The sequence below is a fragment of the Ursus americanus genome, chromosome 14 (genome assembly GCF_024610735.1).
Source record: "Ursus americanus isolate L20-20 chromosome 14, mUrsAme1.1.p, whole genome shotgun sequence".
Lineage (NCBI taxonomy): Eukaryota > Metazoa > Chordata > Mammalia > Carnivora > Ursidae > Ursus > Ursus americanus.
The window spans coordinates 47,429,930-47,502,018 of record NC_142140.1 but is presented as its reverse complement, the minus strand read 5'-3'; the positions used below and the strand labels follow the sequence as shown (position 1 = coordinate 47,502,018).

The following is a 72,089-nucleotide window of genomic DNA, read 5'->3' as shown; positions in this document are numbered from 1 at the left end:
AACAAGGGGCATGGCCTGGGACCCAGTCAATAATTTGGGCTCTGGACAACCCCGCAACCTCTCCTCATCAGAATGACAAGAAGGAGAACCCCCCCCCCCCCGCCCAGCAAAGAAAAGACAGTGAGTCTGTGGCCTCTGCCACAGAAGTAATGGATATGGATGTAACCAAAGTAGCAGAAATGGAATTCAGAGTAACGATGGTCAAAATGATGAGTAGAATTGAAAAAAGTATTAATGAAAAGGTTACTAAGAATATAGAATCCCTAAGGACAGAAATGAGAGCAAATCTGACAGAAATTAAAAATTCTATGAGCCAAATGCAGGCAAAACTAGAGGCTCTGATGGCCAGGGTCACTGAAGCAGAGGAAAGGGTTAGTGAATTGGAGGATGGGTTAATAGAGGAAAAAATGAAAATAGAAGATGGTCTTAAAAAAATCCACGCCCACGAATGTAGGTTACGGGAGATTACTGACTCAATGAAACGATCCAATGTTAGAATCATCAGCATCCCCGAGGGGGTGGAGGAAAACAGAGGTCTAGAAGAGATATTTGAACAAATTGTAGCTGAAAACTTCCCTAATCTAGTGAGGGAAACAAACATTCGTGTCCAAGAGGCAGAAAGGACCCCTCCCAAGCTCAACCATGACAAACCTATGCCATGCCACGTCATAGTGCATTTCGCAAATATTAGATCCAAGGATACAGTATTGAAAGCGGCCAGGGCAAAGAAATTTCTCACGTACCAAGGCAAAGGCATCAGAATTACATCAGACCTGTCTACACAGACCTGGAATGAGAGAAAGGGTTGGGGGAGCATATTTAAAGCTCTTTCAGAGAAAAAACATGCAGCCAAGGATCCTTTATCCAGCAAGGCTGTCATTCAGAATTGATGGAGAAATAAAGACATTTCAGAATCACCAGTCACTAACCAATTTCGTAACCACGAAACCAGCCCTACAGGAGATATTATGGGGGGTTCTATAAAAGTAAAAAGGCCCCAAGAGTGATACAGAACAGAAAGTCACAGTTAATACAAACAAAGACTTTACTGGCAGCATGGCATCATTAAAATCATATCTCTCAGTACTCAGTCTTAATGTGAATGGCTTCAATGCTCCCATAAGTGCCACAGGGTTGCAGATTAGATAAAAAGAAATAACCCATCCATTTGCTGTCTACAAGAGACTCATTTCAAACCCAAAGATGCATTCAGACTGAGAGTAAGGGGATGGAGTACCATCTTTCACGCAAATGTACCTCAAAAGAAAGCTGGGGTAGCAATTCTCATATCAGATAAATTGGATTTTAAACTACAGACTATAGTTAGAGATGCAGAAGGGCACTATATTATTCTTAAGGGAAGAATTCAACAAGTGGATATGACAATTATAAATATATATGCCCCCAACAGGGGAGCAGCAAGGTACACAAGCCAACTCTTAACCAGAATAAAAAGACATATAAATAAAAATACATTAATAGTAGGGGACCTCAACACTCCACTATCAGAAATAGACAGAACACCCTGGCAAAATCTAAGCAAAGAATCAAAGGCTTTGAATGCCATACTCGACAAGTTGGACCACATAGATATATATAGAACACTATACCCCAGAACCAAAGAATACTCATTCTATTCTAATGCCCATGGAACATTCTCAAGAATAGACCATGTTCTGGGACACAAAACAGGTCTCAACCGATACCAAAAGATTGAAATTATGCCCTGCATATTCTCAGACCACAACGCTCTGAAATTGGAACTCAACCACAAGGAAAAATTTGGAGGAAACTCAAACACTTGGAGACTAAGAACCATCCTGCTCAGGAATGACTCGATAAACCAGGAAATCAAAAATCAAATTAAACAATTTAGGGAGACCAATGAGAATGAAAATACAACAGTCCAAAACCTATGGGATACTGCAAAGGCAGGCCTAAGGGGGAAATACATCGCCATCCAAGCCTCACTCAAAAGAATAGAAAAATCTAAAATTCAGTTTTTATATTCTCTACTCAAGAAGCTGGAACAGCAACAGAGGGACAGGCCTAATCCATGCATGAGGAAGCAGTTAACCAAAATTAGAGCTGAAATCAATCAAGCAGAAACCAGAAGTACAGTAGAGCAGATCAACAGGACTAGAAGCTGGTTCTTTGAGAGAATCAATAAAATTGACAGACCACTGGCAACACTTATGTAAAAGAAAAGAGAATGGACCCAGATTATTAAAATTATGAATGAAAAAGGAGAGGTCAAGACGAACACCATTGAAATTGGAAGGATTATTAGAAATTTTTATCAACAACTATATGCCAATAAAGTAAGCAATCTGGAAGAGATGGAATCCTTCCTGGAAACCTATAAACTACCATTATTGAAACCGGAAGAAATTGATTCCTTAAACAAGCCAATTAATTATAAAGAAATTGAGTCAGTGATAAACAACCTTCCAAATAACAGAACTCCAGTTCCGGACGGTTTTCTTGGGGAATTCTACCAAACATTCAAAGAAGAAATAATACCTATTCTCCTAAAGCTATTTCAAAAAATAGAAACAGAAGGAAAGCTACCAAACTCATCCTATGAGGCCAATATTACCTTGATCCCCAAACCAGGCAAAGACCCCATCAAAAAGGAGAATTACAGTCCGATTTCCCTAATGAATATGGACGCCAACATCCTCAAAAAGATACTTGCTAATAGAATCCAACAGTTCATTAAAAGGATTATCCATCACGATTAAGTGGGATTCATACCTGGGATGCAAGCATGGTTCAATATTCGCAAATCAATCAGTTTGATACATCATATCAACAAGAAAAGACTCAGGAACCATATGATCCTCTCAATCGATGCCGAAAAAGCATTTGACAAAATACAGCATCCTTTCCTGATTAAAACCCTACAGAGTGTAGGTATAAAAGGTATATTTCTCAATCTCATAAAAGCCATCTATGAAAAGCCTACTGCAAATATTATTCTCAATGAGGAAAAGCTGGAAGCCTTTTCCTTAAGATCAGGAACTCGACAAGGATGCCCACTCTCGCCACTATTATTCAACCTAGTACTAGACATCCTTGCAACAGCAATCAGACAACAAAAAGGGATCAAAGGTATTCAAATCGGCAAAGAAGAAGTCAAAATGTCTCTCTTTGCAGATGACATGATACTCTATATGGAAAACCCAAAAGAAGCCACTCCCAAACTATTAGAAGTTATAGAGCAATTCAGTAACGTGGCGGGATACAAAATCAATGCTCAGAAATCAGTTGCATTTCTGTACACGAATAACGAGACCGAAGAAAGAGAAATTAGGGAATCCATCCCATTTACAATAGCACCAAAAACCATATGTTACCTTGGAATTAACTTAACCGGAGACGTAAAGGTCCTATATTCTAGAAACTATAAATCACTCTTGAAAGACATTGAGGAAGACATAAAAAGATGGAAAGATATTCCATGCTCATGGATCGGAAGAATTAACATAGTTAAAATGTCCATGCTACCCAGAGCAATCTACACTTTCAATGCTATCCCGATCAAAATACCGAGGACATTTTCAAAGAACTGGAACAAATAGTCCTTAAATTTGTATGGAAACAGAAAAGGCCCCGAATCTCCAAGGAACTGTTGAAAAGAAAAAACAAAGCTAGGGGCATCACAATGCTGGATTTCGAGCTGTACTACAAAGCTGTGATCACAAAGACAGCATGGTACTGGCACAAAAACAGACACATAGACCAATGGAACAGAATAGAGAGCCCAGAAATGGACCCTCAGCTCTTTGGGCAACTAATATTTGATAAAGCAGGAAAAAACATCCGGTGGGAAAAAGACAGTCTCTTCAATAAATGGTGCTGGGAAAATTGGACAGCTACATCCAAAAGAATGAAACTTGACCACTCTCTCACACCATACACAAAAATAAACTCCAAATGGATGAAAGACCTCGATGTGAGACAGGAATCCATCAAAATTCTAGATGAGAACATAGGCAACAACCTCTACGACATCGGCCAAAGCAACCTTTTTCATGACACATCCCCAAAGGCAAGTGAAACAAAAGATAAAATGAATTTTTGGGACTTCATCAAGAATAAAAGTTTCTGCACAGCCAAGGAAACAGTCCAAAAAACTAAGAGGCAGCCCATGGAATGGGAGAATATATTTGCAAATGACACTACAGATAAAGGACTTGTATCCAAGACCTAAAAAAAAACTTCTCAAACTCAATACACGAGAAACAAATAAACAAATCAAAAAATGGGCAGAAGATATGAACAGACACTTTTCCAATGAAGACATGCAAATGGCTAACAGACACATGAAAAAATGTTCAAAATCATTAGCCATCAAGGAAATTCAAATCAAAACCACACTGAGATACCACCTTACGCCAGTTAGAATGGCAAAAATAGACAAGGCAAGAAACAACAATCGTTGGAGAGGATGTGGAGAAAGAGGATCCCTCCTACATTGTTGTTGGGAATGCAAGTTGGTACAGCCACTCTGGAAAACAGTGTGGAGGTCCCTTCAAAAGTTAAAAATGGAGCTACCCTATGATCCAGCCATTGCACTACTGGGTGTTTACCCCAAAGATACAGACGTAGTGAAGAGAAGTGCCATATGCACACCAATGTTCATAGCAGCAATGTCCACAATAGCTAAATCGTGGAAGGAGCCGAGATGCCCTTCAACAGACGACTGGATTAAGAAATTGTGGTTCATGTATACAATGGAATACTACTCAGCTATCAGAAAGAATGAGTTCTCAACATTTGCTACAACATGGACGGCACTGGAGGAGATAATGCTAAGTGAAATAAGTCAAGCAGAGAAAGACAACTATCATATGATTTCTCTCATCTATGGAACATAAGAAGTAGGATGATTGGTAGGGGAAGAAAGGGATAAAGAAAGGGGGGGGTAATCAGGAGGGGGAATGAAACATGAGAGACTATGGACTATGAGAAACAAACTGAGGACCTCAGAGGGGAGGGGGTGGGGGAATGGGATAGAGTGGTGATGGGTAGTAAGGAGAGCATGTATTGCATGGTGCACTGGGTGTTATACAGAACTAATGAGTCATCGAGCCTTACATCGGAAACCGAGGATGTACTGTAATGTGACTAACATAATATAATAAAAAATCATTAAAAAAAAAAAGAAGATGTGGTTCATATATACAATGGAATATTACTCAGCCATCAAAAAGGATGAATACCCACCCATTGCATCATCATGGATAGAACTGGAGGGGCTTATGCTAAGTGAAATCAGTGAAGCAGAGAACTACAATTATCATATAGTTTCACTCGTATGTCGAACATAGGAAATAGAGCAGAGGACCACAGGAGAAGGGAGGGAAAACTGAATGGGAAGAAATCAGAGAGGAAGACAAACTGTGAAAGACTCTGGACTCCAGGCAACAAACTGAGGGTTATGGAGGGGAGGAGGTGGGGGATAGGGTAACCAGGTGATGCCTGTTAAGGAAAGCACGTTTTGTGATGAGAACTGGGTGTTATACACAACTAATTAATCATTGAACACTACATCAAAAACTAATGACATACTACATGCTGGCTGACTGATCGTAATAAAAAATAAAAATAAAGAAAATACATAATTAATCTTTGTATGTAAAAAAATGAGTAGAGAACCTCCATACCAGAATTTCAAAATTAAAAGCATCCTGACATAATTCTAATCAAACCTCCACGCCTTACAGCCTTTATACGTTAGAGCAAAACATAAATCCCTCTGAGCCCAATTCTACAATAGAGATTGGAGTTCATAAAAGTACCATGTCACAGAATGAACATTTGTCAAAAATAAATGTGACACTGCCTATGACGTGCTAAGCTAGGTTGTGGTGCATGAAATGTAAATATACCTCTTATAATTAATAAACACTTCATAATGAGGGACTGAATGCCAATTCTTAACTTGTGATCCAACTGTGAAATTTCTAATTGTTTGGGCTTAACTATCAGGAAGCCAAGGAGTGCAGTAACCAGGATTTTATTGTAAAGGAACAAATGTTTCCTCGTTCTTGAAGAAGGAAATAGTAATTTTCTAGAGATATCAGGGGTTGTGTCCCCACCACAATTGAATGCTTTGAAGACCTAAAGGAATGAGTCAGATGAATTCCTCAGTGTTAGACTTGGGAGAAAACTTTAACTCAGAGTTATGATCAAGTGCTGGGAAGTTTAGACCTCTAGAAACAGGAAAATTAATGGATAAAAAGTAATAAAAACTGAATTCACCTGACATACAATGTAGTCTCCTAGGAACAGAGAATCACCGAGAAATATTTCCATTCTTCCCAGATCCCAGGAGAAATCATGCACTTAAAGGTTGGAGCACCAAGACAGAAATGTGCCCAATGAGAGGTGGGGAGCTGTAAATCCCTTTTCCGATGTAAAACCTCAGCATGTGCATTTTGGTTGGACAGATCATCGTTGTTGATTTTGGAGTCCTACGTCTGGCTGGAGACCAATGCTTGATGCCCTCCTACTCTTTTATCAGCAGATAGAGTTTGATCTCCATCATCAACTAACCAAAGAGGAATTGTGACTTGCAAAGGGAAAATTTGCTCTCTGAGCTCTCATGCAGGTGAGTTCAAGAGCCCAACACACACAGCCAGAGAGGATCAGAGGGAATAGAAGCTAAGAACTTGTACCTGAGGTCACTGAGAATCCATCCAGCATAGCTTGGATGCCAGAGATCACTGTAATTGTTTGCTAGCTTTACCAGTAAATTAATGTATTTATGTAGGATGCTAAAAAGCAAAGTAATCATTGCAATCAGAAATACAAGTATCAATGTTGACAACTAAATGGTATTAATGCAAGCTCAGTTAGAAGGAATGGGGAGAGATAAAGTGCTTCCAGTAAAAGTAGAACAGAAGTGGAAGGATCCACAAATAGGGTATTAGCCGTGGAGAGATATACAGTGAAGTGAGGGCATGTCCTTTTATTTTAAGATGGGGGCATCTTAGACTATGTTTCCACATGGACGAGAAAGATCCAGACCAAGGAATGATTGCAAATACATCCTTGCAATAGTGGTGCATGAAACATACACACATTATCTTCTCCCATTCTGGGAATTCACATTAAAAAAAGCATGTATAACACCCAGTGCTCATCACAACATGTGCCCTCCTCAATACCCATCACCTGATTTACAGTGAATAATTGAACACTATATCAAAAACTAATGATGACATGCTGAACATTAAAAAAAGTATGTAACAGATGAAAATGGGTATGCTAATGAACTTTACTTTGCATTATTTTAGAACATGTGAGGCTGACTGTATTTGGGGTTTGTTGGTCATTTGGTTGATTCCCTGTTAAAAATTGTCTATGCAAGTCCTTTGCTTTTGGATAGTGCTATAAGAGTGTTTTTATTCCTTTTTAAAAATTTGATCTTAGAGTTTTCTAGCTGGCTCAGTCAGTGGAGCATGTGACTCTAGATCTTGGGGTTGTTAGTCCGAGCCCCATGTTGGGTATAGAGATTGCTTGAAAATAAAATCTTGAAAAATAAAATAAAATAAAATAATAAAATAAAATAAAATAAAAATTTGATTCTTCCTATCAAAGAAGTGGAGTTTTGATACAAACTGGCTGTTGGCCATTGAGTTTTTTTATGGACGTATGGATGTATTTCTGGGGAATGTATGAAAGTTTATGAAGTCATATTGGGCTCTCTCAATTGCCTTAAAATTTTTTATTGAGGTACAATTGACATATAACATACATTAGCTTCAGGTGTACAACATAATGATTCCATATTTGCATATATTCCAAAATGATCACCACACCTGTCACCATGCATCATCACAAAGTTTTCTCTTGTGATGAGGGCTTTTAAACTCTACTCTTCTGGCAGCTTTCTGATCTATGACTCGCTGTCATTAACTGTAATCACCACCCTGTACATTCTATCTCAAGCATGCTTTTTTTCTTTTTCTTTTTCTTACTGAAAGATTAGAGCAGGCACTTCAATATTCTGCATGTGTTGGTCCCTGCTTTACATGAAAAAGAAAGCTTTTCATCCTTAGTGGGGATAAATCATCCTTTATACATGTTTCTGACTTGTTTTCATATCTCTGTTATTCCTTAGTGCACTTTTTAGCCTTTTGTGATTAGGCCTGTTTCTGAAGGTTGCAGCACCTTTGGCCAACATCTGGAAGGCATTTTTCTTTGCCATTTGACTAAAGATCACCTTTTCATTCTATAGGCCTATTTGAATCTCTAGATCTTTATGTAAGATGAAATTACACCTTAGTTACCTCTTCCTCCCCACGTCATAAATGCCCTTCTGATACGTCCTTTTATTTCCGAGTCTTTGGCAATTTCATCTTGAATCAGAATTAGTGACCCCTATTGATGTCATTAAGTTATTGCTCTTGTAAGTCTTCATATAAGTCAGTTGCACATTTTCATTCCATTTTGTTGTTTTCATTTAATACAGTTGTTCAGAAACAATAGACTTAACCTTATGTTATTCTCACTGACATTGTTTGTTCCATAAGTTCTTTTCTTTTACAACTTCTCTTCCATTTTATGCATGTGTATATATACATAATTTTCATACAAATGCTTCAATAAGATCCTATTCACGTCGTAAGTGCTCTTTATGTTTTAGTACAGTCTTTGTTTTCTTGCTCTCCTGAGGTGATTCCCAAATATTTTGGACAAAATATTGAAAATTCCCATGTATCCCATGAGATTCCATAGATTCGTGTTAATTTCTTCTGAATGGAAATATATCATACCGAGGAGCTTTTCTTTTGCTTTCCCCAAAAATACTCATCAGTTGTACTACTCTTACAAAAAAAAAAAAAACACCTTTGACAAGCAAAGCTATTTATAATTTCATAAGACAGGAAAGTCTGAGACCGCAGGTCACTACTTTTGTGTCCATCATTCCCTTAAGTATCTGTTCTTCTTGAAATGTAGTCTTTAACATATAGTGTATTTTATAAGAAGTCACTGGGTTTTATTCTCCTCATTAGGATCCTATTCTCTTATTCAGCTCAGTGTCCACATTCCCTACCATAGTCACCGGCAAAACTGATAATCAAATAGGTGTCTCCAGTTGTAGTCCACATAGAAACACAAATTTCAATAAAAAGCTTGACATAATATGGTCGTAGAGTCAGAGATGAAGCAAAATTTAAGTCAGACATTTATTAACGTGCAAACTAATGTTTTTATGCTGCCCATCTGCCTATTGATGATGTGAGGCTGGCCTCCGTGTGTAAGGGGGTCTATCACTGGGATGAAGAGTTTGCATAATTATGTTTTCTGTTTCATCTTCCTGCTACTGCCTTGAAACTTCCATATCTCCCTACAAATATGATTCCTTGGAGTATAATTGCATAAAATAAGCTGCACACACTTAAATATAATTTGATGGGGCACCTGGCTGAGTCGGTTGAGCATCTGACTCTTAATTTTGGCTCAGGTCATGATTGCAGGGTCCTGAGACAGAGCTCTCTGTGGGGGCTTGAGCTGAGTGGGTAGTCAGCTTGCAGATTACTCTCTCTCCCTATTCCTCTGTCCCTCCTCCTGTTCGTGTATGCGCGCTCTCTCTCACTCTGTCTCAAATAAATAAATTTTTAAAAAATATGTAAAGTATACAATTTGCTGAATTATGGGAGACATGCAAAAATTAAGATTCTAGGGGGGTGCACAAGACTCTTGTCTCCAGTGTGAGGGGTGCATCTCCCACAGCCCAGGGTGCAGAAGGGGCTTGCCCTGGTCTTGGCCACTGCTCTGGCTTTGTCCTTGAGGCAGACACCCTCCTGGGAGGCATCCTGTGACCCCCACAGTGAGTGCCAAGTAGGATCAGGAGATGGAACTGGTAACATGACCTTCTGTTAATGCAGAAGATAAAAGATTCTGGGAGTTAAGTCCAGTTGCATTTCAATACAGGAAAGGTGAAAATGGCGGTCCCAGAGCCTTATTAATAGAATTTCCTTGACAGAAGCAAATCCCCAAACACTTCCAATTATATCTGTGTATGCTTTCTTTTATTATTTTTTTAATTTTATATTTTGGGGGGAGACAATGTCACATGATTTTATTGTCTTTATTTTGTTTTTCTTTTATAATAATTTTTTATTATATTATGTTATTCACCATACTGTACATCCCTGGTTTTTTATGTAAAGTTCAAGGATTCATTAGTTGCGTATAACACCCAGTGCACCATGCAATACGTGCCCTCCTTAATACCCATCACCAGCCTATCCCATCCCCCCACCCCCCTCCCCTCTGAAGCGCTCAGTTTGTTTCTCAGAGTTCATAGTCTCTCAGGCTTCGTTTCCCCTTCTGATTATCCCCCTTTCTTTATCCCTTTCTTCTCCTACCGATCTTCCTAGTTCTTATTTTCCATAGATGAGAGAAATCATATGATAATTGTCTTTCTCTGCTTGACTTACTTCACTTAGCATTATCTCCTCCAGTGCCGTCATGTTGCAGCAAATGTTGAGAAATCATTCTTTTTGATGGCTGAGTAATATTCCATTGTATACATGGACCACATCTTCTTAATCCAGTCATCTGTTGAAGGGCATCTCGGCTCCTTCCATGATTTAGCTAATGTGTACAATGCTGCTATGAACATTGGGGTGCATAAGGCCCTTCTCTTCACTACGTCTGTATCTCTGGGGTAAATACCCAATAGTCCAATTGCTGGATCATAGGGTAGCTCAATTTTTAACTTTTTAAGGGACCACCACACTGTTTTCCAGAGTGGCTACACCAACTTGCATTCCCACCAACAATGTAAGAGGGATCCCCTTTCTCTACATCCTCTCCAACAATTGTTGTTTCCTGCCTTGTCAATTTTTGCCATTCTAACTGGCGTATGGTGGTATCTCAGTGTGATTTTGATTTGAATTTCCCTGATGGCTAATGATTTTGAACATTTTTTCATGTGTCTGTTAGCCATTTGTATGTCTTCATTAGAAAAGTGTCTGTCCATATCTTCTGCCCATTTTATGATTTGTTTATTTGCTTCTCATGTATCGAGCTTGAGAAGTTCTTTGTAGATCTTGGATACCAGTCTTTTATCTGTAGTGTCATTCGCAAATGTCTTCTCTCATTCCGTGGGCTGCCTATTAGTTTTGTTGACTGTTTCCTTGGCTGTGCAGAAGTTTTTTTTTTGATAAAGTCCCACAAGTTCATTTTTTTCCTTTTTTTTCTCTTGACTTTAGAGATGTGTCATGAAAAAAGTTGCTGTGACCAATGTCAAAGAGGTTGCTGCCTATGTTCCCCTCTAGGATTTTGATGGATTCCTGTCTCACATCGAGGTCTTTTATCCATTTGGAGTTTATCTTTGTGTATGGTGTGAGAGAGTGGTCAAGTTTCGTTCTTTTGCATATAACTGTCCAATATGTTTATAACAAATTAACATACCCCTCTCTCCTGTTGAAAAGGGAAATAGCAATTTTCTAGAGATATGAAGAGATCTTCTCTGCCATAAGACAGTATTTTGGAGGGGCGCCTGGGTAGAGCAGTCGTTAAGCGTCTGCCTTCGGCTCAGGGCGTGATCCCGGCGTTCCAGGATCAAGTCCCACATCGGGCTCCTCTGCTGGGAGCCTGCTTCTTCCTCTCCCACGCCCCCTGCTGTGTTCTCTCTATCTCGCTGGCTGTCTCTCTGTCACATAAATAAATAAAAAATCGTTAAAAATAAAAGACAGTATTTTGGAGGTCCATGAGATGTAGTTAAGCAGGTTCCTCAGCCTTAGATTTGGAGAAAATTGGGATAAGATGCAACGAGGTTAGAGCTCTGGAAGGTAGGCAAGATCATGGAGAAGTAATAATAACTAGATTCACCTGACTTCTAATCTGGTCTCCTGGGAACAGAGAATTGGCAGGAAAAAACTTTTCTGTCCAGATCAATGGCCCTCAGGGAAATAATATGCTCAGAGGTGGGGGTAACAATGGAAACACTGCTTAATGACCAGACACAGGGAGCTGTAAATATCTCTTCTGCTACAGTCCCTTACCATAGTGCATCTGTGTGTGGGAAATGACATGGTTGTTGCTTTTGGGTTCCTATGTTTGGGTGGGGGACCCATGCTTCACTGCTTCCTGCTGTCCTGTCTGGGAACAGAGCTTTGGTTTCTGGCATTGACCATCCAGGGATGAATCCAGACCTCCACACGGAGACTTTCATCTTAGAGACCCAACCCATGTGAGTCTCAGAGCTCAGCAGGTATTTCGGGAAAGGATCAGAGAGAATAGATCCTGAGAATCTTTACCTGAGGTCAACTGAGATCCCAAACAGCCTATTCCAGAGCCAAGAGATCACATTTTTGTTTGCTGGGTTGACCACTAAGTTTAAAAATAATTTATTTAAGATATTCTATTTTTTTTCTTTAAGAATACAGATCTTCAAGTTATTTATTATTTTTCTTATTTCAGTTAAAAGATTTTGTTTAGTTATTTGAGAGCAAGCAAGAGAGAGAGAGAGAGAGCACAAGCAGGGGGGGGAGAAATAAACTCCCCCCTAAGTAGGGAGCCCCATGTGGGACTCGATCCCAGGACCCTGTGATCATGACCTGAGCCAAGGGCAGATGCTTAACCAACTGAGCCACCCAAATGCCCTATTTAATATATTTTTAAAAGAAGTGTTCATTGGAATCAGCATTACAAGATCGTTGTTGACAATACATGGTGGGAAGGGAAGTCCAGTTGATTGAGACAGTAGAAGGACTAGGCGGCGTAAAGTGGTTCCAGTGAAATTAGAACATATTCAAGGAGTTTTGTAGCTAAGGGAGTAGAAAAACAGTTTTAGGCTTGGAGGTGTGAGCAAGGAGAAAGAAAATTTTTTTTTAATTTTTAGTTGGAGTATATTTAGCCTGTTCTGTATTTATTAGAAGGATCCAGGCCCATGGAAGGTAAAACTACCTTGGGACAGCAGTTTTTGGGACATACATTTCACAGTATCATCTCTCCCATTGGTATTCCCTGAGCGGGGAAAAAAAAAAAAAAACATACCTAATATGCATGAAGGGATATGCCAAGGAGCATCACTTTGCCACTATTTTATTACCAAGAAGGCTGAATATATTTTTGACTTTGTTAGCCATTTACTTCCTACATGCAAATTGTTTTTGCAAGTATGTTGCTTTCATGAACTAGGATCTGATGTTTTTGTTGTGTTTTGATTCTTTCAAAAAAAAAAAAGAATGGTAATTTTTTCACCAATTTGCTGTTTGCCTCTTACTCCTTGTATTGTGTACAGATGTATTGATTGGGTCCAGTGAGAGCCTACATATTTCGTGTGGTCAAATCTATCTGTTGGTCACATCATGTTCCCCTCATTGTTTTAAAGTATTGAAGTTCTTCTGCATCCTTAATAGTAATAATTACTTTTTATACATACTGTCATCTTATTGCACATCTAATTGTTCCTAATTCTACATTTTCATATTTTGGAATTAGATTTTTTTTAAGTAACAATCCCCTCCTGTCATTATGTGAAACATGCTCTTTTGTATTCAACTGAAGATCTCCTGCATCTTTTTCATAAGCATAGTTGAGCCCATTTATGGTCACTTATGATCAAATTACAACTTAAGCTACACCTTGCTACAATGTGTACTAAAAAGAATGTTTTCCTATTCTTTTATTTCCAAGCTTTTAGCCATTTCATCCTGAATTAGAGACTCATGTTGATGTGATTGTCGCTATTGTATATCTTGTCTGTAAAATGTTAGTATTAGATTACTGTTCGGTTTTCTTGAAGATAGTTATTTGAATCCATCATGTTTAACCTTATTTATTCTCCTTACCATTCTAGTTAATGAATTCTCATTTTTTAAAACTTGTTTCTATACAAACGTGCACCTTTGTGAACATGAAGAGTCAAACAAAGCAGGGGAAGCCCTGCTCCTTTGGATCATAGGTTATAGTGGAGAACAGGGAGCTAAGTGCTTGTATGACATTGGGTCTTCAAGGATAAATTGTATACAGAAAGGGAATAGATTGTCAAGGAACATGCCAGATTTTGCAGAGTATGGTCTGGGAAGGTTTATGCATGGCAGACAAGGAATAGAGAACGAGGACAGGTGTGGACCCATTGGATTGTGTATAAATACAGATCAAAACCCAAAGCCCAAGATGACAAAGGAACGAATGATGCCAAGGAAAGTAAGAAGAGCCAGCCTCATCAGCTCTCCGGCCACATAAAAACAAGTGAGGTCAAATAAACATGACATGGGGACAGGAATGACATATAGATCAGGGGTCTGAGGTGGACCCCATGATGAGGCCAGTGGAGCAGTTAGCATGGGCTCCCTGGAGTCTGATGTAACATCAGCACCCCACTCACTGCCTTTTTCCTCTGCAACCTCGTCCTTTGATGGACTCTTCATTCATATTCTTTTCCCAAATTAGCAGCCACTGGACTTTTACTGAAACCATTTTTCCTTACAGCAATGGATTCTTTTTTTTTTTTTTTGGCTGTCCACAGTAAGCATGTCTTTTACATTAAGATTAAGCATGTGTGCACATGCAAACACACAAATCCACATGTATGTACACACACATACAAGCATGACTGGACAGAGAATAACCATTCATATACTAAGAGGAAGGAACTATGCTCAAGTTTTTACATATACAGACGCAATCTGTCGACCATCTTAGGAGGCTGGGTACCACTATCCCCAGTATTCCTGTGAGAATATTATCCAGGATTCAAAACTCATTCACTGATGGCAAAATTTGCATTTAATATAATTTAGAAAAATCTTTTACCATTTCATCTTGATGAATTCCTTTTTTTTTTGTACCTTGCATATTTCCTTTGCTCAATGGATTTTTCCTTTTACTTGTATTTCTACTGGGTGTTCATATATTAAGGTGTCTTGACACCATATATATATATCACTCTTTTCTCTTTTGGACAAGTGAGTTTTTGGTGCTTTGTTAGTTACTCTGGGAATCAAGGGGATACCCCTAGGGTTGGAATGCAGCCAGACTCAGGGAAGTTTTCTCATCATCATGATCTCTCAGGGACCACCTGGGCTTATTAGACCTTTCCCCCCTTCTTCCTTTTCTCTGTCTCCTTTTAGTTTGTTATACTTCTCAAAATACAGAACAAAATGGTCGTATTGAAATAGAGCACCAAATTACATGTTCATGGGAGACTTACCACCTGAAATTTGGGTACTTTTCTATATTCTTTAGGGTAATGATAATTTGATGTTGAGAGTTTAACTAGTATCAATTTTTTCCCCTAAATATTGTAGCTCGAGTGTGAGAAGAGCCTGGTAGTCATATGGCTCCAGGAGTCCGTAGTGTGCCAATTTGGGACCCCCCCTTAAAATACAGACTGCAGGATATTGACCAACACCTGAAAATAAGAAAGGGATCCATTTTTTGACAGTTTTTCTTGGACATTCTTGGACAAATTAATGAAGTGCAAGGAACACTATGTGAATGAAGGATTCCTTGTGTCTTGAAGTCTCAGCTGCAGCAGGGAGGCCACCTCATTCCTCAACCTTCCCTGACATCACCTCTCATCACTCTCCCTCTTGCTGGTCTCCTGACCACACTGGCTCCATTTTTCATTCGGGATATCCATTAAATACAAGTGCCTTCCTCAGGGACTTTTCACTGGCTCTTTCTCCTGCAGCACACACGTCCCCAGATAAACTCTTGTCTCCTGTGCAGACATACCTGAGGTCTGTCTTCAAATGTCACCTTCTCTTTAGGTCTTCCTGAACTCCCAGTAAAGATAACACCTCATCCAATTTGTTTATTGCCTGCATTTTTTTCCCACGTCATTGTAATTAGAGCATTTCTGTCATGTTACTAATGCCCACTTGTATTAAAATAAATCTTTTTTTCCCCAAATTTCTAGTCATTACAACCACAACACAGGACTTGGTAATGATACTCAATTTTCAGGATTTCTTCTTCTGGGATTATCAAACAAACCAGAACTGCAGCCCCTCTTATTTGGGCTTTTCCTCTCCATGTACCTGATCACTGTGTTTGGAAACCTGCTCATCATCCTGGCCGTCAGCTCAGACTCCCACCTCCACACCCCCATGTACTTCTTCCTCGCCAACCTGTCCTTTGTAGACATCTGTTTCACCTCCACCACCATCCCAAAGATGTTGGTAAATATACAGACACATAGCAAAGTTATAACATATACAGGATGCATCAGCCAGATCTGCTTTTCCTTACTCTTTGCGGGCTGGGACGACTTACTCCTGGCTGTGATGGCCTATGACCGCTTCGTGGCCATCTGCAACCCCCTACACTACACGGTCATCATGAACCCCCAGCTCTGTGGACTTCTGGCTCTGCTATCCTGCATCATTAGTGTGCTGAATTCCTTATTACAGAGCTTAATGTTGTTACAGCTTTCCTTCTGTTCAGAGGTGGAAATCCCCCACTTTTTCTGTGAACTCAATCAAATGATCCAACTTGCCTGTTCTGATACCTTTCTTAATGACACAGTGATATATGTTTCAGCTGTGCTGCTGGCTGGTGCTCCCCTTGCTGGGATCCTTTGCTCATACTCTAAGATTATATCCTCCATACGTAGAATCTCATCAGCTGAGGGCAAGTACAAAGCATTTTCCACCTGTGCATCTCACCTCTCCATTGTCTTCTTATTTTATTGTACAGTCCTGGGAGTGTACCTGAGCTCCGCTGTTACCCAGAGCTCCCAGGCAAGTGCAGTAGCCTCAGTGATGTACATGGTGGTCTCACCCATGCTGAACCCCTTCATCTACACCCTGAGGAACAGAGATATAAAAGAGGCTCTGATAAGATTCTTCAGGAGGGCAACTATAAAAGGGTGAGTCCTGGTGGTGAGGAAGTGGCTTGATTGCAGGGTTCAAAGCCATGATTTTTGATCATTGTGAAATAGAATTTGCTCCTATGTATTTCCAGAAATTTCAATTTCTTAGAATCCAACTTCTCTATACAGTTTCAGAATGCTCCATTTACTAAGCTTTTGCTCTATCTGATGTACATATGGTTTTTCCCTTGGTCTATTTTCGTATGTTCCCACAGTTCTTCCCAAGCTTGGATCAGAAATATTTGAAAACTTCCATGTCTTTTACTGGACCACTTTAATTTCTTAAAAATTATTTCTTCTCAAATGACATATCATGCCAAGTAAAATTTCCCTAGACTTCCTGAAGGAATAACCATGAGTTGTATTACTCAGATGGATAAAACTACACTTGACATCTAACATCTTTTATATAATTTCATCATAGAGGAAAATACAAAATCACAGTTTCCACATTGGGTCTGTTGTCATTCCTTTTTACTCCTTAACTGCTCTTCTGATGACACAGACTTTAGCATCGTCTCCCTTAAGTCTCAGCCTATGGATAGTGATGCTACAGGCTAAGAATGCCTGCGACACTCACCTGGACCCAAGATACTTGTCACTCAGAACTGAACCAATGTTATGGATGAACTCTTTCTCTTCATTATTATTATTGTTGTTGTTTATGTTGTTAACATATAATTGATATCATGTTGCATTAATTACACGTGTACAATGCAATAATTCAGTATTTGTGTGTATTGCAAAGTGATCAGAATAAGTCCAGCTAACATGCATCATCATATACAGTTACAAACTTTCTCTCATGATGACAGTTGCCAGGATCCCCTTTCCCAGCTTCTTTCAAATGTACAATACAGTTTTTTTTCGCTAGAGTTGCCATGCTAGACTTGACATCCCCATGACTTACTCATTTTATAACTGGAAATTTGTACATTTTGACACTTTCGCCCATTTCACCCATTCCCCACCCCCTTGCTCAGGCTACTACCAATCTGTTCTGTATATCCACAAGCTTGGTTTGCTTTTGTCTTGTTTTTAAGATTCCACATTTATGTGAGATCATAGTATTTATCTTCCTCTGTCTGACTTATTTCATTGAGCATAATGCCCTCAGTGTCCACCATATGGAGATACATATGTTTTATATTTGCATTTCCCTGGTGAATAGTGATGTTGAGCATCTTTACACGGACCTGTTGGCCAGCTATATGTCTTCATTGGAAAAATGTCTATTCACGATCTTCTGCCCATTGTTTAATCAGATTGTTTGTTGATACTGTTGAGTTGCATGAGTTCTTCATGTATTTGAGATATTTACCCCTTAGATACATGATTTGCAAATATTGTCTGTCATTCAGAAGGCTGCCTTTCCATTTTGTTGATGGTTTCTTTTGCTGTGCAGAAATACTCACTTTGAGGTAGACTTTGTTTAGTTTTGTTTTTGTTCCCTTGCTTTTGGTGTCAAATCTTAAAATTCATTGCCAAAACCTATATGTTTTCTTCTGGAAGGTTTATAGCTTTGGGTCTTACATTCAATTCTTTAATCCACATTGAGTTAATTTTTGCCTGTGGTGTAAGATAGTGACCCAGCTGCATGTTTTTGCATGTGGCTGTCCAGTTTACCCAACACCATTTATTGAAGAGACTGTTCCTTCCTTATTATATATTCTTGTCTCCTTTGCTGTAAACTAGTTAACCACTAATCTGTGGCTTTGTTTCTGGACTCTCTATTGAGTTCCATTGACCTGTGGGCTTTTCATGCCAATAGCATGCTGTTTTGGTTACCATAGCTTTCTAATATAGTTTGAATTCAGGGAGGATGATGGTCCAGTTTTTCTCTTTTTCTCAAGATTGCTTTGGCTATTTGGGGTGTTTGTGATTCCATACAAATTGAAAGAGTGTTTGTTCTATTTCTGTAAAATATGTCATTGTATTTTTGACAGGGATTACACTGAATCCACAGATTGCTTTCAATAGCATGGACATTTTAACAGTATTAATTCTTCCAATCAATGAACATGGAATATCTTTCCATTTCTTTGTGTCTTCAATTTCATTCAACAATGTCCTAAAGTTTTCAGTGTACATGTGTTTCACCTCTTGTTAAATTTATTCTTAGGTATTTTATTCTTGCTGTTGCAGCTGTAAATGGGATTGTTTTCTTGATTTCTCTTTCTGAGAGTTTCTTATTTGTGTATAGAGTTGCAATCAAATTTGTATATTGACTTTATATCCTGCTGAATTCATTAGTTATAACAGATTTTTTCTTTTAAACAATTCATTGAATTACAATGACATACAAGAAACTGAAAATATTTAAAATACAAAATTTTCTGAATTCAAGTAATCATACAAAAATTAAGAGTGCATACTGCATGAGTCCATTATATATAATTAAAGAAGTGCACGAAAGCTTGAAAGATTTGTTATATATTGTTAAAAAAATGTTATCAACCTGAAAACTCTGTTTCCTTATATCTAATTTAGGTGGAGCTTGTTAGGAATAAATACAGGGTTTGGAAGTATTTGGTGAGTCCAAGAAGTCTTTCATGGGTAAGGAGCATAAGCACATACATGTATGTATGCATTTGTACCTTACATCCTACAAATACACTCTTACACATGTATGTACAAAACAGACTCAATAATTCCATCTCTTATGTTGAAAGGAAATCTGAAAGAAATTTGGAGAGAATAGAAATCAAAAGAGTGAATGTTTGAATTAGCATGAAATTAAAAGAATATATTTAGATACAAAGACTTAAAGTAGAATGGGAAAACATTAATTTTGGTAATGAATTCCTTTTTTAAATCTCGATGCATAAACAGCTCAATGTCACAATTTATACAAAAAAAAAAAAAGAATTTACATTTCAATGTAAAGTCACAGGGCACCAGGCTGGCTCAGTCAGTGGAGCAAGCAACTCCTTTTATTTTCTTTAAAGATTTTATTTTTAAGTGATCTCTACAGCAACATGGGGCTCAAACCCACAATCCTGAGTTCAAGAGTCCCGCGCTCCACCAACAGAGCCAGTCAGGCAGCCAGAGCATGCAGCTCTTGATCTTGGGTCCTGAGACTAAGACACATGTTGGGCACAGAAATTATTTTAAAAATAAATAAAAGGGGCAATTGGGTGGCTCAGCCAGTTAATGATTTTGGCTCCCAGCATGATCTCAGGGCATGGATTCAAGCACCATGTCAGCTCCATGCTCAGTGGGGAGTCTGCTTAAGGATTCTCTCTCCCTCTCCCTTTGCCCTTCCCCTGGTTCACCCATGAGTGCACTCTCTCCCTCTTTCTTTCCAAAACCAATAAATAAATATTTAACAAATAAATAAAGTAAGTAAGTAAGTCACATTTATATTTTAGCAAGGGGGAAGTCACCTTCTCCATTCCATTTCAGCAATGGAACAGAAGCTCCAAATTGACTTTATTCTTTTTTTTCTTCCAGTTAAGATTGGATTTTAACACAAAATGCCCTTACTCGAGAGGAGAGAAATAAATCAATTGAAAACCCAAAATTTGTTTTCCTTCAAAACAATAAATGTCTGTATTACATTCCTATTTCGCTGTAACAAATTACTACACTAGAGGCATCAAAGAAACAAATCTATGCTCTTACTGTTTTTGAGGTCAGAAGGCTGAAGTAAGACTCAGTGGGCTAAAATCAAGATGTCTGCAGGGCCTGCTTCCTTCTGGACACTCCAGGAGAGACTCTTTTCTTTCCTATCGCAGTTTCTATTGACAAGCATTCTTGGCTCATTGCCCTTTCTCCATCTTCAAAGCCAGAGACATGGCATCTTCATATCTCTCTCTGATCCAACTATTCTGCCTGCTTCTCCCACATTCAGAGGACCATGGTGATTACCTTAGCTCCACCTGCATAATCTTGGCCAATCAGCATAAGGCCAGCTGCTAGCAGCCTTAGGCCATTTGCTACTTAATCTCCTTTTTCCTATTAAAACTAACATATTCAAAGTTTCTAGGTATTAGATTGTGGATGACTTAAAGAGGCTTTTATTCTGCCTAGTAGAAAGTCTTTTCCAGAAGTATTTTATTCAGTGCCACTCAAGAGTCCTTCTATAAAAGGAACAGAGAATTTATCACAGCTCCTAGAAGTGACTGGACATACTAGACATTTAAAATTTTATGCAAACGTGATTTCTTTCATTATTATTTTATTTTTTGTGAAAAAGACCTACAACCACCTGCACCGTACTCTATTATAGGGTCACAGCTTTGCTACTCAAAAAGTGGTCCACAGACCACGACCTGCAGCAACAACATCACTTAGGAGCTTGTTAGAAATGCTGAACTCATATAATTTAAAAATTAATTAATTAATTAAAATTTAAAAAAAATAAAAAAGAAACGCTGATCTCCTGGGCCCACTAGCACCTGCTAAAGCAAGATCTGCATTCAAACTACAATCCTGGTGATTTACAGGCACTTTGAGATTGGACAAGTGCTGGTCTAGAGTACATTTTCTCACATTCTTATTTGACCTTTGAGGCAGGGTCATTATTTGTGTTGGGAGCTGTCCTGCTCAGTGGAGGTGTTTAGCAGCGTCCCTCAGACATTGCCAGATGTGCCCAGGGGAAAAGAACCACCTATGGTTGGAACCATTGGCACAGAGATTGAAAACTGGGAGCAACCTGAGAGAATGTTATCAACAGCCATCCCTTTCTGCAATGATAACTTTGAGAAGTTCACTAAATTCTTCAAGCCCCATGCCTCCGTGGGGAATTGAGTTCACACTCGTCCTTCCTCACAGAATGGACTTCTATAAAATTAAATCAGGCAATTCCTATAAGGTGCTAAACTCAGATTATAGTGTAGAAAAAGATATAAATATATCTCTTACAATTAGCAAATATTTTATCCTGACATACTATGTCCTATCTCTCAACTTTTGATAGAAGTATGAAATTCCTAATTGTTTTGGCAATATTGTCATGAAGTCAAGGAGTGTGGTGCCCAGGGTTTTATATTAAAAGAACAAACATCATCTTTGTTGAAAACAGGAAAATTAACTTTCTACGGATAATGTATTATCCACCACAAGTCAATGTTTTGAAGGACGTAAACGACCTACTCAGGACCAATTCCTCAGTCTTAAACAGGAGAAAACATTCATTCAGGAGTGAGATAAGGTGCTGGGAGTTTAGACATCTGAAAGGAGAAGAAGTGATAGAAAAAGGGTAAGAAAAATTGACTTTACTTGGCTTATCACCCAGTTTCCTAGGAATAGAAATTCAACAGAAAAAAATTTCCTTTCTGTCCAAACTAGTGTCCCGCGGGGAAATCATATGCCTACAGGTGGGAGGAACAGGAGGGAAATGATCCTAATGAGCAGACCGAACCAGCTGTAAATACTCCTCTGTTGCAGTCCTGCAGCACAGGCAACCTCGGGCTGGACAAGACCTGGTCATCTCTTGTGCAGTCCTGAGTCTGGATGGGGCACTGGAGTCTGACTCATTCCTGCTCTCTTGTCTGGGGACAGAGCTCCATCCTCCATCATCTACCAATCAGACAGGTATTCTTTTTTTTTTAAGGTTTTATTTATTTATTTGACACAGAGAGAGACAGCCAGTGAGAGAGGGAGCACAAGCAGGGGGAGTGGGAGAGGAAGAAGCAGGAGGAGCCTGATGTGGGGCTCGATCCCAGAACTCCAGGATCACGCCCCAAGCCGAAGGCAGACACTTAACGACTGCGCCACCCAGGTGCCCCCAGACAGGTATTCTGATTTCCACATAGCAACTTTCTTCTCAGAGACCCCATCTAGATGACCTTTACCAGCCAGTAAGGACTTCAGGAGAAGGTCAAGAGAATGAAGGTCAAGAGGTTTTGGCTGTAGTCACTTTAAGGCCAATCCAGCCTGGCCCAGAGCTGAGAGTTTGCTATGGCTATTTGCTGGCTTGATTAAGAAATTTATGATGGATTCATTTATGTATATATGATGCTAAATATAGAAGTGAATATTCTATTCAGAAATGCAAATTTCAGTGTTAACAACTAAATCATAATAATGGAAACCCAATTATATGGGACATGGGAAGCATAAATATAGAACATGAGACCTAGGATCTTTGCAATTAACCAGAGTAGAAAAGTCAAGTATTAGCTGTGGAGGGATACACAGTGAAGTTAGGACATGCTTTTTCATATTTCATACTTAAGATGGGACATATTAGACTACATTTCTGTACTGAGGAGAAAATCCAGATAAAAGAATTCTCCAAGGTACTTCCTTGCAAGAGCAGTTCATGAAACATACATATCACAGTACCTCCTCTGTTGAGTATTCAAATGAAATTTTTTACATGGATTATTTGAAAAAGGGTATACCAGTGAGCTTCCTTTACAATTACCTCATTACCTATGAGCCTGAATATGTCCTGACTTACTTAGCCACCCACTTTCTCCGTTGAAAATTGTCTGTGGGAGTCCTTGGTGTTTGCATAGTGGGATCAGAGAGGTATATTCCTGTTTTTATTGCATTCTTTCAAGCAAAGATTTGCTGGTCATTTCACCAATTTAGCTTCCTGCCATTTTCCTTTTTTATGTATGTGTAGATGCATTTGTGCAGAATGTGTGAGAGTGTATAAATTTTGTGTGGTAAATTCTGTGAGTAGTCATATTCCACTGTTTTTTTTAAAGAATTTGTCACCTTAATATTCTTCACTTGTGAATACCTGTTTTCCAAACCCTGAAAGTGAATGTCCTTCTGCATACTTATTGCTTACAAATTACCCTTTATACATATATTCCAACTAGTGTTCACGTCTCTGTATTCCTTATTGTTCCTTTTAGCCTTTTATTATTGGATCTCTTTCTAAAATAGAAATGCCATCACTTGAAAAGCATTCTACTTTATGTTTGACCAAGAAGAACATTTACCTTCCATAAGCATACTTGTCTCATATCTGTTCATGTGACATGAAACTAAAACTTTAAATACTACTTTCTCTCCATATTAAAAGACTTTTTCATATTTTTTTTAGTCCTTAGTCCCTGGCTATCTAATGTAGATTTGGACCCATGTTGAGTTCATTTAATTATTACTCTTTAAAATCTCTGTGTTCTGATGTTGGTTTTGGGGGCACTTAGGTGGCTCAGTCGGTTAAGCGTCTGCCTTCGGCTCAGGTCATGATCCCAGGATCCTGTGATCAAGTCCCACATTGGGCTCCCTGCTCAGTGGGGAGCCTACTTCTCCCTCTTCCCCCTGCTCATGCTCTATGTCTTTCTCTCTCTCCAAGTAATTTTTTTTTAATCTTAAAAAAAAAATAAGTTGGTTTTGGACCTTCCTTCAATTTCATTTCAGACAGTTGTTTTGAGCCACTCTGCTTCACCTAAGTGCAGTTTCATTGTCCTTTCTTTCAAAAGTTTCATTTCTTTTAAAACTATTCTGTGTTATGCACACTTACCCATTCACACACGTTCAATTTGAATGTATAAAGAGACAGCTGTGTGTATCGTAACTACTCTTTATGTCCGGCACAATCTTTTTCTAGCTTTTTCTCCCCCAGCCTTCTGACTCATCAGTACCTTATACTTATCCCTCTAGTCAACCAGTGTAATGCTGACTCATTATTTCAATGCCTGCATGATACTTCATGGTGTGGTTCTGCCCTTTACACTCTCGCGGGTCTTTCATATTTTTTCTCATTAAATTACTATTATATTAATGCCCCTAAATATTTTTACTTTTTATTATTATGTTTAATTAGCCAACACACATTACATCATTAGTTTTTGATGTCATGTTCAACAATTCATTAGTTGCATATAACATCCAGTGCTCATCACAACACATGCCCACCTTAATCCCCATCACCCAGTTACCCCATCCCACCACGACCCTCTGTACTGTAGCCCTCAGTTTGTTTCCTGGAGTCCAGAGTCTATTGTGGTTTGTCTCCCTCTCTGATTTCTTCTCATTCAGTTTTCCTTCCCTTCTGCTATGGTTCTCTGCACTCTTTCTCATGTTCCACATATGAGTGAAACCATATGATAATTGTCTTTCTCTGCTTGACTTATTTCACTTAGCATAATCCCCTCCAGTTTCATCCATGTCAGTGCAAATGTTGGGTATTCATCCTTTCTGATGGCTGAATAATTTTACATTGTATGTATGAACCACATCTTCTTTATCCATTCATCTGTTGAAGGGCATCCCAGCTCCTTCCACAGTTTGGCTATTGTGGACATTGCTGCAATGAACTTTGGGGTGCATGTACCAAATATTTTTAAACACTTAATACAATGTTTCTCAAAAAAAAGATGATTTTGTCCCCCAGCAGACATTGAGTAATGTTTGACGACATTTTGGGCTGTCACACTGAAGAGGGGTGCTGGAGGCCAGGGACACTCTAAACACCCTATAATGCACAGTACACACACCACCACAGAGAACTCTCTGGCTCCAAATATCCATAGTGCAGAGGCTGAGAAAACCTAGGTTAAAGAATATCTGTATTTTTAAAAATATTTTAAAGTAATCTCTACACCCAACATGGGACATAAGTTTACAATGCCAAGCTCAAGAATACCACGCTATATAGACTGAGCCAGCCAGGTGCCCCAAAGAACATCTGTATTTTCAATATTTGTAACTGTCTTCAGATCCTCCCTGAGACATATAACACTTCACAATTCTGTCAGCAAAATTAGAAAGTACCTCTTTGCTAATTGTTCAAAAATTCCAGCCCAATCAATGTGACAGCCCTTTGAGTGTTTTCTCAGGGTGATGGGTGTGAAAGAGATTTCTTGTTGAATATTTAAACTATTAGTGAGCTCGAGTGAAGATTCCTAGATTTGATCTACAAGTTCATTTGTCTATTGCTATTATTATGTGTCCACATATGATATGCCTATTATCTGTAATTATCAGCATTTCGAAAAATTATTGTAAATCACAGCTTCTCTACTGACTTTTAGTTAGATATTTTTGGTCATAATATAGTTTTAAATTTTACTAAATATATCTATCTTCTTAATTCTGAGTTTTTTGCCTTAACCATAGTGGTTTGCCCTCCTGTGGTTTTTATATGTAATTTTCCAGATGTATAACTAAAATTGAACGGTTATTCCTAAATTGAAGTTTATACCTTTTGATTTTTTGTGAGATGTGTGAGATATGGAATCACTGAAATTTCTTCCATGTAGAAAGCTATTTGTGCCAGCTTCCATTCAGTAATCCAATCTTTGCCAACTAAATTGAAATGCAGCTTTGTCATGTATTAAATGCCCATATATAATGAGACTGAATTCCTGATTCATTCAACACATACTAAAAGAGTGTCAGCTATGTCCAGAAATTTCTTTTTTTATAATTTTTATTTTGTTATATTAGTCACCATACAGTATGTCCAGAAAGTTCTAAGAACTTTACACATGATATTTTTTATCTCAAGGTCTTGGGGAATTTTATTATTTGTCTATGTTGATTTTTGTGGGATTACTGCTCCTGCGGTTCATGTTTCAGTTAGTTCTCTAAACTCCCTTCAATGTTGTTGAATACAGTTGTACTGAAACTGCTCTTTTGTTTTGTTTTCATAATAATATTTTTATTATATTATGTTAGTCACCATACAGTACATCCCTGGTTTCTGATGTAAAGTTCGATGATTCATTAGTTGTGTATAACACCCAGTGCACCATGCTATACATGCCCTCCTTACTACCCATCACGAGTCTATCCCATTCCCCCACCCCCCTCCCCTCTGAAGCCCTCAGTTTGTTTCTCATAGTCCATAATCTCTCATACTTCATTCCCCCTTCTGATTACCCTCCCTTTCTTTCTTTATCCCTTTCTTCCCCTACCGATCTTCCTAGTTCTTATGTTCCATAGATGAGAGAAATCATATGATAATTGTCTTTCTCTGCTTGACTTATTTCACTTATCTTAGTGTGGTTTTGATTTGAATTTCCCTGATGGCTAATGATTTTGAACATTTTTTTCATGTTTCTGTTAGCCATTTGCATGTATTCATTGGAAAAGTGTGTGTTCATATCTTCTGCCCATTTTATGATTCAGCTACATGCAAAAGAATGAAACTTGACCACTCTCTCACACCATACACAAAGATAAACTCTAAGTGAATGAAAGACCTTGATGTGAGACAGGAATCCATCAAAATCCTACAGGAGAACATAGGCAGCAACCTCTATGACATCGGCCACAGCAATCTTTTTCATGACACATCTCCAAAGGCAAGAGAAACAAATGAACTTGTGGGACTTCATCCAGATAAAAAGCTTCTTCGCAGCCAAGGAAACAGTCAAAAAAACTAAGAGGCAGCCCACAGAATGGGAGAATATATTTGCAAATGAAACTGCACTTTTTAACCTGGTTTTATTTCCTCTGTCATTCTCTGTGTTTCATAATGTCTCATTTTCTTGAATTTGTTTCAATGTAAGTGCATATACACCCAAACCCATTAAGAAAAAGTTGAACAGAGCAGGTAAAGTCCTTGCTCCTTTGTCAGAGTGACAGACAAGAGTGCAGTAAGATAATGTGAGTCCAAGATAATGTCCTCAGATATGTCACATGAAGAGTATTCAGAGTAAGAGGATGGATTTCCATGGGGTGTGTAGGATTTTACAGAGTCTAGGGAGGTCTTTGCATGTTGGACAAGGAACAAAACTGTGAGTAGTTGTACTCATCAGACTTGTCAAGAAAGTGACGAAAACCCAAAGGATAAGAACGACAAATAAACACAGAAAGATGTCACATAAACAAAGTGATAAAGGGGCTGACCTCATCCTATATTGGACCAAATAAAAACCAGATGGTGAAATAAATATGAAATAAGTCAAGCAGAGAAAGACAATTATCATATGGTTTCACTCATTTATGGAACATAAGAAATAGCAGGAAGATTGGTAGGAGAAGGAAGGGAAGAATGAAGGGGGAGTAAACAGAAGGGAAATGAATCAAGAGACTATGGACTCTTGGAAACAAACTGAGGGCTTCAGAGGGGAGGGGGTTGGGGGAATGGTATTAAGGAGGGCACATATTGCATGGAGCACTGGGTGTTATATGCAAATAATGAATCATGGAACACTACATCAAAAACTAAGGATGTACTTTATGGTGACTAACATAATACAAAATTATTATTATAAAAAAAGGAAATAGGCAGAGGAAAAACAGGTCTTCTGTTATCAGCTATCTGCTAAAAAACACCAACTTTATTCTTTTTACTCGTTTTTCTCTTATGATGTTCAATCTCTATGGTGTTTCACATCATAAAGATGTCACAACTTTGTCTTTTGGACAATTTATTTTTGTTCTTTTATTTCTTTGCAGTGTATAAATGGGATAAATCCATGATTGGATTTATTTAAGCACCAAGGAAGCTTTCCTTCCTCACATTCTCTTAGAACAACTGATCTTAATAAACCATTTTACTCTTTATGTCCATCTTGTTTCTCCTTTTTTTCTTCCCTCCCTCTTTCTCTCTGTTGAACACAATTTTTTATGTTTCTTTATATACAGGTCAGAATGTAGCCATTCCAAAATGGAGACTGAAGATGATTTGTCCCTGGGAAGCTACAAATAGGAATTTCTGGTTACTATTTTTACATTCATTATGGGAAAGGTAATATTATGTGTTTGCATTCATATCCTAACCAATGTGTTGGGGCAGGCAGTGAGAAGGACATAGAAGTAACTCACACCAGGAGAATATGGTGTGCTGTGTTGTGTGTATGTGCAGTGGGTGTGTGTGTGTATACGTGCGCATGCACGCGGGCTCCTTGATGGTGGAGAGCAGTCCTCAGAGCAGGGATATGTGGGCTTCTCTATTATGAGTCCTTCTATATACTTGTATATCCTTATAATACACAGGACAAACTCAACCAACAGATGATACTAGGAAGGCATGTTCAACTGACAGGACGCTAATGCAACAACATCATAAAGTGGAAGAAGTACATAGTGTGAGCCAGGAACTCCCTGTGTCTTGAACTTTAAGCAGCTATGAGGCCACATAGTTCTACAAAATTCACTGTCACCACCTCTCATCACTCTCCTTCTTGACCATTCTCCTCAACACACTGTCTTCCTTCTGAGCCTTGATTTATTGACCGAAGCTGATCCTCAGGACCTGTGCACCAGCCATTCCCTCTGCCAGGAAGACCTCCCATCTTCCATCCTCTTTTCCTTAAGGTCTCTGTTAAAATGTCACATTCTTAGCTAACCTTGACTGAAGACCCAACTTAAAACCCATGAACACTCTCTCTAACCTTTTTCTGTTTTGTTCATAGTATCTGTCCCCATCACATGTTTATTTAATCTTTATATCTGCTCCTTCCCTATCAGCATCATTGAACTGTAGAGACTTTTGCTTTTCAACACCCTTTACTTTATGACTAGGAATTTCTGAACATCGTCAACACTCTATATATTCCTAAAGTGCACTAAATAATTTCTTATTCAAACTGTACAATAACTGACCTTTTGGGGGAACATCTGATGTTGCAATGAAAATTCCTAATCAGAGAGGAAATAGGGATCCCCTCAGAGGGGTGCCAATCCATTCATAAAATATTAAAATTTGTATTTGACTGGACTATATAAATTTTATATTTCCCAATGTGAGCAATGACTTTTTGTGTGAAAATTTGTTGTTATTTTTCACATGTATTGCTAGTCACCGCCACCACATGGACCCAGGAAACAATACAGGAATTTCACAGTTTCTTCTTCTGGGATTTTCAGAGGACCCAGAACTGCAGCCCCTTCTATTTGGGCTTTTCCTCTCCATGTACCTGATCACTGTGTTTGGAAATCTGCTCATCATCCTGGCTGTCAGCTCTGACTCCCACCTCCACACCCCCATGTACTTCTTCCTGGCCAACCTGTCCTTTGTAGACATCTGTTTCACCTCCACCACCATCCCCAAAATGCTGTGGAACATCCAGACTCAGAGCAAAATGATCACTTATGAAGTCTGCCTTAGCCAGATGTATTTCTTCATACTCTTTGCAGGATTAGACATCTTCCTCCTGACTGTGATGGCCTATGACTGCTTTGTGGCCATCTGTCACCCCCTGCACTACATGGTCCTCATGAAACCCTGGTTCTGTGGCCTATTGGTTCTGGTGTCCTGGATCCTGAGTTTCTTGCATTCCTTGTTGGAAAGCTTAATGGTCTTGCAATTGTCCTTCTGTAGAAAGGTAGAAAGTCCCCACTTCTTCTGTGAACTCAATCAGATGATGCAACTTGCCTGCTCTGACAACTTTCTCTATAACACAGTGATGCACTTTGCAGCTGTGATGCTGGGGGGTGCTCCCCTGGCTGGAATCCTTTCCTCTTATTTTAAGATAGTTTCCTCCATTCGTGGGATCTCGTCAACTCAGGGAAAGTATAAAGCATTTTCCACCCGTGCATCTCACCTCACTGTTGTCTCCTTATTTTATTGTACAAGCCTAGGAGTGTACCTTAGCTCTGCTGTTACCCAGAGCTCCCACGCAAGTGCGGTGGCCTCGGTGATGTACACGGTGGTCACCCCCATGCTGAACCCCTTCATCTACAGCCTGAGGAACAGAGACATAAAGGAGGCTCTGATGAGATTCTCTGGGATGGAAGCTCTGAAAGGGTCAATGGTCCTGGGCTGAGGAAGTGCCCATGGTTGCAAGGCCTGAGGCCTTAGACAGAAGTTGTGATTTCTTTATGCAGATTGTGGAAGTAGTACTTGCTTCCCTAATTTATTTCCTAGAACTTCTACCTTTTGCTTTTTACCTCTCTGTACAATGTATGTAATTCTTGTTATTAAGCTTTGTGATATCTCTGACACACAACAGATTTTCCCTTTGTCATTTTCCTACTCTCTCAATGTTATTCCTAACCTCAGATGTGAAATATTTGGAAATTTTTGCTTATTTCAAAGGACTAGATGGATGTGCTAAGGATAATTTCTTCTAAAATAGAATATATCATAATGAGTATTTTTCTTTCCTTTAACTGAATACTACTCCTATGGAAAATCTACTTTTGGCCACCACAGCTATTTATGTATGTTTATAACAGAGAAAAATCTGAGACCACAGTCCTTCCCTCTTGTGAGCATCATTCCTTTGTATCTCACTACCTTCACTGCTCTTCCAAGAATGCAGACTTTGATGTACTGGTGGTTCCAGCTGCTCATGGGGACTTTTCTACACATTAGGATCCTGTTATTACACAGCTTGTGTCCACCATGCCTCCCATAGTCACTGGTAAAAAAAAATGAAAATAAAATACATGTGTCCAAGTGGAATCTACACAGAGAGATAACTACAGAAAAAAATAGGTTGACATAATATGGCCTTAGAGTCAAAATTGGCTTTAAGGATGATGAAGAAAAATATTAAAGCATACATTTATTTACATGGAAAATATTTCCATCTTAGGCATTTCTTCTACCTATTGAATTATGGAATATCAGGGTTCATTGGTAAGGAGTGTTTATTAATATGAAAGAGTGGTGGCGTGATTGGGGTTTTATTAAATTTTCTTTTGGTTTCTTGTTGCAAATTTCCAGTGCTACATACAAATATGTTTCCTTCTCTAAATGAAATATCTCCTACTATGTGAAATTTTGCTATAACTTCTAAAGGGGCAGTGAAAGAACAATATCAGTATCACACATTATATATGATCCTCATAACCACAGGATGACTTACCAGGAAGCTTGGATTCCAGTCCACGATCTGATTCAGAGTCACAAGTTTTATGCACACATGCATGACCTTCCCACTCTTTCTGTTAGCTCAGAGAGGTCTCAGTGGACTCACTTTTAGTAGTTACATGACATAAACTTGAAGAATACAGTAATCATGAGCACTACCTTCAATTATCAGAATAAACACCAGAGTAAAGAAGATCAGATATCTTCTGCCCATTTATTTATTTGATTATTTGTTTCTTGGGTATTGAGTTTGAGAAGTTCTTTATAGATCTTGGATACCAGGGGCGCCTGGGTGGCACAGCGGATAAGCATCTGCCTTCAGCTCAGGGCGTGATCCCGGTGTTCTGGGATCTAGCCCCACATCAGGCTCCTCTGCTATGAGCCTGCTTCTTCCTCTCCCACTCCACCTGCTTGTGTTCCCTCTCTCACTGGCAGTCTCTATCTCTGTCAAATAAATAAATAAAATCTTAAAAATAAAGATCTTGAATACTAGCTTTTTTTTTAAAGATTGTATTTATTTAACTGACAGAGAGAGAGAGCCAGCAAGAGAGGGAACACAAGCAGGGGGAGTGGGAGAGGAAGAAGCCGACTTCCAGCAGAGGAGCCTGATGTGGGGCTCAATTCCAGAACACCGGGATCATGCCCTGAGCCAAAAGCAGACGCTTAACGACTGAGCCACCCAGGCGCCCCTGGATACAAGCTTTTTATCTGTACTGTCATTTGCAAATATCTTCTCCCATTCCGAGGGTTGCCTCTTTGTTTTGCTGACTGTTTCCTTTGCTGTGCAGAAGCGTTTTATCTTGATGAAGTCCCCAAAGTTCATGTTTGCTTTTGTTTCCCTTGCCTTTGGAGACATGTCATGAAAGAGGTTTCTGTGGCCCATGTCGAAGAGGTTACTGCCTATGTTCTCCTCTAGAATTTTGTTGCATTCCTGTATCACATGGAGGTCTTTCATCAATTTAGAGTTTATCCTTGTGTGTGGTGTGAGAGAATGGTCAAGTTTCATTCTTCTGTATATAACAGTCCAATTTTTCTAGCACCATTTATTGAAGAGACTTTTTTCCTTTGAATGTTTTTTTCCTGCTTTGTCGAAGATTAGTTGACCATAGAGTTGAGGGTCCATTTCAAAAGTCTCTATTCTGTTCCATTGGTCTATGTGTCTGTTTTTGTGCCAGTACCATGCTGTCTTGATGATCACAGCTTTGTAGTACAGCTTGAAATCAGGCAACGTGATGCCCCCAGCTTTGTTTCTCTTTTTTACATTTCCTTGGTGATTCGGGGTCTTATCTGGTTCGACATGAATTTTAGGATTGTTTGTTCCAGACCTTTGAAAAAAGCCATTGGTATTCTGATCGGGATGGTGTTGAAAGTATACATTGCTCTGGGTAGCCCAGTGATGGGTATTAAGGAGGGCACGTATTGCATGGAGCACTGGGTGTTATACAGAAACAATGAATCATGGAACACTACATCAAAAACTAATGATATGCTGTACAGTGACTAACAGCATAATAAGAAAAGAAGGAAAAAATAAAAAATGAAAAAATATTATTCTATAACTCCTAAAAAATATTTTTTAAATAAAGTATACTGTTCGATGCATTAAAGGAGTCATACAAAATTTAGGAGCACATTCTGAATGATTCAGTTTGTAAGTAATTGGAGAAAGTGCACAATAAGCTTTAAATACTTTGTTCTGTAACTTATTAAAATTTATTGTCCCTGTGCCCTAGTTCTTATTTCTAAAGATAACATGGGATGATAAAACTAATTTAAGAGGAATATTGTGGGGAATAATAAATGTGTGGTCATATTTTGTACATTCCTCTGAAAATGTTCAATGGTGAGGGAAATGATGAGTGTGTGTGTGTGTGTGTGTGTGTGTGTGTGTGTGTTTGTAGGCATTTTTCCTTCAAGTAAACATGGGCGCTCATATGCACACACAGACTCATTATTAGGTGAACTTTCATGTCACAAGTAAATTTGAGAGAAAGTGTGAAAACATAAGAATGAAAAGAATAAACATTTGGATTAAGACTTGTGTCTGGGAAACAAACTGAGGGCTTCAGAGGAGAGGGGGTGGGGAATGGGATAGACTGGTGATGGGTAGTAAGGAGGGCACGTATTGCATGGTGCACTGGGTGTTCTACAGAACTAATAAATCATCGAACCTTACATCAAAAACCAGGGAGGTACTGTACGGTGACTAACATAATATAATAAAAAATATTATTATTAAAAAAAGATTTGTTAAAAAGTAAAATTATGTAAAAATTTGGGCCCAAACTTTAAGATAGAACAAGCGGCCTTAATGATTCAATATTTCTACCTTCGTGCCTGCACGGTCAGTATGGCACATGGTATGGGAGATTTTCTGTACAGCTTTTGGGGTTGAACAACTCCAAAGTGACTTCAGATTTAACACCAAATATCTTTATTCAAGAGAATATAAATGAATAAGATCCAAGGCTGAATTTCATTTGCCTTGAGCAAAGTGCTATCGGATAAATGTCTTATTCAGATTTTTATTGTGGTTGTAACATATGACCAGGCTTCTGTAAAACAAATCAATTTATTTTCTGATAGTTCTGGAAGTCAGAAGACTGAAATACGTCTCCCTGGGCTAAAATCAGTGTCTACAGAAAAGAGTTCATTCTGGAGGTCTGGGGGTGAATACATTTTTCTTGCCTATTCCAGCTTTAGAGCCACCTGTACTCCCTGGCTCATGTCCCCTCCCTTTATCTTCAAAGTCAGCAACATAGCATCTCAAAATCTCTCTGACTCCAAGTCTTCTGCCTCCTTCTTCCACAGTTGGAGGACGCTTGTGTTCTATTGAGCCCACCTGGATGATCAGAATAACTTTAACCTAGGGTCAGCTGACCAGTAATGTTAATACCATTTATAACTTTAGTTCTCCCTTGTCATGACACATGACATATGCAAAGATTCCATAGGTTAATATGAGGAAATATTTTGGGGACATTATTCTGTGTCTAAAAATATTTTTAAAAGGTGTATTTGATATTAACCCAGGGACCCTCACTTTGAAGAATCAAACAGAAATTTATTTCAGACTCCAGGGTGAGTACTTCAAATATTCATTCAAAACCACACACAAAAAGGATCACATGGCTTATTTATTAACATCACCCCAAAGCCATAAATGGTAAAGTAAACCCTCAACTAAAACAATTCAATATCATCTCAAGGTTAAGGGACAGTGCATGGGGCGCCTGGGTGGCGCAGTCATTGAGTGTCTGCCTTCGGCTCAGGGCATGATCCCGGAGTCCTGGGATCGAGCCCCGCATCGGGCTCCATGCACTGCTAGAAGCCTACTTCTTCCTCTACCTGCTGCTCTGCCTGTGTTCCCTCTCTCTCTGGCTCTCTCTCTCTCTGTCAAATAAATAAATAAATAAAATCTTAAAAAAAAATAAGGGACAGTGCAAGGAGGTTAGACCTCTGGAAGGCAGGCAAGTTCATGAGAATGAGGAATATAAAACTGGATTCACCTAACTTCTACTCTGGTCTCCCAGGAGCAGTGTCTCAGCAGGAAAAGTTTCCTTTCTGTCCAGACCAGTGGCCCACAGGGAATGAAGTGCTCCGAGGTGGGAGTAACAATAGAAACAGCATCTAGTGAGCAGACACAGGGAGCTGTAAATATCTCCTCTGCTGTAGAACGTCAGCATGTGAATCCTTGGACTGGCCAGGACATGGTTTCTATTGTTGGGTTCCTATGTCTGGCTGGGGGACCCATGCTTCACTGCTTCCTGCTGTCCTGTCTGCAAACAGAGCTTCGGTCTCCATCATCAACCATCCAGGGAGGAATCAGCACCTCCACACAGAGACCTTCATCTTATAGACCCCACCCAGGTGAGTCTGAGAGCTCAGCAGGTATTTCATGGAAGGATCAGAGAGAATGGACACCAAGAATATTTCCTGAGGTCACCTGAGACTAGATAGACTCATTTATAATTAATTTATGTAATGTGTTCAAAAGAGAAGTGTCCGTTGGCCTCAGCAATACAGGCATTATTGTTGATGATACGTGGTGTGAATGGAAGTCCAGTTGGATGAGACGGGGAACAAATGAGGGACATAAAGTGATTTCAGTGAAATTAGAACATATCCAAGGAGTTTGCAGCAAAAGGGAGCAGGAAAACAGAGTATTTGGCTTGGAGGCATGTGTGGTGAGCTTTTTAATATGTGCTGTTTTCGAGTATGCTGTGTTTATGGAAAGCCACAGACACACAGGTAGCTGTTCCCTTGCAAGAGCAGTTCCTGAGACATACATTTCTCAGAACCTTCTCTCACACTGAGTATTTATATAAAAAACTGTGTTTAATATGCAAAGAGGGGTATGCTAACTACCTTTACTTTGTAATACTTCATTACCAAGAGGCATGGAAACCACTGAGACATTTCTGAGATAGAAGAAAAAACCCAGCCAAATCTCTTCAGTGATAATCACTCATTTACTCACAGGAAGGAACTGTATTGTAAGTGTTTACTTATCCTGACGACCGCTGTCTGCCACCCCAGGAGGATGGGTGCTGCTATCCCCACTATCTGAGTGAGGATAGTCACATTTGGAATGGATTGCTTCTCTCTCCCAAGTTCAAACAGTTTATATGTGGTAGATCTGACATTGAAAACTTGGTTTTCTGATTCCAAAAACATTGCATTTAAAATCATTCGAAAAAGTATTTTATTATTTTATCTTTTAAAATCCCTTTCTGTTGTCATACATTGTATATTTTCTGTTGTGAATTGCAATTTATTCCCTTTGCACATTTTTTTCCAGAGGGATATTCAATCAGTAAAATGGCTTGACATCATAAAGATGCCACTGCTTTCTTGTTTACATACACTGGTATTTTCCTTCTTTGTTAATTATCATGGGCATCAGGGGATGTGAACTGGGGCTGGAATGCTGCTGGAACCAGGGAAGATTTCTGCTCATCTGTTCTCAGCGAAAAGCTGAGCTTATTAGGTATCTTTTAACCCCTGTGTCCATTTTTTTCTACTCTGTGTTTTTGGACCTATTTTTTCTAAGTTTTTAAAAATGCAAGATGATCATATTAAAATGGAGCCCTCTGTTTCCATGTCCTTGGGAGGCTTACTAACTAGAATTTAAGTACTATTTACAGACACTTCAGGGTAAAGGTAATCTGATGTTGACTGCTTGCCTAGTACCATTTCTTTCAACACTATTGTGGCTGCAGGTGAGAAAAACATGGTAGTAATGCAGTGCCAGGGGTTCATAGTGCACCGTGTGTGTGTGTGTGTGTGTGTGTGTGTGTGTGTGTGTGTATGTGTGTGTGTGTTGTGGGGCATGAGCAGTCCTCACGCAATGGTACTGGAGTTCATGCAATAATATGTGACCCTTAGATACAGAATGTTCACCAACAGATGGAAATAGGGAAGGAATCCATCTCTATTCACAGAATACCTTGGAACACAATTAATAAGATGCAAAGAACACCATGTGAAGGAAGGACTCTCTGTGTCTTGAAGTCCCATCAGTGGCAGGAAGGCCCCCTCGGGCCTCAACATTCTCTGCCACCACCTCTCCTCTCTCCCTCTTACTCATTCCCTCACCACACTGACTGCATATTGAGATCTGCAGATCTGTAGTAAGTGTCTTCTGCGGGGCCGTTGCTCTGCTTTCCCTGCAGGGCACAGCCCTCCCCCAGATATCCTCCTGCCTCCTGCTCAGTCTTTCTGGAAGCCTGTGTTAAAATGTCACCTTCTTTGCAGCTTTCACTGAACTACTATTACTTAGCACCCTCCCCACCCACTCCTTTTTATACCGACTTTTTTTTTTTCCTTCATGGCACCTGTCGCTAATCTGACATGGTATATGATATTTATTTTTTTTAATGTATCTTCCTTCTCTATCCTTGGATCCTATAGACCTTTCTCTTTTCTCTCCAAGTTTTTATTTAAATTTAAGTTAGTAAACATACAGAGCAATATTAGTTTCAGGGGTAGAATTTAATGATTTGACACTTCCATAGAACACTAGTGCTCATCACCACAACTGCCCTCCTTCATCCCCATCAATTTTTTTACCCATCCCCCATCCACCTCCCTCCAATAACCCTCAATTTATTTCTCTATAGAATAGAGTCTGTCTCCTGATTTGCCTCTCTTGTTTTTCTCCCACTATGTTCTTTGTTTTCTTTCTTAAATTCCACACATGAGTGAAATCATATGGTATTCATCTTTCTCTGACTTATATCACTTAGCATAATACACTCTAGCACCATCCACATCATCGCAATTGGCAAGAATAATTCCTTTTGGTGCCTGAGGATTATTCCTGTGTGTGTATGTATATATACCAAACTCCTTTATCCATTCATCACTCAATGCACATTTGGGCCTTCTGCGTACTTTGGCTATTGTAGACATTGCTGCTATAATGTTTAGGGTACATGTATCCCTTTGAATTAGTATTTTTGTATCCTTTGGGTAAATACCTAATAGTGCACCCTATGGAATGGGAAAAGATATTTGCAAATGACATATTTGATAAAGGGTTAGTATCCAAAGCGACAAAGCACTTACCAAACTCACCACCAAAAAACAAATAATCCAGTTAAGAAATGGACAAAAGACATGAACAGACCCTTTTCCAAAGAAGACATACAGATGGACAACAGATACATGAAAAGAAGCTCAACATCGCTCATCCTCAGGGAGATACACATCAAAACTACAGTGAGATACCACCTCATGGCAGTCAAAATGGCTAAAATTAACACAGGAAACAGGTGTTGGCATGGATGTGGAGAAAGGGTAACCCTTGCGGAGTGTTGGTGGGAATGCAAACTGGTGCAGGCACTCTGGAAAACAGTATGGCGGTTCCTCAAATAGTTAAAAATAGAGCTACCCTATGATCCAGCAATTGCACTGCTAGGTGTTTACCCAAAGGATGAGCTTTCTAACTTAGCACCCTATGCTCTTTGTCTTGAAGATTTTGTGCTCAACATTATTCCTCAAATGCAGGAAAGCATTTCTCACTGAAACTATAATACATGCCCTCTTAGGGAAAAAGCTGAATGCACAGGAATTCCTTTTTTTAATAATATTTTTTATTATATTATCTTAATCACCATACAGTACATCCCTAGTTTTTGATGTAAAATTCCATGATTCATTACTTGCATATAACACCCAGTGCACCATGCAATACATGCCCTCCGTATAGGGGAGGAGGGTGGGGGAATGGGATAGGCTGGTGATGGGTATTAAGGAGTGCACAGGAATTCCTAATCAGGGATGTCAGGTAACATCCCTTAAATGGGATCAGATCTACACAAAAAATATATAGCTCGTTCTTGATTGCAAAATATAAATTGCAGTGTGTCACTCTGTTAATAATCCCCATTTGCTACAAATCAAAACTAAAATGAGATATCACCTCACACCTGTCAGAGTAGGTAAAATCAACAAGGCAAGAAACAACAGATGTTGGCGAGGATGTGGAAAAAGAAGAACCCTCTTTCCCTGTTGGTGGGAATGAAAACTGGTGCAGGTGCTCTGGAAACCAGTATGGAGGTTCCTCAAACAGTTAAAAATAGAATAACCCTACAATCCAGCAATTACACTACTATGTATTTACCCAGAGAATACAAAAATACCAATTCAGAGGGACACATGCACTCCAAAGTTTATAACAGCATTATCTACAATACCCAAACTGTGAAAACTACCCAAGTGTCTATACACTGATGAATGGATAAATAATTGGTATGTATATACAATGGAATATTATTCAGCCATCAAAAAGAATGAACTCTTGTTTTTTATAATGACGTAGATGGAGCTAGAGAATACTGTGCTATGCGAAGTAAGTTGATTAGAGAAAGACAAATACCATATGATGTCACACATATGTGCAAATTAAGAAACAAAACAAAAGAACCTATTGGGTAAAAAGAGAGAGAGAGAGAGAGACAAACCAAGAAACAGATTCTTAATTACACAGAACAAACTAATGTTTGCCAGAAGGGAGGTGGGTGAGTGGATGGAGGAAGCAGGCAATGGGATGAAGGAGGGCACTTGTCCTGATGAGCACTGGATGCTGTATGGGTGTGCTGAATCACTGTATTGTCGACCAGAAACTATTATCACACTGTAGGTTAACTAACTGGTTTTTAAATAAAAAACTTTAAACATGAATAAAGAAAAAATTAATAAATAAATAGTCCATTTGCTTGAAAATTTATCACATTTTTTTCTTTACTACTGGTCATCTCCAACACATGGTACTGCCCAACAATATATGAATTTCAGTGTTTCTTCTTCAGCAATTTTCAGAGGACCCACAACTGCAGCCCCTCATAGTTGGGCTCTTCCTCTCCATGTACATGAACACGGTGTTTGGGAATCTGCTCATACCCCTGGCCAGCAGCTCTATTCCCACCTCCAGATGACAATGTACTTCCTCCTCACCGACCTGTACTTTGTAGACATCTGTTTCACCTCCACCACCATCCTGAAGAAGCTGTGAAACAACAGGGCTCAAAGAAAGGTTATTAACTCTGCAGGCTCAGCCAGATGTATTTTTTCCTACTGTGTGCAGAGTTAGATGACTTTATCCTGTCCACAGTGGCCTATGACTGCTTCATGGCCATCTCTCACCCCCTGAACTACACAATCATCATGAACCCCCGGCTCTGTGGACTGCTGGTTCTGGTGTCCTGGTTCATCAGTGTTCTCAATTCTTTGTTACAGAGCTTAATGGAGTTGCAGCTGTCCTTCTGTACAGGCATGGAAATCCCCCATTTTTTCTGGGAACTCAATCAGGTAGTGGGCATCTCGCTCTGGCACCATTCTTAATGACATGGTGATGTATTTTGTAACTATGATGCTGGGTGATGCTCCCCTGGCTGGGGTCCTTACTCTTACTCTAGGATAGTTTCCTCCACATGTGAGATCTTCAGAGCTCAGGGGAAGTATAAAGCACTTTGCACCTGTGCATCTCACCTCTCTGTTGTCTCCTTATTTTATTGTACAGGCCTAGGAGTGTACCTTAGCTCTGCTGCTACCCAGAGCTCCCACACAAGCGCAGAAGCCTCAGTGATGTACACGGTGGTCACCCCCATGCTGAACCCCTTCATCTACAGCCTGAGGAACAGAGACCTAAAGAGGGCTCCAAAAAGAATCACTGGGGTTCCAGAGATGTAAAAGCCATCGTCCTGGTGCTGAAGAATTCTCCATGTTTGAAGGGTTCACAGCCTCAGAGCCAAGAACAGCTCCTTCTATTTATTTCCTAGAATTTCCATTTGCTTGAATTCAATTTCTCCATGCATTTAAGTTACTCACTTTCTTGAGCTTCTGCTCTGTCTGATATGCAGACAGTTTTTCCCTTTGTCCATTTCCTACCTTTTCAAAGTTTTCCCTAGCATTAATCAAATATATTTGGAAATTCCTATGTATGTCATGGATACCATGGATTTCTTAAGAATACTTTCTACTCAAACAACACATATCATTCCAAGTAATTTTTCTCATTTTACTCAAAGGATAGTCATGAGTCTTATTATTTACATAGAAAAACTACTTTTGGTAATCAAGGCCATTTATATAATATAACAATAAAGGAAATTATGAGCCCCCATTTATTCACTTACAAAAGTTCATCAATACTTCATACCTCACTGCCTTCACTGCTCATCCTGACAATGTAGACTAACTTAAGATTTATCCTATAGGTAGTCACTGAGTTCCACTCTCCTTATTATGATCATGTTCCCCTGTGAAGCTGTGTCCACTGTACCTACCACACTAAATGACAAAATGATTACCAGTACAGGTCCCCAAGTGGAGTCTACACGGATACATTTTTTAGAATCAATACATTAACTTCATATGGCCTTTGAACCAGGAAAGATCTTAATATGATGAAGAAAAATTGAAAGTAATACTTTGTATTACTGAGCAAAATATTTTTTTTTAAGGTTTTATTTATTTATTTGACAGAGATAGAGACAGCCAGTGAGAGAGGGAACACAAGCAGGGGGAGTGGGAGAGGAAGAAGCAGGCTCACAGCGGAGGAGCCTGATGTGGGGCTCGATCCCACAACGCCAGGATCACGCCCTGAGCCGAAGGCAGACGCTTAACCGCTGTGCCATCCAGGCACCCCTGAGCAAAATATTTCATTTTATGCTGTCCATATACTCACTGAATTAGGACTTTAATGTCCATGGAGAAGGGTTGGGTTTTCCCCTTTGGAGTGAAGAATTGGATGGCATGTTTATGGTGTGTTTATTCAATCATCTACCTCTTTCTGCTATATGCAAATAGGACTCTTTGCTCTAAATGAAATATCTCCTTTTCTAAATTTTGTCATAGCCATGAAATAGGCAATGATTGAACAATATCAATATCATTCATCGTATATCATCCATATATATCCTCAAGGTCAGAGGATGACTCATTAAGGAGGTTGAGGTCCTGCCCAGTCAAGTGCTCAGGTCACATCTTTTGTGCAAAGAGGCATGTCCTTCTGGCCTCTCTTGGTTACCTGGAAGGAACCCTAATGAAGTCTGTCTTTCTTACAGTCATCAGAAATAAACATGGAGAAGCACATTGTTGAGTCCAAAGGAAACGTTCAAGATTAGGAGTGTGAGTACGTTTACGTGTGTGTACATTTGTATACACTTGCTCTCAAATAAACACATTCACACACATTTATGTAGACACACAGAGACGTATTTAAATCCCATCTGTTGTGTTGAAAGAAAACCTGAACGTTGGAAGGGATACAAATGACAAGAAGAAACATTTGAATCAACATAAAAGAGAAAGAATGTAGAATTTTGACACAAAGATTTTCTTAATTTTAATAAGGAATTGTATTTTATTTCAAATCTTCGAGAGCCTCAGAGTCAAAACCACATTTACATTTATGCAGCGGGAAATCACTGTCCAGCTAACGGGGCAGAATATCTCCAAACTAAAATTAATTATCTCCTTTCAGTTAAGGAGGGATTTCAATACCAAATGCCTTAACCTAAGGAAAGTTCACTGAATGAACTGAAAGGCTCAAACTCCATTCCTACAAACAATATTTTTTGAACAAATGTCTGTATTTCATTCCTATTCCTGCTGTAACAAATGACCACATGAGTGGCTTAAAACGTGGACTCTGGGAAACAGACTGAGGGCTTTGGGGGGGATGGGATAGACTGGTGATGGGTAGTAAGGAGGGCACGTATTGCATGGTGCACTGGGTGTTATATGCAACTAATGAATCATGGAACATTACATCAAAAACTGTACTGTACGGTGACTAACATAATATAATAAAAAATATTATTAAAAAATAAAAAATAAAAATAAAATAAAAATAAAACAAAGATTTATCCTGAGTTTCTAGAAGGTAAGAAGCCTGAAATGGGTCTCTTTGGGCTACAATTAAGAGGTCTGCAGGGCTGCAATCCTTCTGAACACACTAGAGGATAATTAACTCTCTTTCCTATTTCACCTTTCAGTGGCTACCTGCCTTTTTAATCTCCTGGCCCTTCTTTCATCTTCAAGCCCTCAGCACAGAATCTGAAAATGTCTCTTAGATTCCAATTCTTAGTCCTCCCTCTTCCACGTTTAGAGCACCATTGTGATTACACTGGTCCCATTTGGATAATCCAGGCTAAATTTCTTATAGCAAGATCAGTGATTAGCAGCCTTATTCCGTCTACTAGCTGCATTTCTCCTTGCTTTGTAAACAAAGATGTTCAAAAGTTCTTTGGATCAGGATGTGGACATCTTTTGGAAGCCCTTGTTCTGCCTACTACAAAGTCTTCTTCAAATATAAATTATTTGATGTCACTCAAGAGCCCTTATATAAAAGACTTGAACAGAGAATTTATCAACACCTATAGAGTTATGTGGAAACTTTTTCTTCCAAAATTACAAACACAGGAGATTCCTGGTGGAGACGACCAAAAACTACTTACATGTGACTCTAACACAGGAGCACAGCCTTGCTCTCAAACTGTGCCCCTTAGACCAGGACCTGCAGCATTACCACCACCTGGGAGCTTGTTAGAAATGCAGAGTCCCTGGGCCCCTAGGAGACCTGATGAATCAGAATTTGCATTTTAAATACAATCTTTTGTGATTTGTATTCACATTGAAGGTAGAGAAATGCTGGTCTAGAATCGTATTTCTCACCATCTCACTGTTGATATTTGGGGCTGGATAAATATTTCTGTTGGGTGCTGCTCAAGGATTATAAATGTTCAGCAGCATCCCTCAGAAATGGGCAAATATTGCCATGGGCAAATCATGTCTGGTTGAGAACCCCTGTGCCAGAGTTTGAGACCAGGAAGCATTGTGACAGAATTCCAATCAAGGCTTCTTCCAATACTACAGGTATAAATAAGATATTGTGATTTATAGTGAAAAAATACACATTTGGTCTTCATCCCCGTTTCTGGCACAGAGATTCTAAAACTTCAAATTTCCAAAGTGATGAGAGCCAAAAAGATGCCTTTTCTAGGTTAATGAAGTGACTTTGGGAGAGTATCTCTGGGGAGGGGCTGCTACCAGGAGTACCAACCTTGTAATTACAGAACCAAAACTTTAGTTTCAGGAAGTCTATTTGTAGACCTCTTGGATGGGAGAGGGGCTGGAGGTGGAGTCTAATCAGCAATGGCCAATAATTCAACCAATCGTGTCTATATCATGAAACTTCCATGAAACCCAAAAGGATGGTTCAGAGAGATTTTAGTTTGGTGAACACATGGAGACAGGTAGAGTGGCATACCTGGAGAAGGCATGGAAGCTCCTCACCCTTTCCCCTTACCTTGTCCTATGCATCTCTTCCATCTGGCATCATCCCTCCCCTGACGCAGCACAGCTCAGTAGGGAAATACTCAAGAAGCAGCCATAAACTTAAGCATGCACAAGCTTGCCTACTGAGTCCATTATGTTACTTCCTAAGGTCAGACCTGAGGGGAGCATGAGGATTCTTGGTTGAGAAGGTCTAGAAACAACTACCCCTGACTCGAACACTGAACCGCAATCTTAATACTCAAAGACTTGTCCATAGACCAGGACTGATGGCATCAGTATCAACTGAGAAAGTTACAATTATAAGATCTCTGAACCTTACCCACATCCTGCCAAATCAGATCTGAATTCGAACAGGATCCCCAACGATTCAAACACACATTAATGTTGGAGACGTTCTGGCCTAGAATAGTGTTTTTCAAACTCTCCACCTTCGATTTTGTGCTAGATACTTCTTTGTGTTGGGGATCATCCTGTGCATTCTAGGATATAGGGCAGCATTCCTGGCCTCAACCCACTAGGTACCAGTAGCACACCCCTACTTATGACAGCTAGAGATTTCTCTGTAATTGTCAAGTGTTGTCTGGAGGCAAAATCGTCCCTAGTTATGACAGCTAGTGATTTCTCCATAATTTCAAGTGTCATCTGGAGGCAAAATTGTCCCTGGTGGAGACCTAGAGCATGAAAACTGGAAATATCTTGGTGGAATGCCAGTCAAATTCATCCCTCCCTCAGCTCATAACTCAGGATAGCTCACTCCAGACTTCTGAGCCCCACTTTTATAAGTGTAGATTAAGGTTCATTATAGCACAGACCTTACAGAGTGCACACTTGCAAAAATGAAATAAAACAATCCATATAGGATCTTATAATCAACAAATGTTTGAAAATGGAGCACTAAATGGCAGCTCTGAATTTGTATTATCAGCATGAATCACCTGATTGATTAGTCAAAAGTATCACAAAGCCAAGGGCACAGTACCAACATGTTTATGGGAAAGTAACCTACCTGTCTCTCATGTTGAAGAGGGGACTAACAATTTCCTAGAGGTACCAGGAGATCTTCTCTACCATAAGATAGTACTTTGGAGGTCCATGAGATCTGGTTAAGCAAGTTCCTCAGTCTTAGATTTGGAGAAAACGTTAACTCAAAATTGGGATATAATGCATGGAGGTTAGAGCTATGGAAGGCAGGCAAGATCATGGAGAAGAAGTAATAATAACTGGATTCACCTGACTTCTAATCTGGTCTCCTGGGAACAGAGAATTGGCAGGAAAGAACTTCCTTTCTGTCCAGACCCATGGGGAAAGTAATCTGCTCATAGGTGGGAATAACAATAGAAACAGTGCCTAATGAGCAGACACAGGGAGCTGTAAATATCTCCTCCGCTGCAATCCCTTATCATGGTGCATCCTTGTGCAGGAAAGGGCATGGTTGTTCCTTTTGAGCTCCTAAGTCTGGCTGGGGAACTCATGCTTCCCTCTTTCCTCCTGTCCTGCCTGGGAACAGAGCTTTGGTCTTCATCATCGACTGTCCAGAGAGGAATTCGGACCTCCATACAGAGACTTTCATCTTATAGACCCCACCCAGGAGGGTTTCAGAACTCAGCAGGTATTTCAGGAAAGGATCAGAGAAAGTGGAACCTCAGAGCCCAAACAGCCTATCCTAGAGCCAAGAGATTACATATTTGTTGACTGGGTTGGCTACTAAGTTTAAAAATAATTTACTTAAAATATTCTAAAAACAAGTGTTTGTTGGACATGGCAATACAGGAACCATTGCTGATGATACATGGTCTGAATGGAAGTCCAGCTGGATGAGACAGAGGAAGGAATGAGGGGAATAAAGTGGTTCCAGTGAAACTGAAACATATTCAAGGAGTTAGCAGCTAAGGGGAGTAGGAAAACAGAGTATTAGGCTTGGAGGTGTGAGCAGTGGAGGGAAAGCATTATTTAAAAATTTTTCACATGGTGTATATTTAGCTTGTTCTGTATTTCTTAGTAGGATCCAGACCCATGGAGGTAAATACTACCTTGTGATGGCGGTTTTTAAGTCATGCATTTCACAGTATTGTCATTCCCATTGATATTCACTGGAAAAAAAATTTACCTAATATGCATGAAGGGATATGCCAAGGAGTATCATTTTACAACTATTTTATTACCAAGGAGGCTGAATATATGTTTACTTTGTTAGCCATTGTCTTCAATATGCAAATTGTATTTGCAAGTCCATTCCTTTTTTTTTATAATAATATTTTTTTATTATATTATGTTAGTCACCATAAAGTACATCCCTGGTTTCTGATGTAAAGTTCCATGATTCATTAGTTGCGTATAACACCCAGTGCACCATGCAATACGTGCCCTCCTTACTGCCCATCACCAGCCTATCCCATTCCCCACCCCCCCTGAAGCCCTCAGTTTGTTTCCCAGAGTCCATAGTCTCTCTATGGTTCATTCCTTTTATGTACTGGGACCTGTGTGGTTTTATTGTGTTTGGATCCCATTCTTTCAAGAAAAGAATGATAATTTCTTCACCAAGCTTTCTCTTTGGCACTTAATGCTGTATTGTGTAGAGATATATTTATGGGATCAAGTGAGAGCCTACATATTTTGTGTGGTCAAGTCTGTCAGTTGGTCACATCACGTTCCCCTCATTGGTTTAAAACACTGAAACTCTTCTGCATCCTTAGTAGTAAGAATTGCTTTTTACACATATTGTCATCTTATTGCACATCTAATTCTCTTTATTTCTACCATTTTATATTATGGAATTAGATCAGTTTTTTAAAATAACTATCACCTCCTGTCTTTATGCGAAACATGTTCTTTCGTATTCCACTAAGTATCCCCTGCATCCTTCTCATAAGCATGATTGAGTCCGTTTAGGTTACACACAACATAATTATAATTTTAGCTACTGGTGCCTGTCCTATGTTTTAATAGAATGTTTTCCAATTATTTTATTTCCAAGCTTTAATTTTTTAAAAATATTTTATTTATTTATTTGACACAGAGAGAGAGCACAAGCAGGGGGAGTGTTAGAGGGACAGGGAAAAGCAGACTCCCTGCTGAACAGGGAGCCAGAAGCAGGGCTCCATCCCAGGACCCTGAGATCATAACCTGAGCCATAACATGACAGACGCTTAACCGACTGAACCACCCAAGTGCCTCTATTTCCAAGCTTTAAGCATTTCATCCTGAATTAGTGACCCATGTTGATGTGAAGGTTGGTATTGTGTATCTTTTCTGTAAGATGTTAGTATACAATTATTGTTTACTTTTGTTGGAGACAGTAATTGGAATCTACCATATATAACATGATTTTATGTTCCCTACCATTCTTTCTATTTAATGAATTCTCATTTTCTTAAAACTTGTTTCTATACAAACGCACACCTTTGTGGACAAAAAGATGTGAACAAACCAGGTGAGGCCCTGCTCCTTTGGATCATAGGTTTTAATGGAGAACATTGGGTCTTCAAGGATAAATCACATACAGAAAGTGAGTAGATTGTCATGGAACATGCCAAATTTTGCAAAGTATGGTCTGGAATGCTTTTTGCATTGTAGACAAGGAACAGGGAAGCAGGACTGGTGTATATCCATTGGATTTTGTGCCAAACAAAGATCAAACCCAAAAGCCCAAGATAACAAAGGAATGAATGCCACCAACGAAAGTAAGAGAAGAGCCAACCTCATCCTCTCTTGGGTCACATAAAAACAAGTGTGGTCAAATAAACAGGGCATAGGGACAGGAATGACACTTAGATCAGGGGCCTGAGGTGGACCCCATGATGAGGCCAGTGGAGCAGTCAGCATGGGCTCCCTGGAGTCTGATGTAACATCAGCACCCACTCACTGCCTTTTCCCTCTGCAACCTGGTTCTGATGGACTCTTCATTCATACTGTTTTTCCCATATTAGCAGCCACTAGCCTTCTATTAAAATCATTTTTTTCCTTTTCTGCAGCAGATTCTTCTTTTTTTTTTTTTACTGTCCCAGCAAGCATGGCTTTTAAATGATGATCAAACGTGTGTATTTGCAAACACACAAACTCACTTGTATGTACACACACACACAAGCAGGACTGAACAAAGAGAATAACAATTCCAATAGTAACTATGCTCAATTTTTTACATATATGAAATAAACCTATGGACCACATTAGGAAGATGGATACCACTATCCCCACTATTCTGGTAAGAATATTATAATTTTAGAAAGAATTGGTTGTCTTCCTAATTTCAAACAGCTACTGTGTGGTAGATCCAAGATGAAACTCATACACTGGTTCCAAAATTTTGCATTTAATATCATTTAGAAAGTGTTTCATCATTTCTTCTTGATAAATCACCACTATTTTTGTACATTGTGGATTTCCTTTGGTCAATTGCGGTTACTTTTTTTATTCATATTTCTAGCAGATGTTCATACATTATGGTGTTTTGGCAGCATAAATATATCATTCTTTTCTCTTTTGGAGAAATTGGATTTCGCAGCTCTATTATTCTGGGCATCAAGAGGATACCCTAGGGTTGGAATGCAGCCAGAACCAGGGAAACTTTCTCATCATCAAGATCTCTCAGGAACCACCTGGGCTTATTAGACCTTTCTCCCCCTTCTTCCTTTTCTCTGTCTCCTTTTAGTTTGTTACACCTCTCAAAATACAGAACAAAATGGTCATATTAAAATAGAGCACCAAATTACATGTTCATGGAAATATTACCACCTGGAATTTGGGGACTTTTCTATATTCATTAGGGTAATGATAATTTGATGTTGGGAGCTTAACTAGTACATTTCTTTCCTAAATATTGTAGCTGGAGGTGAGAGGAGACTGGTAGTCACATGGTCCCAGGACTCTGTACTGTGTCAATATGGGAACCTTAAAATACAGACTCCAGGATGTTAACCAACACCTGGGGATAAGGAATGGATCCATTGTTATAGACAGGATTCCATGGAAACAAATTAACGAAGTGCAAGGAACACCATGTGAGTGAAGGATTCCGTGTGTCTTGAAGTCTCACCTGCAGTGGGGAGGCCACCTCATTCCTCAACATCGCCTGACACCACCACTCATCACTCTCCCTCTTGCTCTTCTCCTGACCACACTGGCTCCATTTTGAGTCATGGGTATCCATTCAAAACAGGTGCCTTCCTCAAGGACTTTGCCCTGGTTCTTTCTCCTGCAGGGCACACATGTCCACAGATAAACTCGTGTTACCTGTACAGATTTCCCTAAGGTCTCTCCTCAAATGTCACCCTGTTTTAGGTCTTCCTGAACTCCCAGTAAAGATAACACCCTATCCACTTTATTTTATGCCTGCTTATTCTCATCTCATTGTAATTATAACATTTCTACCATGTTACTAATGCCCACTTGTATTAAAATTAACCATTTTTTTTCTAATTTTAGTCATCAAACCATACATGGGACCAGGCAATGATACCCACATTTCAGGATTTCTTCTTCTGGGATTATCAAACAAACAAGAACTGCAGCACCTCCTATTCAGGCTTTTCCTCTCCATGTATGTGATCACTGTGTTTGGAAACCTGCTCATCATCCTGGCCGTCAGCTCTGACTCCCACCTCCACACCCCCATGTACTTCTTCTTCACCAACCTGTCCTTCATAGACATCTGTGTCACCTCTACCATCATCCCAAAGATGCTGGTGAATATACAGACACAGAGCAAAGTTATAACATATACAGGATGCATCAGCCAGATCTGCTTTTCCTTACTCTTTGCGGGCTGGGACGACTTACTCCTGGCTGTCATGGCCTATGACCGCTTTGTGGCCATCTACAACCCCCTACACTACACGGTCATCATGAACCCCTGGCTCTGTGGACTCCTGGCTCTGCTGTCCTGGATCATGAGTGTCCTGAATTCCTTATTACAGAGCTTAATGTTGTTGCAGCTTTCCTTCTGTTCAGAGGTGGAAATCCCCCACTTTTTCTGTGAACTCCATCAGATGATCGAACTTGTCTGCTCTGATACCTTTCTTAATAACACAGTGATATACATTTCAGTTATGGTCCTGGCTGGAGCTCCCCTTGCCGGGATCCTTTATTCACACTCTAAGATTATTTCCTCCATAAGTAGAATCTCATCAGCTGAGGGCAAGTATAAAGCATTTTCCACCTGTGCGTCTCACCTCTTGGTTATCTCCTTATTTTATTGTACAGTCCTGGGAGTGTACCTTAGCTCCGCTGTTACCCAGAGCTCCCACGGAAGTACAATAGCCTTGGTGATGTACACAGTGATCACACCCATGCCGAACCCCTTCATTTACAGCCTCAGGAACAAAGACATAAAGGAGGTTCTGATAAGATTCTTCAGGAGGCCAACTATTAAAGGGACAATTGTCCTGGTGGTGAAGAAGTGCCTTGGTTGTAGGGCTCAAAGCCATGATTTTTGATCATTGTGAAATAGAATTTGCTCCTATGTATTTCCTGAAATATCCATTTCTTAGAATCCAACTTCTCTATACAATTTCAGAATACTCCATTTACTAAGTTTTCTGCTCTATCTGATGTACATACAGTTTTCCCCTTGATCCATTTTCATGTGTTCCCACAATTTCTACCAACCTTGTAACAGAAATATTTGAAAACTTCCATATCTTTTAATAGAACACCTTGATTTCTTAAAAATGACTTCTTTTCAAATGTCATATATTATGCTAAGTAAAATTTCCCTAGACTTCCTGAAGGAATAACCATGAGTTGTATTACTCATATGGATAAAACCTCACTTGGCACCTAACACCTTTTATATAATTTCATCATAGAGGAAAACATGAAATCACAGTTTTCACTTTGAATCTGTTGTCATTCCTTTTCACTCCTTAACTGCTCTTCCCAATGACATAGAATTTATCATCGTTTCCTTTAAGCCTAAGCCTATGGATAGTGATGGTATAGGCTAAGAATGCCTGCGACACTCACCTGGACCCAAAATACTTGTGATTCAGACCTGAGCCAATGTTATGGATGAAGTGTTTCTTTTCATTATTATTGTTGTTGTTGATTATGTTGTAAAAATATAATTGATGTCATCTTGCATTAATTTCAGGCGTAGAATGGAATGATTCAATATTTGTTTATATTGCAAAGTAAGCAGAATAAGTTCCATACACAGTTACAAAATTTCCTTCAGGATGACAATTGTCAAGAACCCATCTGCTAGCTACTTTCAAACCTACGACACAGTTTCTTAGTTAGAGTCACCATGCTGGACATGACATCCCCATAACTTACTCATTTTATAACTGGAAATTTGTACCTTTTCACACTTTCACCCATTTCCCCACTCCTCATGTCCTAGCTCAGGCTCCTATTAATCTGTTCTGTTTACCCACAAGTTTGGTTTGGTTTTGTCTTGTTCTTAAGATTCCACTTATAACTGGGATCATACGGTATTTGTCCCTCTGCCTGACTTATTTCCTTGAGCACAGTGCCCTCAGGGTCCATCCATGATATCACAAATGCCAATATTTCATTCATTTTTATGGCTAAATTGTGTGTGTGTGTGTATATATATATATATATATATATATATATATATATATAATTTTACATAAATTTATATAAACACTTATATAAATATTGTATATTATTTATAAAATATATAAATATTTATATAAATATTTTATGTATATAATATACCTATAATTTAATATATGTGGCACATTTATTTTATTTTAATTCCACTATAGTTAACATACAGTGTTACATTAGCTTCAGGCATACAATATAGTGAGTCAACCCTTCCATACATCACCCAGTGCAGCACACTTACTTTATTCTTTCATCCACTGATGAACATCTAGGTGGTTTCCACGTCTTGGCTATTGGAATTATGTTGCCATGAAATGGAAGTGTACAAGTGTTTGTGAATTTCAGTTTTTATTTTCTTCAGATAAATGCTCAGAAGAGGAATTGCTGGATTAGTATTTCTAATTTTAATTTTTCAAGGAACGTCCATAGTGTTTGCTGCAGTGGTGGCCCCAATTTACATCCCCACAAAGAGTGCACAGGGTTCCCTTTTCTCCACATCCCATCAACACTTTTTGTTTCTTGTCTTTTGGATACTTACCACTCCAAGAGGCATGAGGTGATATCTCACTTTGGTTCTGATTTGCCTTTCCCTGGTGAGTAGCGATGTTGAGCATCTTTTCGTGAACCTGTTGGCCATCTGTATGCCTTCATTGGAAAATGTCTATTCAGACCCTCTGTCCATTGTTCAATCATTGTTTGTTTGTTTGTTTCTTGATATTAAATTGTATGAGTTCTTCATATATTTGGGATATTTACCCCTTATCAGATATATGACTATCAAATATTCTTTGCCATTCAGGAGGTTGCTTTCTTATTTCATTGATGGTTTCCTTTACCATGCAGAAGTTTTTAGTTTGAAGTAGACCTGTTTTTTCTTTGCTTTTGTTCCCTTGCTTTTGGTGTCAAATCTTAAAAATCATTGCCAAGACCATTATGTTTTCTTGTAGGAGTTTTATGGCTCCAGGTCTTACATTCAGGTCTCTAATCCATTTTGAGTTCAAGCCCTATATTGGGCATAGAAACTACTTTAAAAATAAATAAAAGGGGCACTTGGGTGGTTCATTCAGTTAAGGGTCAGACACTTGTTTTGGCTCATGACATGATCTCAGGGCATGGATTCAAGCACCATGTCAGCTGCATGCTCAGCGGGGAGTCTGCTTAAGGATTCTATCTCCCTCTCCCTCTGCCCTTCCCCTGGCTCACCCATGAGTGCACTCTCTCTGTCTCTTTCCAAAATCAATAAATCAATCTTTAACAAAAAAATAAATAAAGTAAGTAAGTCACATTTATATTTTAGCAATGGCAAAGTCAACTTTTCCATTCCATTTCAGCAATGGAGCAGAAGCTCCAGATTGACTTTATTTTTTTTTTCTTCCACTTAAGGTTGGATGTTAACACAAAATTCCCTTACTCGAGAGGAGAGAAACGAATTAATTGAGAAACCAAAATTTGCTTTCCTCCAAAACAATAAATGTCTATATTACATTCTTATTTCTGCTTTAACAAATTACCGCGCAAGAGGCATCAAGGAAACAAATTTATGCTCTTAATGTTTTGGAGGTCAGAAGCCTGAAATAAGACTCTGTGGTCTAAAATCAAGATGTCTGCAGTGCCTGGTGCCTACCGGATGCTCCAGGAGAGTCTCCCTTCTTTCCTATTACCATTTCTAGTGAAAACAAGTGTTCTTTGGCTCATTGCCCTTTCTCCATCTTCAAAGCCAGAGACATGGCATCTTCACATCTTTCTCTGATCCAAGTATTCTGCTTTCCTCTCCCACATTCAGAGGACCATAGAGATTACCTTAGTTCCACCTGCATAATCTTGGCCAACCTTAGATTAAGATCAGCTGCTTAGCAGCCTTATTCCATTTGCTACCTTAATCTCTCTCTTCCTATGAAAACTTAACATAATCAAAGCTTTTAGGTACTAGAATGTGGATGAGTTGAAGAGGCTCTTATTCTGCCTACTAGAAAGACTTTTCCAAAAGTATTTTATTTGGTGCCACTCAAGGGTCCTTATATAAAAGAAATAAACAAATTATCACAGCCCCTAGAATGACTGCATACACTAGTCATTCAAAATTTTATGCAAACACAATTTTTTTTGTCTTGCAAAAACCTACAACCACCTGCACCTTACTCTACACAGCTCCACAGCCTTGATATTCAAAGAGTGGTCCAGTGACCACGACCTGCAGCATCAACATCACTCAGGCACTTGTTAGAATCGTTGAACTCCTGGGCCCACCAGCACCTGCTAAAGCAGAATCTGCATTTAATCTAGAATCCTAGGTAATTTGCAGGCACTTTGAAGTTGGCAAAGAGCTGGTCTAGATTGTTTTCTTACATTCTCAATCTATCTTTGAGGCAGGGTCATTATCTGTGTTGGGAGCTTTCCTGCTCAGTGGAGGGGTTTAGCAGCGTCCCTCAGACATTGCCAGATGTGCCCAGGGGAAAAGGATCACCTCTGGTTGGGACCACTGGCACAGAGATTGAAAACTGGGAATATCCTGACAGAATGCAATCAACACCCATCCCTTTCTGCAATGATAACTTTGAGAAGCTCACTAAATTCCTCAAGCCCCATTTTTCCATGGGGAATGGAGTTCATTCTAGTACTTCCTCACAGAATGGACTTCTACAAAAATTAAATCAGTCAATACATATATGGTGCTAAACTCAGATTATAGTGCAGAAAAAGATCTAAATATATCTCCTCCAATTAACAAACATTTTATAATGACATTTAAGTCACAGCCTGAACTTGTGATAGAAGTGTGAAATTCTTAATTGTTTTGGCAAAACTGTCACAAAGACAAGGAGTGAAGAGTCCAGGGTTTTATATTAAAGGAACAAACTTAGCATCTTTGTTGAAAGAGAGAAAAGAAACATTCTAGAGATATCAGGGGTTGTGTCACCACTACAATTCAGTGCTTTGAAGGACCAAGGAACCAAGTCAAGACCAATTCCTCAGTCTTAAACAGGAGAAAATGTTCACTCAGGAGTGGGATAAAGTGCTGGGAGTTTAGATCTTCAAAAGGCAGAAGAAGTCATAGAAAAGGGGTAAAAAAAAAATGACTTCACCTGGCTTGTCACCCAGCCTCCTAGGAACAGAAATTCAACAGGAATACTTTCCTTTCTGTCCACACCAGTGTCCCACAGGGAAATCATGTGCCTACAGGTGGGAGGAACAAGAGGGAAATGTGCTTAATGAGCAAACCGAACCAGCTGTAAATACCTACTCTGTTGCAGTCCCGCAGCATAGGCAACCTCGGGCTGGACAAGACCCGGTCGTTTCTTGTGCAGTCCTAAGTGTGGATGGGTTTGACCCATTCCTGCTCTCTTGTCTGGGGACAGAACTTCATCTTCCATCATCTACCAACCAGACAGGTATTTTGATGTCCATGTAGAGAACTTCCTTGCAGAGATCCCATCATGATGAGTTTTACCACCTACTAGCGACTGCAGGAGAAGGTCAAGAGAATGAAAATTCAGAGCATTTACCTGAGTCACCTGAGGGCCAACACAGCCTAGCCCAGAGCTGAGAGTTTGCTGTGGCTGTTTGCTGACTTGATTAAGAGATTTATTGATTGATTCATTTATGTATTTATAATGTTAAAAATAGAAGTGAATATTGAACTCAAAAATGCAAGGTTCAGTGTTAACCATTAAATGATTATAATCGAAACCCAGTCATTAGAGGGATGGAAAACATGTACTTAGAACATAAGTCCAAGGATCTTTGCAATTAACCAGAGTAGAGAAGTCAAGTTTTAGCTGTGGAGGGATATACAGTAAAAGTGAAATGAGGACATGTCTTTTCTTGTTTAAGATGGGACATATTAGACTACATTTCTCTACTGAGAAGAAAATCAGGACAAAAAATTCTCCCAGGTACATCTATGCAAGAATGGTCCATGAAACAAACATATCACAGTACCTCCTCATTCTTCAGTATTCAAATGAAATTTTTTATATGGATTATGTGAAAAAGAGTATGCTAATGAGCTTCCTTTACAATTACCTCATTACCTGTGAGCCTGAACACGGTCTGGCTTAGCTCGCCACCCACTTTCTCCATTGAAAATTGTATGTGGGAGTATTGGTGTTTGCATAGTGGGATCAGAGAGGTTTTATCCCTGCTTTTTAATTGCATTCTTTCAAGCAAAGATTTGCTGGCTATTTCACCAATTTAGCTACTTTCCATTTTGCTTTTTTACGTATGTGTAGACATATTTGTGCAGAATGTCTGAGTGTATATATTTTGGGTTTTAAAGTCCATGATTTAGTCATAGTATGTTCCATACACTGATTTCCTACTTTTTTGTTTGTTTGTTTGTTCGTTTTCTGGGAAGAATTGATCTGTCACCTTAGTATTATTCACTGTTCATACTTGTTTCGCAAACACTGAAAGTGCATGTCCTTCTGCATACTTATTACTCACAAATCACCCTTTATAGATATATTCCAACTAGTGCTCACATCTTTGTATTCATAATTGTTCCTTTTGTCCTTTCATTATTGAATCTCTTTCAAAATAGAAATGCCATCACATTAAAGGGGTTCTATTTTACGTTTGACCTAGAAGAAACTTTACCTTCCATAGACATACTTGTCCCTTATCTCTTATTGTGACATGAAACTAAAACTTTAAATGCCACTTTCTCTCCACATTAAAAGACTTTTTCATACTCTTTTATTCCTGAGTCTTTGGCAATCTAATGTAGATTTGGACTCATGTCGAGTTCATTTAACTATTACTCTTTTAAATCTCTTTGTTCAAAAGTTGGTTTTGTCATTTATGAAACATAAGAAATAGGAAGATTGGTAGGAGAAGGAAGGGAAGAATGAAGGGGGGGTAAACAGAAGGGGGAATGAACCATGAGAGACTGTGGACTCTGGGAAACAAACTGAGGGCTTCAGAGGGGAGTGGGCTGGGGGATTGGGATAGGCTGGTGATGGGTATTAAGGAGGGCACATGTTTCATGGTGCACTGGGTGTTATACACAAATAATGAATCATGGAACATTGCATCAAAAACTGGGGATGTACTGTATGGTGACTAGTATAACAAAATAAGAATTATTTTTAAAAAAACTATTCTATGTTATGCACACTTACACATTCACACCCTTTCAATTTGAATGTATAAAAAGACACCTATGCGCATCATAAGTACTTTTTATGTTCCGGCATAATCTTTCTTTCGAGTTTCTCTCCCCCAGTCCTTCTGACTGATGAGTACCTTCTACACGTCCTTCTAGTCAACCAGTGTATCGCTGACTCATTATTTCAACACTCACATGATATTTCGTGTTGTGGTTGTGGCATTTACACTCTTGGTGGTCTTTCATATTTGTTTCTCATTAAATTACTACTATATCAATGCTACTAAGTATTTTTAACACTTGAACATATGTTTCTCAAACAAATGTGATTTGTCCCCCAGCAGACATTGAGTAATGTTTGAAGACATTCCGGGCTGTCACACTGGGGAGGGGTGCTGGAGGCCAGGGATGCTCTAAACATTCTAAAATGCACAGGACAAACCCCACCACGGAAAGGGTTTTGCCTCTGAATGCCCATAGTGCAGAGACTGAGAAACCCTGGGGTAAAGAATATCTGTACTTTTAAAAATATTTTTAAAGTAATCTCTACACCCACCATGGGGCTTGAACCTACAACCCAAGCTCAAGAGTCCCATGCAATACAGACCGAGCCAGACAGGCACCCCAAAGAACATCTGTATTTTTAATATTTTTAACTGTCTTTGGAGCCTCCCCAAGATGCTGTGACACCTCACAATTCTGACAGCAAACGTAGAATGTACCCCTTTGTTAATTGTTCAAACATTCCAATCCCAATCAATGTGACAACCCTTTGAGTGTTTTCTCAGGGGAATGGGTATAAAAGACATTTCTGTGGATTTTTTAAGCTATTAGTGAGCTTGAACAATGATTCCTATATTTGATTACCATGTTAATTTTTCTATTATTACTATGTGTCCACATATTATATGACTAATTGTCTATATTTTCAGCATTTCAAGTTATCGTTGTATATCACAGGTTTTCTATTGACTTTTAGTTAGATATATTTGGTCATAATATACTTTTAATTTTTTTTATTATTTTATGTTAGTCATCATACAGTATATCCCTAGTCTTTGATGTAAAGTTCCATGATTCATTAATTGCATATAACACCCAGTGCACCATGCAATACGTGCCCTCCTTAATACCCATCACCAGCTATACATCTACCTTCTTAATTCTAAGTTTCTTGCCTTAATTATAATGGTTTGCCCTCCTGTGATTTTTATATGTAATTTCTAGATGCATATCTAAAATGAAATGGTTACTCCTAAACTAAGGTTTACTCCTTCTGGTTTTTTTTTGAGATGTGTGAGATAAGGAACTACTGCACTTCTTTCAACGTGGAAAGCTCTTTGTGCCAACTTCCATTCAGCAAACCAATCTTTGCCAACTAAATCCAAATGCAGCTTTGTCATATATTAAATGGCCATATATAATGAGACCTAATTCCTCATTCATTCAACATATACTAAAAGAGCACCTGTTACGTGCCTAAAATTTCTAAGAACTGTATGTGTAATACCCTTCTATTTCAAGGTTTGGGAGAATTTTAGTATTCATACATGTTGATTTTGTGGAATTTCTGCTCCTGTAGATCCTGTCTCAGGTAGTTCTCAAAACTCCCTTCAATGTTGTTGAATACAGACCTATTCCATGAGGTCTTTGTTCAAATGTCAACTTCTTAGCTGAATCTCGATTCACAGTATAACACCCCATCCACTCTCTCCCTTAAATAGCTTCTGTTTTTTCATAACTTCTGCCCCCATCTCATGTTATTTAATCTTTATATATGCTTCTATCCTATCACCATCATTGAATTGTAGGGATTACTGCTTTTCAGCACCCTCTACTTTATGACTAGAAATTTCTGAGACATGTTTGACACTATATATATACACCTAAAGTACATTAAATAATTTCTTATTCAAATTGTACAAAAACTGACCTTTTGGGGAACATCTGATATTGCGCTGGAAATTCCTAATAAGAGAGGAAATAGAGATCCCGTCAAGGGGCGCAGATCCAGTCACAAAATACTGATATTAGTACCTTGATGGGACAATATAAATTTGATCATTTCTACATTAAGAGAAATGTCCATTTGTGGTAAAATTAGTCTTGTTAGTATCCCCTTTACTGGTAGTCACCTCCACCACATGGAACCAGGAAACAATACAGGAATTTCAGAATTTCTTCTTCTGGGATTTTCAGAGGAACCAGAACTGCAGCCCCTCCTATTTGGACTTTTCCTCTCCATGTACCTGATCACTGTGCTTGGAAACCTGCTCCTCATCCTGGGCTTCAGCTCAGACTCCCACCTCCACACTCCCATGTACTTCTTCCTCACCAACCTGTCCTTTGTAGACATCTGTTTCATCTCCACCACCGTCCCCAAGATGCTGTGGAACATTCAGGCTCAGAGCAAAGTCATAACCTATTCAGGCTGCATCATGCAGATGTATTTTTTCATACTGTTTACAGGATTAGACATCTTTCTCCTAACTGTGATGGCTTACGACCGCTTTGTGGCCATCTGTCACCCCCTGCACTACACGGTCATCATGAAGCCCTGGCTCTGTGGACTGTTGGTTCTGCTGTCCTGGATCATGAGCATCTTGCATTCCTTGTTAGAAACCATTATGGTCTTGCAACTGTCCTTCTGTAGAAAGGTGGAAATTCCCCACTTCTTCTGTGAACTCAATCAGATGATCCAACTTGCCTGCTCTGACACATTTCTTAGTAACATGGTGATGTATTTTGCAGCTATGCTGCTGGGGGGTGCTCCACTGGCTGGGATCCTTTATTCTTATTCTAAGATAGTTTCCTCCATACTTGGGATCTCATCAGCTCAGGGCAAGTATAAAGCATTTTCCACCTGCACATCACACTTGTCAGTTGTCTCCTTATTTTATTGTACGAGCCTAGGAGTGTACCTTAGCTCTGCTGCTACCCAGAGCTCCCACTCAAGTGCTGTAGCCTCTGTGATGTACACAGTGGTCACACCCATGCTGAACCCCTTCATCTACAGTCTGAGGAATAAAGACATAAAGGAGGCTCTGATGAGATTCCCTGGGATGGCAGTTCTAAAAGGGTCAAGGGTACTGGGCTGAAGAAGTGCCCATATTGGCAGAGCCTGGGGCCTTAGACAAAAGTTGTGATTTATTTATGCAGATTGTGGAAGTAGAACTTGCTTAGCTAATTTATTTCCTATAATTCTGTCTTTTGTGTTTTGACCTCTCTGTTACAATATATATAACTCACTTTGTTAAGCTTTGTGATATCTCTGATACCCAAGAGATTTTCCCTGTCATTTGTGTACATCTCAATGTTATTCCTAACCTTTAAGGTAAAATATTTGGGAATTCTCACCTATTTCAAAGGACTACATAGATCTGCCAAGAATAATTTCTTCTCAAATGAAATATATCTTGGTGAGTATTTTTCTTTCGTTTGACGAATACTGCTCCTATGGAAAATCTACTCTTGGAAACCACAGTTATTTATATAAGTTTATAACAGAGAAAAATCTGAGACCATGTGCTTCACTTTTGTGAATATCATTTCGTTGCATATCACTACCTTCACTGCTCTACCTGAGAATGGAGACTTTGACGTACTGGTGGTTCTAGCTGCTCATGGGGATATGTCTACAGGTTAGGATCCTGTCGTTACACAGCTTGTGTCCACCATGCCTCCCATAGTCACTGGCAAAACAGAATGATAATAAAATACATGTCTCCACGTGTAATCTACACGGAAGACAAATGTGGAAAAAATAGATTGACATGATATGGCCTTAGAGTCAAACTTGCTTTAAGGATGATGAAGCAAAATACTAAATCATACATTTATTGCTATGCAAAATATTCCTTTCTCAGGCACTTTACCTACCTACTGAATTATGGAATATCAGCATCCATCTGTAAGGTATATTTATTAATATGAAAGACAGGTGGCATATTTAGGGTTTTATTAAATTATGTTCTGGTTTCTGGTTGAACATTTCCAGTGCTACATACAAATACGATTCCTTCCATTTTTCTAAACAAAATATCCCCCACTATTTGAAATTTTGCCCTAATCTCTAAAGGTACAGCAAATGAACAATATCATTATCATCCGTTATATATCATCCTCATAATAACAGAATGACTCACTAGCAAGCTTAGATTCCTGTCCAATATGTGACTCAGAGTCACAAGTTTTATCCACACATGCATGTCCCTCCTACCTTTCCATGTTACCTTGAAGGGTCCTCAATGGACTCAATTTTTTATAATAATATTTTTTTATTATATTATGTTAGTCACCATAAGTACATCCCTGGTTTTTGATGTAAAGTTCCATGATTCATTACTTGCATATAACACCCAGTGCACCATGCAATACTTGCCCTCCTTACTACCCATCACCAGCCCATCCCATTCCCCCACCCCCTCCCCTCTGAATGCTTCAGTTTGTTTCACAGAGTCCATAGTCTCTCATGCTTCATTCCCCCCTCTGATTACCCCCTTCCTTTATCCCTTTCTTCTCCTACCGATCTTCCTACTTCCTATGTTCCATAGATGAGTGAAACCATATAATAATTGAATGGACTCATTTTTAATACAGTTACATGAAATAAACTTGAAGAACACAGTAATCATGAATGCTGCCTTCAAAATCAGAATACATGCTTAGAATAAACAGGACTAGAATATTATAAATGCCCTCAGATATTTCTGATTTATTATATCAGTTAGCTGTGGCTACATAGAAAGGATCTTAAAATTAAATGGCTTAATATAATGTCTTTATTATCAAAGAGGATTGCAGGTTAGGAAGTTGTTCTGTACTCTGCAGGACTCCTTGTGAGTCCTTAGTCAGGTGGTGACAACTCATGGGTACACCCTGCATGGTTCCATTTCCAAGGAACTCAAGAAGGTGCACAATAAGTTCTAACTGCTTCGTTATGCAATTGTCAGAGGATAACCCCTCCAGCCTTCATTTTCTTCTGAAGGCAATGTGGAATCATAAACGTAACTTGAAGAAATGTTGTGAGGAAAGATGAAATGTGTGGAAATACTTTATGGGACAAAGAATGTTCAAGACTAAACGTGTGTGTATGTAAATGTATGTATATACATTTTATTTCAAGAAAACACACATATGGATTACATACACAAGGCTCTTAACCCTCATTATAATTCATTATAACTCATCTATTGTGTTGAAAGAAGGCTTGAGAGAAACGGAGGGTAGAGAAAAAAAAAGAATAAATGTTTACATTCACATAAAATACTAGGAATGTTGAAATTAAGACAAAAAATTTAGAGTAGAACAGGTGGCCTTAATTTTCACAATGCATCACATTTTTTACCTTAATGCCAGAGGCCTCAAAATTTATGCAAGTAGAACTTCTCTGTCCTGGTTAATAGGGCTGAATATCTCCAAACTGACTTTAGATTTTTCTTCTCCTTGAGGTAGCGTTTCAATACAAAATGGCTTTACCCAAGGAAGCTAAGTGAATGATTTGAGGGATTTATTCTTTTTCTTCAAAGAAAATTTAACTGGAGAAATGTCTCTGTCCAATTTCCTATTAATGCTATCACCAATCACCACACTGAGGGTTTAAAAGAAACAAATTTATACTCGTGCAGCCCTGGAAGTCAAAACCAAAAATGAATCTCACTGGGCTAAAATCAGAAGGGGGAATGAAGCATGAGAGACTATGGACTATGAGAAACAAACTGAGGGCCTCAGAGGGGAGGGGGGTGGGGGAATGGGATAGACTGGTGATGGGTAGTAAGGAGGGCCCGTATTGCATGGTGCACTGGGTGTTATATGCAACTAATGAATCATCGAGCTTTACATCAGAAAGCAGGGATGTACTGTATGGTGACTAACATAATATAATATAAAAACATTAAAATAAAAAAAGAATAATGTAAAGTTCCATTTTCATGGTTCATTTTTAATGATGATATAATGTTCATTGAAGTACAAGAAAATAAACTTATTTCCACAATTGCACAAAAAAATAAAATAAATAAAATAAAATAAAATAAAATAAAATAAAATAAAATAAAGACGTCTCTGAAAGGCGCAGAGACCATGAATTCCTCCTGCCCAGTTACATGACTCTGGGTCAACATTTTTTCCCCACAAAAATGCATGTCATTCCAAATTCTACTTGGTACCTGAACAGGATCTTCATTATAATCATTTATTTTGAAAGATTTGTTTATTTTTATGAGAGAGAGAGAGCAAGGGTGGGTGCAGAGGGAGAGGGAGAAAGAATCAAGAGAAGATTCCTCTCACTGAGACTGAAACCCCAAGCAGGGCTTGATCCAAGGACCCTCAGATCATAACCTGAACCAAACCGAGTCTGACGCTCAATGGACTGAACCACCCAGGCGCTAGCATCACCTTTTAGCAGTTCTCCAAAATAAACTTAAATATCAGAATGATCATGAATGTTGTTGCAAGCAAACCACCCTGAAGGCAAATGGCTTCAAATGGAATTGTATGGTAATGAGTTGTTCTAATCTCTGTTGATGTCCTCAAAAGTCTTGAGTCACCTGTGTGTCAGCTGGGGGTGTGATGCTGATCTCGCCAGGGCATTCTAATATAATTGTGGTTTGGCTAGCTACCTGTGGCTGATCCAGAGTGGCCTTGGCTTGGACAGCTGGGCTCTGCCCCACATGTCCTCACTTCCTCTGGCAGAACACCTGGCTTAATTCACTTTTTGGAGGCAGAGATCCAAGACAAAGCAGCAGAAATGCACCACAGCTGTAAGGTCAAATGTAACTCCCATCATATCCTGCTGGCCACAGCACATAAAATACCCTAATCCAGCCCAGATCAAAGGTGAAGGATGAGTCTCCACCACCTGACGGAAGGTGCTGCACACACTGTCAAAGACATGGCAACAGAGGAAGACGGGAATGTGAGACCATCTCTGCAAACAGTTTACCACTGGTGTAAATTTCAATTTGAAAGTTTTCATTTCCACTTTTACCTTCAGCAGTAGAATGATCTCAGAGAAGACAGTGAGACTGAATTTTGTGTCTACTGAGCAGTTATGGAGATTCTACTCTACAGAATCAGGCTTTCCTCCAAAGATAATATTTCCTCCCACCCCTTGCCTATTGATCAGCATTCCTAGTCTAAGAAAACATCAAAGAAATAAAAGTTTTTCTTTCCAGATGTCTCAGAGAGACCAGGGACATCCTGTCTAACTCACTGATTGATGGAGCTAAGAACTGTTGTATCACTGATCATATAACATGGCATCCTTATGTACGTACTGTTTTCCTATTGATTGACCTTCCGGTTGATATATTCGTAATGGTTTTCATCCTGGTATTTTTTTATGGGGAGGGTTCTGCTGGGCAGAGGTGACATTTGATATGCAATTAGAAGACAGAGACATAGGAATAGTTTTCCTTCATTTTTCCAGTTTTACACATAATTGACATATAAAATTGTGAAAGGTTAAGCATACAACCCGGTGATTTCATATACATACATGTTGGGAAATGATCACTGCAATAGGTTATTGAATACATCCATCACTTCACAAAGTTGTCATTTCTTTTTGCTGTAAGAACATTTACTATGTACTCTGTTAGCAAAATTCAAGTACACAACACAATACGGTTAGCCATAATGACCATGTTGTACATTAAGTTTCCAGAACTTACTCATCTCATAACTGAAGTTTTGTAGGCTTTCACAAGCATCTTCTTGTTTCCCCAAACCCTAGCCACAGGCAAACATCAACCTACTCTCTGTTTCTATAAGCTCATATTTTTGTATTTCACATATAAGTGAGATCATACAGTATTTGTCTTTCTCTTTCTATTTCACTTAGCATAATGTCTTCAGGGTCCATCCATGTTTTAGCGAAAGACAAGATGTCTTCCTTTTTTACTGGTGAATCCCATTGTATAGATAGGCCATCATTATTAAATCATCTGTCAATGGATACTAGGTTGTTTCCATGTCTTGGCTATTGTGAATAATGCTTCAGTGAACATGAGGGCACAGATACCTGAGATTTCCTCAATGATGTGGGAATTAAGCCATGGCATCCATAAACAGCCAATGGGTGAAGGAAGAAATCAAAAAGTCAATTTAAAAATCTTGAACCAAATGAAAATGGAAACATAATCTATCAAAACTTATGAGATGTTGCAAAAGCAGCTCTCGAGGGAATTTATAGCAAAGAATGCCTACGTTAAAAAAAATAAGAGATCTTAACTCAATATCCTCACTTTTTCATTGCCATTTTTATTATGTTCAATTAGCCAGCATATAGTACATAATAAGTTTTTGATGTAGTGTTTAATGATTCATTAGTTCCTCATTTTATGGTACAAGACCTAGAAAAAGAACAAAATGAGTACCAAGCAGCATAGGAAAAGAAATAACAAATATTAGAGCAAACATAAATGATATATAGACCAGAAAATAATAGAAAAAATTAACAAAGCTAGGAGCCAATTTTTTGAAAAACTAAACAAAATTGGAAAAACTTTAGTTAGAGCAAAGAACAGGATTGGGGGAGAAGACACAAATAAATAAAATCAGCAGAAAAAGATGATACCTGGCAAACAATACCATAGAAATACAAAGAATCATAGGAAACACTATGGACAATTTCTCTCGAAAAAAATGGACACCCTAGAAGAAATGGATAAATCCCTAGAAACATACAACCTACCATGACTAAATCAGGAAGAAACAGGAAATATGAACAAACCAATAATGAATAAGCCTGTTAAATCAGTAATCAAAAATCTCCCAGTAAAGAAAGCCTGGGATAAGAAAGCTCCACAGGTGAATTCTACTAATCATTTAAAGAAGAATGAACAACAATCTTTCTCAAACCCTTGCAGAAACCTAGAGAGGAGGGCACATTCTCAACCTCATTTTACAAGGCCAGCATCACCCTATACCAAAGATAGAAAAATTTAGTACCAAAAAAAAAAAAAAAAAAAGAAAAAGAAAAAAGAGAAAGAAAGAGAAAGAAAGAAAGAAAGAAAGAAAGAAAGAAAGAAAGAAAGAAAGGAGGAAAATCATAGACTAACACTCCTGATGAACAAAGACACAAAATTTTTCAAAAAATATTAGCAAACTAAATTAAAGAGCACATTGAAGGGATTATATGCCATGATCAAGTGGGATTTATCCCCAGGATACAAGAATGGTTCAGCACAAGAAATCAATACATGTGATACACACCATTAAAAGAATGAAATATAACAATCATATGATCATCCCAATACATGCAGAAAAAGCTGTTGACAAAATGCAACATATTTTCATGATTTAAAAAAAAAAACCTTCAAAAAGATAGATATAGGAAGAACGTACCTCATCATAAAAGAAGACCATATATGATAAGCCTACAATAACATCATTCTCAAGGGTGAAAAGTTAGAAAAATTTTTCTCTGAGAACAGGAGCAAGACAAGGGTGTCCACTCTCATCACTCTTATTCAACGTAGTACTGCGGGTCCTAGCTACAGCAGTTCTGATGGGTATTGCTGAGGCCTGTCTTGCCATCACAAAAGAACCCAAGGACTGGTGCAGCCACTACAGAGGCTCTGGCCAGGGAAGTGTCTTTGGGAATGCCCATAAACACAGGGGTGCCCAGTATTTCCTAGCCTGAGCATCCTTGTTGGAAGCCTGAGACATAGACAGAACAGTCTTAGAGTCCACATTATCAGAAAGAGGAATGAAGGTAGTGATGTAAAGAGATTGATAGATTCAAGGTGAAAACTCTGATTTTGTATTTTCATCTGCAATAAAGTTATATAAGGGCTTAGTGGTGAAGTCTAGTTTCTTCCTTATGAAGAATACCATTAACTTTTTCCACAGAGCTGAAACAAATAATCCTAAAATTTGTATGGAACCAGAAAAGACGCTGAATAGCCAAAGGAATGTTGAAAAAGAAAACCAAAACTAGTGGCATCACAATGTTAACAGCAGTGTTGTCCACAACAGGCACAGTATGGGGAGAGCCCAGATGTCCATTGACAGGTAAATGGATAAAGAAGATGTGACATATATACATACATACAATGAAATACTACTCAGCCATCAAAAAAGGAAATCTTGCCATTTGCAACAAGATGAATGGAACTAGATGGTATTACGCTAAGTGAAATAAGTCAATCAGAGAAAGGCAATTATCATAGGACCTCACTGATATGTGGAATTTAAGAAACAAAACAGAGGATCATAAGAGAAGAAAGGAAAAAATAAAACAAGACAAAACCAGAGAGGGAGACAAACCATAGAGAGTCTTAATCATAGGAAACAAACTGAGGGTTCTTGGAGGGGAGGGAGGTGGGGGCATGGGGTAAGTAGGTGATGGACATTGGGGAGGGTATGTGTTGTAATGAGCACTGGGTATTACATAAGACTGATGAATCACTGACCTCTACCTCTGAAACCAATAATACGTTATAAGTTAATTAATTGAATTTATTATTTTTTTATTATTATGCTATGTCACCATACAGTACATCATTAGTTTTTATTGTAGTGTTCTGAATAAATAAGTAAATAAAAAGACTCTGAAAAACGACTTGGGTTTTTTTTTAATAACTTTTAAAATTTGAGTGTGCCTAACACACAATGTGACATTACTTTTGGGTGTAGAACACAGTGATTCAACAAGTTTAAACGTCACATCATACTCACAACATGTGGAGCTGCCATCTGTCACCACCACAAAATGCTGTGACAATATCACTGACTATACTCCCCACGCTGTGCCTTTTATTCCTGTGACTCATTCATTCCTTAAATGGAAGCCTGTATCCCCTGATGCCCTTCACCATCCTGCTTTTCATTTGTTCAATTATTGTTTTAAAAATCACCACCAGGGGGAGGGAGTTAAGATGGCGGAGGAGTAGGGGACCCCTTTTTCAGCCGGTCCCCTGAGTCGAGCTGGATAGGTACCAGATCAGCGTAAATAACCACGGAATCAGCCTGAGACGCAGGAAGATACATCTGGATCTCTACAAATGAACATCTCCAGCGCTGAGTATTGAGGTACGAAGCGGTGAGCAGTGAAACCGCACACAGATATCGGAAGATAAATGGAAGGGGGAGGGAGGCGCCGCATTTGGGCACTGGGAAGCAGCAGCCACCTGCACGGGGGAGGAGGCGGACTCATGGACAGCACCCGCGAGAGAGCGGACTGAGACCAGTGAGCCGTGAACGGGCACCACCAGGCTTCTCACGGAACACCAGAATCCCAGTGTGCTCACGGGATCCAGACTGAGACCGGGAGCTCCCGGAGCGTGCTCAGGGCAGCTGGTGGCTGGTGGGCCACCTGCACGGGGGAGGTGGACTCACGGTCGGCACCCACGCAACAGCAGAATGAGACCCTGAACCAGGTGCACGCGCAAACAGACTTCTCACAGAACTCCGGAATCCCGGTGTGCTCACCGGACATATACTGAGACTGGGAGACCCGGGAGCGTGCGGGGCAGCAGGTGGCTGGCGGCCTTAGAAACACAAAGGACAGAGATGCGCTGGCCCCGGAAGTGAAGGCTGGGATGCGGGGTGTGGGGCGCACATCCCAGGACACTGCAGGGTTGAGCAGCACCAACAGTAACAGAGTTGAAGTGGCCAGAACATCAGTAGAGAACGGGCCACAATCCCTCTGTTCTGTGACAATGCAGCCTCTGCTGCTCTGACTCTCAGAAGAGGCATAGCAGACCTCCAGGGAAAGCTACCAGAGAACAAAAGCCTGGAAATACCGGCTCACAGCATGCCCATCCCCATCCTCCCTCGCAGGGGACACGGAGACTCTACCCAAGCAGGGTTGCCTGAGTATCGGCATGGCAGGACCCTCCCCCAGAAAACAGAAGGCAGGCTGAAAAATCAAGAAGCCCACAACCCGGGGCGCCTGGGTGGCGTAGTCATTGAGCGCCTGTCTCCTGCTTAGGGCGTGATCCCGGTGTTCCGGAAAGGAGTCCCTCATCAGGCTCCTCCGCTGGGAGCCAGCTTCTTCCTCTCCCACTCCCCTGCTTCTGTTCCCCGTTCTTGCTGACTGTCTGTCTCTCTCTCTCAGATAAATAAATAAATAAATAAAATCTTTAAAGAAGAAGCCCACATCCCTAAAATCCCTATAAAACAAGGGGCACGGCCTGGGACCCAGTCAATAATTTGTGCTCTGGACAACCCCGCAACCTCTCCTCATCAGAATGACAAGAAGGAGAAGCTCCCCCCAGAAAAGAAAAGACAGTGAGTCTGTGGCCTCTGCCACAGAAATAATGGATATGGATGTAACCAAAGTATCCGAAATGGAATTCAGAGTAACGATGGTCAAAATGATGAGTAGAATTGAAAAAACTATTAACGAAAAGGTTACTGAGAATATAGAATCCCTAAGGACAGAAATGAGAGCGAATCTGACAGAAATTAAAAATTCTATGAGCCAAATGCAGGCAAAACTAGAGGCTCTGATGGCCAGGGTCACCGAAGCAGAGGAAAGGGTTAGTGAATTGGAGGATGGGTTGATAGAGGAAAAAATGAAAATAGAAGCTGCTCTTAAAAAAATCCACGCCCACGAATGTAGGTTACAGGAGATTACTGACTCAATGAAATGATCCAATGTTAGAATCATCGGCATCCCCGAGGGGGTGGAGAAAAACAGAGGTCTAGAAGAGATATTTGAACAAATTGTAGCTGAAAACTTCCCTAATCTAGTGAGGGAAACAAACATCCGTGTCCAAAAGGCAGAGAGGACACCTCCCAAGCTCAACCATGACAAACCTACGCCACGTCACGTCATAATGCAATTCGCAAATATTAGATCCAAGGATACAGTATTGAAAGCGGCCAGGGCAAAGAAATTTCTCACATACCAAGGCAAAGGCATCAGAATTACGTCAGACTTGTCTACACAGACCTGGAATGAGAGAAAGGATTGGGGGAGCATTTTTAAAGCTCTTTCAGAGAAAAACATGCAGCCAAGGATCCTTTAGCCAGCAAGGCTGTCATTCAGAATTGATGGAGAAATAAAGACATTTCAGAATCGCCAGTCACTAACCAATTTTGTAACCAAGAAACCAGCCCTACAGGAGATATTATGGGGAGTTCTATAAAAGTAAAAAGGCCCCAAGAGTGATACAGAACAGAAAGTCACAGCCAATACAAACAAAGACTTTACTGGCAACATGGCATCATTAAAATCATGTCTCTCAGTACTCAGTCTTAATGCTAATGGCATAAATGCTCCCATAAAGTGCCACAGGGTTGCAGATTGGATAAAAAGAAATGACCCATCCATTTGCTGTCTACAAGAGACTCATTTCGAACCCAAAGTTGCATTCAGACTGAGAGTAAGGGGATGGAGTACCATCTTTCACGCAAATGTACCTCAAAAGAAAGCTGGGGTAGCAATTCTCATATCAGATAAATTGGATTTTAAACTACAGACTATAGTCAGAGATGCAGAAGGGCACTACATTATTCTTAAAGGAAGTATTCAACAAGTGGATATGACAATTATAAATATATATGCCCCCAACAGGGGAAAGCAAGATACACAAGCCAACTCTTAACCAGAATAAAGAGACATATAGATAAAAATACATTAATAGTAGGGGACCTCAACACTCCACTATCAGAAATAGACAGAACACCCTGGCAAAAACTAAGCAAAGAATCAAAGGCTTTGAATGCCATACTCAACGAGTTGGACCTCATAGATATATATAGAACACTATACCCCAGAACCAAAGAATACTCATTCTATTCTAATACCCATGGAACATTCTCAAGAATAGACCATGTTCTGGGACACAAAACAGGTCTCTACTGATACCAAAAGATTGAAATTATCCCCTGCATATTCTCAGACCACAACGCTCTGAAATTGGAACTCAACCACAAGGAAAAATTTGGAAGAAACTCAAACACTTGGAGACTAAGAACCATCCTGCTCAGGAATGACTCGATAAACCAGGAAATCAAAAATCAAATTAAACAATTTAGGGAGACCAATGAGAATGAAAATACAACAGTCCAAAACCTATGGGATACTGCAAAGGCAGTCCTAATGGGGAAATACATAGCCATCAAACCCTCACTCAAAAGAATAGAAAAATCTGAAATGCAGTTTTTATATTCTCACCTCAAGAAGCTGAAACAGCAACAGAGGGACAGGCCTAATCCACGCACGAGGAAGCAGTTGACCAAAATTAGAGCTGAAATCAATCAAGCAGAAACCAGAAGTACAGTACAGCAGATGAACAGGACTAGAAGCTGGTTCTTTGAGAGAATCAATAAAATTGACAGACCACTGGCAACACTTATCCAAAAGAAAAGAGAAAGGACCCGGATTATTAAAATTATGAATGAAAAAGGAGAGGTCACGACGAACACCATTGAAATTGGAAGGATTATTAGAAATTTTTATCAACAGCTATATGCCAATAAACTAAGCAATCTGGAAGAGATGGAATCCTTCCTGGAAACCTATAAACTACCAAGATTGAAACAGGAAGAAATTGATTTCTCAAACAGGCCAACTAATTATGAAGAAATTGAGTCAGTGATAAACAACCTTCCAAATAACAAAACACCAGGCCCGGACGGTTTTCCTGGGGAATTCTACCAAAAACATTCAAAGAAGAAATAATACCTATTCTCCTAAAGCTATTTCAAAAAATAGAAACAGAAGGAAAGCTACAAAACTCATTCTATGAGGCCAATATTACCTTGATCCCCAAACCAGGCAAAGACCCCCTCAAAAAGGAGAATTACAGACCGATTTCCCTAATGAATATGGACGCCAAAATCCTCAACAAGATACTTGCTAATAGAATCCAACAGTTCATTACAAGGATTATCCATCACGATCAAGTGGGATTCATACCTGGGATGCAAGCATGGTTCAATATTCACAAATCAATCAGCGTGATACATCATATCAACAAGAAAAGACTCAGGAACCACATGATCCTCTCAATCGATGCCGAAAAAGCATTTGACAAAATACAGCATCCTTTCCTGATTAAAACCCTTCAGAGTGTAGGAGTAGAAGGTACATTTCTCAATCTCATAAAAGCCAT

At 39.3% G+C, this 72,089-nt stretch overlaps 3 protein-coding genes and 2 pseudogenes across 3 annotated transcripts; all 5 read left to right on the top strand.

Moving 5' to 3' along the window:
* The first annotated feature begins 15,938 nt into the window (after positions 1–15,938).
* On the top strand, positions 15,939–16,853 carry LOC123796680 (olfactory receptor 7A17-like). The gene has a single exon (XM_045804197.2). The coding sequence runs from the start codon at positions 16,014–16,016 to the stop codon at positions 16,851–16,853; it is 840 nt and encodes a 279-aa protein (XP_045660153.2). The 5' UTR covers positions 15,939–16,013.
* Positions 16,854–29,700: 12,847 nt separating this feature from the next.
* Positions 29,701–30,480, top strand: LOC123796691 (olfactory receptor-like protein OLF4). Its single transcript, XM_087867720.1, has one exon. It carries the CDS (start codon positions 29,701–29,703, stop codon positions 30,478–30,480), a length of 780 nt encoding a protein of 259 aa, XP_087723846.1.
* Positions 30,481–35,122: 4,642 nt separating this feature from the next.
* Positions 35,123–40,727, top strand: LOC123796679 (olfactory receptor 1571-like; annotated as a pseudogene).
* A 9,221-nt stretch (positions 40,728–49,948) lies between these two features.
* Positions 49,949–50,770, top strand: LOC123796678 (olfactory receptor 7A10-like). The gene has a single exon (XM_045804196.2). The coding sequence runs from the start codon at positions 49,949–49,951 to the stop codon at positions 50,768–50,770; it is 822 nt and encodes a 273-aa protein (XP_045660152.2).
* An 8,359-nt stretch (positions 50,771–59,129) lies between these two features.
* LOC123796677 (olfactory receptor-like protein OLF4) lies at positions 59,130–60,151 on the top strand (annotated as a pseudogene).
* Positions 60,152–72,089: the final 11,938 nt, after the last annotated feature.

What these genes read in the sequence shown, in the direction of transcription:
- LOC123796680 (XM_045804197.2), top strand. Translation starts at nt 16,014, where the DNA reads ATGTACCTGATCACTGTGTTTGGAAACCTGCTCATCATCCTGGCCGTC.
- LOC123796691 (XM_087867720.1), top strand. Translation starts at nt 29,701, where the DNA reads ATGTACTTCTTCCTGGCCAACCTGTCCTTTGTAGACATCTGTTTCACC.
- LOC123796678 (XM_045804196.2), top strand. Translation starts at nt 49,949, where the DNA reads ATGTACTTCTTCTTCACCAACCTGTCCTTCATAGACATCTGTGTCACC.